At 41.6% G+C, this 72089-nt stretch overlaps 1 protein-coding gene across 2 annotated transcripts; it reads right to left on the bottom strand.

Moving 5' to 3' along the window:
• Positions 1-33683: 33683 nt before the first annotated feature.
• Positions 33684-57078, bottom strand: alas1 (aminolevulinate, delta-, synthase 1). 2 transcript variants are annotated; one of them, XM_041191421.1, is made up of 11 exons: positions 56947-57078; positions 50086-50300; positions 49111-49311; positions 48554-48700; positions 48193-48415; positions 47251-47435; positions 45434-45613; positions 43446-43610; positions 39229-39497; positions 35829-35991; positions 33684-34000 (listed from the first exon to the last, which is right to left on the bottom strand). In XM_041191421.1, the coding sequence occupies exons 2-11, from the start codon at positions 50285-50287 to the stop codon at positions 33840-33842; spliced, it is 1896 nt and encodes a 631-aa protein (XP_041047355.1). In that variant the 5' UTR covers positions 50288-50300; positions 56947-57078; the 3' UTR covers positions 33684-33839. The 2 variants fall into 2 exon arrangements, with proteins under 2 accessions (XP_041047355.1, XP_041047354.1); XM_041191420.1 differs by lacking the exon at positions 56947-57078 and adding an exon at positions 56638-56886.
• Between the last annotated feature and the right edge of the window lie 15011 nt (positions 57079-72089).

Here is a 72089-nt window from a genome sequence, read left to right as displayed (position 1 = left end):
GATCCTGTGGAATTTTGCCCTGTTCTCAACAGGCCATGAATAACTCATGGATCTTGGTATATAGGGCAGGGCTACCATTCTTCAAGGCTTCGGGTGGAAGTCCACCAATTCCAGGGGCTTTGTAGCTCTTCATCTGGTTGATGGTGGACATAGTTTCCTCCACAGCTGGGCTTTCATCCAGTTGTTGTTTAACCAGCTGTTGTTGGATGTGGTTGATGGTAGTATCATGCATTGGGCCCTTGATGCTGAAGAGTGTTTCAAAGTACTTCAACCAGTAATTGAGTGCTGACTCCTTATCAATGTTTAGTGTCTTGCCATTGATGCTCCTCAGGGCTTTTGGGTTTGATATGATGGTCCATTGACAGATTTTAGTGCTCTTCTAATGTCACCAGTCTCAATGTACAGTTGAGTCATTGCCGCAAGTGCGATCCACCAGTCATTTTGGATGTTCCTCAGTTTGCATTGAAGACTGCTGCATGTTTGATGATAGGCTGCCATTTTCTCTTGGCTAGCCAACTGGAGCCAGGTCAGCTGACTTTTTTATTGTTCGCAGAACTTGGATTTCCTTGTCATTTTCATCAAACCAGTCCCTTTTCTACTTCATGCTGTGTCTGATGACCTTATTGGAAGTATCCAGTACTGCAGCTTTGATGTGTTCCCAGAGTTCTTCTGGAGTGGAATCAGGGTGTCCCAGTGAGATCAGGGTGTTCTTGTCTTGTCTGTAAGCTGGCTTGATATCTATCTCTGCAAGATGGGGTTTGCAGGTTGCTGACTTGAAATGTCTTTGATGGGTTGTCACTGGACCTGTTCTTGGGCTTAGGTTTGAAATGAAGGCAGTTTTGAGTGAACCAGCTGGTGGTCTGCATGACAGTTAGCACTGGGCATGAATCTAGTGTGCAGGATGTCCTTTAGGTCAGGATGGTGCACCAAGATGTAGTCTAGTAGGTGCCAGTGTTTAGAGCGGAGATGCATCCATGTGGTCTTGAAGCAATGTTTTTGTTGAAAGAAGGTGTTGGTTATGGACAGCTGCTTTTCTGCACAGAGTTCCAAGAGTAGACATCCCTTTTCATTGCAGTTTTCAACCCCATGGTTTCCAGGCACCCCCTTCCATGCCAGGCTGTCGTGGTCAACTCTGGTATTGAAATCACAAACGGTGACAATTTTGTCCTTGGACGGGACATTCTGGATGAGTTCCCGGAGACTAGTCTAAAACTTACCTTTGTCAGCTGGGTTAGCCTTCACAGTTGGGGCATAAATGCTAATGGGAGTTGCACGCTGCTGATCTTGGAGGGGGAGGCGCGGGGCATGATGCATTTGGAATGGCCGGTTGGCAGACTTGAAAGTTTAGTGGCAATAGTCTTCTTCATCATGAAGCCAACACCAAGGAGTTGTTGTTCACCTGGAGGTCTACCTGACCAATAGAGGGTGTAGTCAGCGTTGTGTTAAGTGCACTAATAGCTACACTAACAACATATTTAAGATAATCAATCGAGCTTGTAACATTGCTCATTTTCAGTTGCTAGAAGCAACATACATGCATACACAGGGACCTGTTCTCTGCAAACAAAGGGAACATGTTTAAGTCTTGCATCTTTTTTGAATTACCCGGATGTTTGTGGAGTATATAATTTCCCCCGTTGCTTTCTCCATGGCAATGCTTCAGCCAAAGTCAACTTGCCAACCAATTAGCACCCTTTTCTCCTCTCATAAATTGCTGTGATCATTTGAAATTTGGAATTCTTACATTTGTCCTGAAGAGTGCAAGACGATAAGCTTTGGCAACACATCTCCCTTTTCAGCAATTTTTTTTTTGTTCTTGGCATGTGAGCATCGCTGGCCCATCCTTAATTGCCCTTGAGAAGGTGGTGGTAAGCCACCTTCTTGGATCTCTGTAATCCATGTGATTTTTTAAAAAATATTCATTCACAGGATGTGGGCTTCATTGGCTGGGCCAGCATTTATTGCCCATTCCTAGTTTCCCTTGAGAAAGTGGTGGTGAGCCACCTTCTTGAACCGCTGCAGTCCATGTGGTGTATGTACACCCACAGTTCTGTTAGGGAGGGAGTTCCAGGATTTTGACCCAGCGATAGTGAAGGAACGGCAATATATTTCCAAGTCAGGATGATGAGTGACTTGGAGAGGAACTTCCAGGTGGTGGTGTTCCCATCTATCTGCTGCCTTTGTCCTTCTAAATACTAGTGATCATGGGTTTGGAAGGTGCTGCCTAAGGAGTCTTGGTGAATTCCTGCAGTGCATTTTGTAGCTGGTACACGCTGCTGCTACTGTGCATCGGTGGTGGAGGGAGAGAATGTTTGTGGATGTGGTACCAATCAAGCGGGCTGCTTTGTCCTGGACAGTGTCCAGCTTCTTGAGTATTGTGGGAGCTGCACTCATCCAGGCAAGTGGGGAATATTACATCACATTCCTGACTTATGCCTTGTAGATGGTGGACAGGCTTTGAGGAGTCAGGAGCTGGGTTGCTCGCCATACAATTCCTAGCCTCTGACCTGCTCTTGTAGCCACAGTATTTTTATGGTTAGCCCAGTTCAGTTTCTGGCCAATGGTAACCCCCAGGATGTTGATAGTGGGGGATTCAGTGATGGTAATGCCATTAAACATCAAGAGACGATGGTTGGATTCTCTCTTGTTGGAGATGGTCGTTGCCTGACACTTGTGTGGTACGAATGTTACTTTTCGCTTGTCAGCCCAAGCCTGGATATTGTCCAGGCCTTGTTGCATTTGGTCATGGACTGCTTCAGTATCTGAGGAGTCGTGAATGGTGCTAAACATTGTGCAATCATCAGCGAACATCCCCGTTTCTGATTTTATGATGGAAGGATTTATAATGCTTTTTCATGTTGCAGTTTGATACAATTGGCTTTCTAGGACATTTTAGAGGGTGTTTAAGAGTCAACGACATTGCTGTAGATCTAGGCCAGACCAAGTGAGGGTAACACATTTCCTCCCTGAAGGACTTTAGTGAAGCAGATGGATTTTTACAAAACAAAGTGGTTTCATGGTCATCATTAATGAGACATGCATTTTATTCTAAATTTATTAATTGAATTTAAATTCCCCCAGGGACTGGGAAGGGATTTGAACACATGCTTCCAGGGTATCAGCTCAGGCCTCTGGATTATCTGTTCAACAACAATACCATTATCCTACCACCCAGCTTCACATACATAGGGATAGAAATTATTACTCTTTGGTCATTAATCTTTGGAATTCTCTACACCAGAAAACAGTGGAGACTGGGCTATTGCGTAGATTCAAAGTTGAGTTAGACAGACTTTTCAGGTAGAAGGGAGGAGGAAGCTAGGCAGAAAAGTGGATTTAAGCTGACAATCAGATCAGCCATGATCTTTTTGAATGGCAGAACAGGTTCAAGGGACCAAATGGCCTACTCCTGCTCCTATTTCTTATGTTCTTATGCACTGTCACAGCAGCCAGGAAGCAGCTGATGGCACAAGTGTCCAGCCAGTGATGACCTCCAACCAAGTAAAACCCCTCTACCCAGCTTACATTCCAAATCGCAGAGGAGATCTGCAGCACTTATAATGGTCTGATCTCTATGGGGCTGTAAACACAAGAAGCAGCAACATTGTTGCAAGATAACAAAGCAAATACTAACTCTTATTCAGTGAAAAACTGCTTTTTATTATTTCATGGGATGTGGGCATCACTGGCAAGGCCAGCATTTGATGCCCGTTCCGAATTGCCCTTGAACTGACTGGTTTGCTAGGCCATTTCAGAGGGCGGTGAAGAGTCAACCGCATTATTCTGGGTCTGGAGTCACATGTAGGCCAGACCAGGTAAGGACTGGAGAGAGAACGTCCAGGCACTGGGAAGAGCTGTTGTCTCACAAATCAGTAGCATGTTCCTCTGGGATCACATTCATTGCCATAACCAGATCAATGAGCTCTGAACAACTTCCTGATGAAAGCTGGCCATCTCTAATTGGTCTCAAGCCATTGACACAGCAATGAGCTCAGACAAATGACAGTCCATCAACCCTAGTATTCCAGGACAATAATCTAACTGTGGCCTATTAAGGATGTGTATTGTTTTAAAGTCATATTATTGATTTCATTCCTTTTAAAGTATTACCATTTTATTTCCATATCCTATCTTTATTCTTTCTCTTAAAATATACGTTTGTCACTACAACTTACATTTACAAACCTGTGCAACCCGTTTTTAATAAACATATGTCTTCCTGAGTGTTCATTTTATGCTGTATTATAACTTCCTAGTGCTTCAAATTACTAATGCAAGACTGTATTATCCATAGTTAGCTGGGTTTCCACTTTCTTTCATCTTGAATGGTGTGATTAGACTAAGAGCCCTCCCTCCAGTCCTCTGGCACAACTTCCATTTCTAAGGCTGTTTTAGAAACTTCCCTCTATTGCTACCATGACAATTAATGTCAACTTTATCCCATATGTTTAAATTTACTAAGTATACCAGCTGACTTTTTCCAGGTATTTTTATTTTTGTTTTGGATTTCCAGCAGCCGCAGTTTTTTACTTTTATCTAAGTACTCCTCACCTTGGACTCAAATAAGGCCTCATGACATTCAGATAAGCTGTCCTTCAGTAACACCAAAGTTTTGATAGCGGGACCACACTGAAGCTTTCACTAGTCTGTTCTGACCTGCTGATTAAGTGCAGTATTTTCTGGTTTTATACTTATATTTATAAATTTTATATTTGAATTGTTATTAAATGTAAAGGGGCCTCATAGAAACAGGATTAGCCACTCAGCCCCTCAGGCCTGTCCGGCCATTCAATTAGATCATGGCTGATCTGTACCTCAGCTCCTATTTAATGTACTTTCTTTTGCCTCATACAGTTTGTTGATATTTTTAGTTGCTGAGTGGGTGTGGGTGATTGTGAAAGTACGGCTCAGGATCAGGAGAATCAGTATGCAGTGTGTGGTGTGTTAGGTTTGGAGGAGCGGCTCCTTGACTGCGTCACGCCAGTTGCCGCTGAGGACAATTGTACTGATCAGCACCTGTGTGTGTCCGTCAGGCCCAGACACTGGATTGTCTGTTAATAGCAATGCAAAAATATTTGGAATCCAGTGACTGTTACCCGACAACTCTGTGGAACAAAGCCGCAGGTCTAAGCATCTCATCATCAGCGAGTAATATATTAAAAAAAATATAATTTGCAGGTATTTTTCTCACAGGAAACAAGCTAGTTTAAAAGCAGTTGTGCTGAAACTATCTGCATCACTTTCTTTTTTAACAGATTTGGCATCTTAGTTCTTAAACTCAAAGGATAAAATATGGAAGGCTCACACAGGGATAGATTTTCACATGTACCGTTCCAGAGATAAACACTGGCTGGGAGGTGTGAGGAAAAATCTGGCTTGGAGGATGCACATAGCCTCTACTAATCCCAATCGACTTCCCCTCCAAATAAATTATCACCTGTGTGAAATCCTCCCCTCTCAACTCCCCTGCCAGACCATAACTACCCACAGCAACACGCCCCACCCCCACCCCCCAGCTCATCTACTCCCCACCCAATCAAGAATTCATTCCAATGAGGTTACAGACAAAAATTCACCTTACAAAGCACTCAGCTGATAATATAGAAACTGAATTTTCCTTCAAGAAACTTTACATTCTTTTCATTCCATGTCCACCTTAATATCACAGTGATCTTTGCTGCTGTGAACCACTGTGTTAGGCCAGAAATTGAAGACTTAGACCTGAGGGTGTTGAGATTCAGATCATCAGCATTAAAAAGACTTGCGGAAATATTGTTTCAACTCATCTATTATTTTATTCTTCATCCAAGCCTGAGGGCTTAATCTTGGCTATTTCAATGGTAATTTTTCAAATATTTGACTTTCTGTGCCTAACAACTTACTAGATAACTTTAAGAGTTTGGGAGATATGTAATTAGAAAGATGTCACAATCAGTTTTCCTGATGGTTGGACTAATAAATTCACAGCCCGCTATGGTACTTTCCATACAGGTGATAAATCTGGCTGGTTCAAGAATCTGAACTGAATTAGCTGGGAGACTGGGTGAAATACAATGATTGTCCTCAGAAACCCTGACTTGACAAGGGGAGTAGAAAAATCAGTATTATAGGTGAAACATTTGTGAAAACCTCAATGGGTAAAAACAGAAAGATGTGCATTTACTGTTCAGTACCTCAGGTGCAGAATGCAGTCGATTAAAAAAGAAAATCCGACCAATGCTTTGCCATATCATTATAGCCAAATGAAGTACTTTTGAAGTGTAGTCATTGTTATAATGTAGGAAATGCTGCAACCAATTTGAACACTAAGCTTCCTACAAATAGTGATGTTGGTTGAAGGATGAATATTGGTCAGGAAATCTGGCAGAACTCCTCACCTCTTCTTCGGCGTAGTGTCATAGGGTCCTTTACATCCAATTGAGCAGACAGGTGGAGTCTCTGCTTCATATTTTGTCCAAAAAAGAACCTCTGACAGTACAACGCTAGATTTTTATGCTATCTGGAATGGAACTTGGACCCACAAGCTCCAAGTGCTCCTAATGGGACAAGCGTGCTGCCAACTGAACTGAGGAACTGAGGTTGCACAAACTGGAAATGATATCACTCCATTAACTTGTGGGTGGTTTCTGCCCATCGCAATGCCCTGTGACATCAACCCTCTCATGCTTGAAGCAGACTCCTTCATTCTCAATTGTAAAAGCAAAATACTGCAGATGCTGGAAATCTGAAACAAAAACAGAAAATGCTGGAAAAACTCAGTAGGTCTGACAGCATCTGTGGAGAGAGAAACAGAGTTGACGTTTCAAGTCCGTATGACCCGGTACCTCTGAAGAAGGGTCATATGGACTCAAAACGTCAACTCTGTTTCTCTCCACAGATGCTGTCAGACCTGCTGAGTTTTCCAGCATTTTCTGCTTTTGTTCCTTCATTTTCATTCATGGTCAGTGTGCTTGGAAGGCCTGTTAGTGTATTGCATATTCCCAGCTGCTGTTCAATAATTCTCTTTTTAATCAATGGTCCCCAAAGTATAGCATCTGTGTCCAGTTGAACAGAGCTCAGAGAAGGCTGTGCCCTCCAATGCAGACTCTTCACTGCCGTCCCTGCCAATGCCAGCTGCTCTTGCTCACTTGTGAAGTGTGAATTGCTGTATGACATGTGGGTCCCTGATATTTAATTATTTCACCAAATGGCTAGGAGGCCCTTGTTCCCCCAATCTCTGATGACCAGGAATGCCAAAACTCAATTTATCTTCACCTCCTCCACTGCACCTGTGAGCTGGCAAATCTGTAGATGTCCAGCTCTGGTCTTCTCCCTCCCCTTAGTGTCTGTGGTCTCATCTTCTACAATGAGGGAAGGAAAAGATCCATGAGGTAGCATAATGACATGTGTTCATCCAGCACATGTAGTGCAATTGTTGAAGGAAACCATGAAATTGCATATGGATGAGGATGGGTGGCAGTGTTGAATTGATAGATGAGGCTATGAGATGGAAAGATGTGTCGCCAGGTAAGTGGGTGTAGGCAGTGGTGTGATGAAGATTTTATTTAAATTCATTCTTGGGGTGTGGGTGTCACTGGCAAGGATTATTCCATATCCTCAATTGTCTTTCTGCGGATGGTGGTGAGCCACCTGCTACTTGAGTGGCTTGCTCGGCTATTTCAGAGGGCAGTTAAGAGTCAACCACATTGGTGTGGGTCTGGAGTCACATGCAGGCCAGACCAGGAAAGGGTGGTAGATTTCCTCCCCTGAAGGACATTGGTGAACCAATTAGGTTTTACACAATTTGATTGTACTCATGATTGAGACGCTACATTTTATTCAAAATGTATTAATTATGTGAATTTAAAGTCTCCAGCTGCCTTGGTTCGATTTGAACCCATTCCTCCAGAGCATTAGCCTAAGCCTCTGGGTTGCTATGCCAGTAACACTACTATGCTACCACCGCCCACCTGCCCTCAACTAAGTTAAGCACACTTGAGAATACAGACTAAGGAGATGGGTGGTGCACATAACAGGCTGTAGGTGAATGTGCAACTGTAAACACATTTGCTTACCTGGCTAGATCATTAAAATGCTGTGTGCACTGAACCAATGAATGTGGCATGACACTTCTGATGCTCACCTCCTAGGCCACCTCCAGCCATGCCTTCTTAAGGAATCAGCAGCAGGCTTCTTCCTCCAGTGATGGCTCACTGATCCCAGAAGCACATCAATTGAGTCTCATAGACTCATAGACATTTACAACACAGAAAGAGGCCATTCAGCCCATCGTGTCTGTGCCCGTCAACAAAGATTTGACTACACTAATCCCATTTTCCAGCACTTGGCCCATAGCCCTGGAGATTATGGCAATGCAAATGAATAGCTAAATGCTTCCTAAATGAGTTTCTGACTCGAACACCCTTTCAGACAGTGAGTTCCAGACTCCCACCACCCTCTGGGTGAAAACATTCCTCCTCAGCTCCCCTCTTAGCCCTCTAAGTTTTACCATAAATCTATGCCTTCCGGTCATTGACTTCATGTATTGGACTCCAACCCTAGAAGTAAAATGATAATGAGCTAGCTTAATTAAAAAACCTTTGACATTGAACTTCCTTCCAAGTTTCCCACATGATATCGATTCTCCTCCCCCATCACTCCTACCTGTCCCACCAATACCCCTCCCCCACCTCCCAGGCTCCCAACACACCCCTGAATTAATATGAGGACCATAATATGGGCTTTTAGTCTACCCAGGTCTGTTATCTTCCTCTCCTGCTCAGTTCATTTGCTCCTCCTCACTCAATTGATGTGCTTCTGGGATCAGTGAGCCATCACTGGAGGAAGAAGCCTGCTGCTGATTCCTTAAGAAGGCATGGCTGGAGGTGGCCTAGGAGGTGAGCATCAGAAGTGTCATGCCACATTCATTGGTTCAGTGCACACAGCATTTTAATGATCTAGCCAGGTAAGCCAATGTGTTTACAGTTGCACATTCACCTACAGCCTGTTATGTGCACCACCCATCTCCTTAGTCTGTATTCTCAATATTGCTCCACATGGTGCTCTTTCGCCAATCTCTTCAACCACCTGTTTCCAAAGTGCTGGTGGTTAAGATGAGACAATAAATTTGTGCTTGCAAAATCTGCTCTTTGCCCTTTACTGCTTCTTTGTATTTCTCAACTCTGACACTTCACTGGATGAAATTTTTACCTTGCTCTTTCATACCAGTAATTTACTAAGTCAATAATTCCTGCAGTACAATACTTAAGGTCTGTTGAAGGGTCATGAGGACTCAAAACGTCAACTCTTTTCTTCTCCGCCGATGCTGCCAGACCTGCTGAGCTTTTCCAGGTAATTCTGTTTTTGTTTTTAATACTTAAGGAATGCTGAGCTGCCTCACTTAGGCACTGCCTGCCCTTTCAGATGGATCTCATGGCACGATTCAAAGAAGGGAGCTTTCCAGGGTCCAGGTGAACATTCCTCTCTTGCCCAATGCTACTGAAGGCCGATGGATTGGTCATGTCTCTGTAGATGTCTGTGGGGTCTTTCTGTCTGCAAGTTGACTGTCATGTCTGCCCACATAACAGTGATTCCATTTCAAAAGTAATTTATCACCCGTGAAATGCCCTGGGTAAGTGACAAAGTAAATGCAAGTTGTCTCTTTCCATGACCTTGTCAACATTCATCAAACACTTAGCAATCAGTTATTAACTAGTCCTAGCTTGACTGTTGTTTTTGATGCTGTGGCTATAGCTAGCTATCCTCTAATATTACGTATGGAATTAGTTTATTAATGTATTTTATTTTTGCTTATATGTATTTACTTTCTTTGTGCCCATTCTGTGTGTTCTCTATTTAGTTTGCCTTCTCTGGTTTAGCTTTTCTGGGACTTTTGACATGATATTTTTGTCTCCTTTGTTTATCCATTAAGTTGCACTGATTTACATAAGGGGAAAACAGCTGCCTACAACACCAAATCAAGGCAAAAGTGAGGGGGTTGTGAGCTTTGAAGAGTCTGGAGGGCTTGTCTAATGATTTCAGCGCTTTGAATATATTTTTCCTAACCTTTTTTTATGATTTGTTACTGAGGCTTACACAATTTTCACTGCTTGCTTCAGGGTCAGACTACCTGATGATTTTCAGAGCCCCAACCCCACTCAGAGGATCCTACATGTCAATGCCTGATCTGTGGAAAATTGTCATGATACCTTCATCCTCTGGCATTTGATCCTCCCTGGCCCCTTCAAGGAACAGAACCATATCAATGATGGCTTCTGAGCATCAAGTCATCCCTCTGTTGCCATGGCTGATAAACCCAATCTAACTACACCAAATAGAAGCAGAGGAGTGGGACAAAGAGGCACACACAACTACATTACTGATGATAGGAAGGATGCTTAAGAGTATTAAAAGTGCGCTTTTGCTGCCTGGGCCACTCAGATCAGGATCTATATCATGTGCTGGAGAAGAGGTTCAGTAGCATGATTGCCTGCTGTGTCTTTCACAACATTTCCAAACAGGAATGGCTGCAATTTTACATGGCTGAAGAAGAGAACCTGGCTCCAGAGGATCCTAAACTTCAGGGAGAAAAACATCTGGACAACATCCACTTGGAAGATTCCTTGCTGACAGTTGCAAAGGATAACATAGGCAAGATACTTTCAGCTATCTTCCCTTTGTGACCTTTTTTCCAGCCTGACTTCCTCTTCTCCCACTTTTTAATAAATAGGTATTCCCTCAAACAAAAACCCACTCTAGCACATGATACCACATCAGCCCTCTGTCCTGAGGTGATGTTGCCAGTAATTAAAAACCGGCACTAGATTAGCGTAGTCTTTCCTGTTTGACTGAAATCTCCATGACTAACAAAGTACAACATAAGTGCACCATCTACTTTATTCCACAATTGCAAATTGGGTACAGTCAGTTTACTCTTTCCTAACACTGTTTTCCCTGCAATACATGTGCCTTTCTATCATATAGTCCAATTCTCATTTCAGTGCAACTCGAAGGCCAGGTCACAGGAAATGGATAGTTCATCATGCTGCACAGAAGGGTTGTGGAACTCAGGTAGCACTCATTTATATGCATTGGAACAGGAAATTTATTTACGATTTATTTCCTTGTGTTCCAGCAAGCACCCTGCCCTTTGTTGGCCTTGGGGGAGAGGTGTGGGGTGACATAGTGATGTTTGTTAAACTTGCAATGTTCTAATGGGGGGTCCTTGGGGTTATGGAATTTCCACTCTTAAGTACACCCAGCTCTCCCCCACATGAGCCATGTCACTGCCTGCTGATAACATCTTTGCAGATATTCCAGCAATTGTCCCCCTCCTTTCCTTAATTTCTGACTGAAGATAGATGTTGGCTGTTCTCTTGCAACTCCCTTATCAGACTTTGCTATCTTCTTTATAGGAAGAGGCTGTGCCCCAATCATGAATACATTTCACCAATGCATTATTTGGCCTGCTGCTTGTGGGAGTTATGGAAATCAGCTGATCCTGGGATTCCTGATGAGGTCTGTCTCCTATTATGTTGTAGGATGGCATGTGTTCCACTCCATTGCACTTCCACTGCCATTTTAGAGACCCAAGCATTTTAGAGAGAACCTTTCTTTTAAACAGCGCTTGTCATTTAAATGGAAAATACGTCTTTCCGTTTCCAGTATTTCTCCTCATCCCCTTCCTCCCTCCAGTGCCCTCACCCAGAATTCATCTTCTCGTTTGAAGTCCAGTGGTATTTTTGTTTATTAATTGGAGCTAATATTCAATTGTAAACAAAACTCATGTAGCCACAGGAGTAGCAAGGTTCGATGTGGCATGCAGTCATTTTAACTACAAGACAAATAGAAGTTCCACAATGTGGTTATTATCTTAAGAGTTAATCATTCTGCAAATAGTGCATAAATCTGCCCTTGGTAAACACACCAACTTGATCAAGCCTAGATAATACTTCAGGTCTGATTCTTGAATTACACACTGGAATTGCATCTATGCCAAAATGAAATCTAGTATAATTAGAACCTATGCATTGGCACTGATGACAGTGCTCAGAATGGTGCCACAAACAGCAATGAGATAATGACCAAATAATCACTTTTAGTGATAAATATTATTACAGCCAGTCCCTGGGCGAGGACCCTCACTTAGTTACCTTCCCAAACGGGATCCCAGTTTTGTTATGCTACCAGTTGAGGAGAAATAAGCTGGCTCTCTCCTTTATTCAACCCCCATGTTGGGTGCAACAAGGTTAATTTAAAAGGGATCCCTCCACCCACACACCCCACCCCCACACCCCCTGTGGATACCTTTTCCCAATCCAAATGTATTTATGTTTTAGAAGGACCCAAATTAGCTAGGCTTTCTTGAGTCAAAGAGAGAGTCAGTCTAGTAGTTACTAAAGACCTGAGAAAAAATAATAAAAATGCAAAACACATACACACAGGTCAGAAATGAGAAGTTGAGTCCAAATAAAAGTTAGAAAAGATATACAAGTCAGTCCTTGGCTTGTCCGTGAGATGTGGATGGCAAAACATTGTGGCTGTTAAGTTGGTGATTCTGGTGGAGCTGACTTTGGCAGTTTAGCAGTTGGTTTGGAGATACTTGGTTCTGCAGGTTGGCTGAAGAAGCTGTCCTATTTCTTTAGATAAAAACAAAAAACTGCGGATGCTGGAAATCCAAAACAAAAACAGAATTACCTGGAAAAACTCAGCAGGTCTGGCAGCATCGGCGGAGAAGAAAAGAGTTGACGTTTTGAAACGTCAACTCTTTTCTTCTCCGCCGATGCTGCCAGACCTGCTGAGTTTTTCCAGGTAATTCTGTTTTTGTCCCATTTCTTTGTTTAATTGTGGCTTTTGCTGACTTGCTCCAGCAACAGAGAGAGTGAGATGGCCTCTTGTCTGCAAGCTGCAAGGGTGCCTAGCTGATCTTCTCCTGCTATAACTCTCACAGCACACTAGCACACTTGATCAGGTCTACAGCTAGCTTTTTAACCCATTTCTTGGTGTATTCCTGGAAGGGAAAAAAACAAACATGTCTTTCGCCCAAAGTCCATTTTCCTTCAACTCAGGTCATTTGCACATTCTGAGATATAACTCAACAGGCGATAGTTTTAGATGTCTGCTGATCTGTGGCAATCTGTCTCCATTGTCTCTGCAAGCACAGGAGATTAAAGTTCAGTCTTTTGCACTTCATCTCTTCCTTTCAAGTGTCTCTGTCTGAAGTAGGACTTGACACCTTTTTAGGTGTGACATTCCATGGGACTTGTTAGTCAAGTATAATTCACATAGGAATATTCCAGAAAGCCATAGAGTCATAGAGTTTTACAGCATGGAAGGAGGCCCTTCGGCCCATCATGCCTACGCCTGTCTAATCCCATTTTCCAGCACTTGGTCCATGGCCTTGTATGCTATGGAGTTTTAAGTGTTCATCTAAAGACTTCTTAAATGTTGTGAGGCTTCTTGCCTCTACCACCCTTTCAGGCAGTGAGTTCCAGATACCCATCACCCTCTGGCTGAATTTTTTTTCCTCAAATCTCCTCTAAACCTTCTACCCCTCACCTTAAATCTATGCCCCCTAGTTACTAAGCCCTCTACTAAGGGGAAAAATTTCTTCCTGCCTACTCTATCTATGCCCCTCATAATCTTGTACACCTCAATCAGGTTCCCCCTCAGTCTTCTATGCTCTAAGGAAAACAACCTCAGTCTATATAGCCTCTCTTCATAGCTAAAATGCTCCAGCCCAAGCAATATCCTGGTGAATCTCCTCTGCACCCTCTCCAGTGCGATCACATCCTTTCTATAATATAGCGACCAGAACTGCACACAGTACTCTAGATATGGCCTAACACTTTATACAACTCCATCATAACCTCCCTGCCCCTGTATTCAATGCCTCAACTAATAAAGGCAAATATCCCAAATGCCTTCTTAACCACCTTATCTACCTGTCCTGCTGCCTACAAGGATCTATGAACATGCACACCGAGGTCCCTCTGATCCTCTATACTTCCTAGGGTCCTACCATTCATCATGTACTCCCTTGCCTTGTTAGTCCTCCCAAAATACATCACCTCATACCTCAGGATTAAATTCCATTTTCTACTGTTCTGCCTGTCTGGCCAACCCTTTTTATATTGACCTGTAGTCTAAGGCTTTCCTCTTCACTATTTACCACACAACTAATTTTCATCTCATCTGTGAACTTACTGATCATACCTCCTACATTCATTTCTAAATCATTAAAGTACACGACAAACAGCAAGGGACCCAGCACCAAACCCTGCAGTACACCACTGGACATAGGCTTCCAGTCACAAAAACAACCTTCAACCATCACCCTCTGCCTCCTGCCACTAAGCCAATTTTGGATCCAGTTTGCCAAATTGCCCTGGATCCCATGGGCTCTTACCTTCTTGACCATTCTCCCATGTGAGACCTTGTCAAAAGCTTTACTGAAGTCCATGGAGACTACATCAACTGCACTACCTACACACCTAGTCACCTCCTCGAAAAATTCTAATTTGATAGACATGATCTCCCCCTGACAAAACCATGCTGACTATCCTTAATTAATCTTTGCCTCCCCAAGTGGAGATTAATTTTGTCCCTCAGAATTTTTTCCAAAAGTTTCCCTACCACTGATGTTAGACTCATTGGCCTATAGTTCCCTAGTTTATCCCTACTACCCTTCTAGAATAATGGTACCACATTCACTGTCCTCCAGTTCTCTGGCATCTCTCCTGTGGCCAGAGAGGATTTGAAAATTAATGTCAGGGCCCCTCAATCTCCTCCCTTGTCTCCCATAGAAGCCTGGGATACATCCCATCTGGGCCTGGAGATTTATCCACTTTTAAGCCCACTAAAACCGTTAATACCTCCTCCTTCTCAGTGCTAATTCCTTCAAGTATATCACAGTCACCCTCCTTGATTTGTATGCCTATATCGCCCTTCTCTAATGTGAATACATATGTAAAGTACTCATTTAAAACTTCACCTATGTTTTCTGACTCCTCACACATTTGCCACTTAGGTCCCTAATGGACCCTACCCTTTCCCTGGATATCCTTTTGCCCCTAATATATTTACAAAATGCCTTTGGATTTTCCTTTATTTTACCCGCCAATGTTTTTTCATGCCCCCTCTTTGCTCTCCTATTTTCTTTAAGTAACCCCCTGCACTTTCTATACTCCTCTAGGGCTTCCGTTGTTTTCAGCCCTCGGTATCTACCATAAGCTTCCCTTTTTGTCCTTATCCAATCCTGTACATTTCTCAACATCCAGTGTTCTCTGGACTTGTTCGTCCTACCTTTCACCTTTACAGGAACATGTTGGCCCTGCACTCTCACTCTTTCCTTTTTGAATGACTCCCACTGTTCTGATGTAGATTTTCCTAATAGTAGCTGTTCCCAGTCCACTTTGGCCAGATAATGTCTTAACATATTAAAATCAGCCTTCCCCCAATTCAGAATCTTTATTTCTGGTCCATCTTAGTACTTTCCCACAACTACCTTAAATCTTACTGAGTTATGGTCACTATTACTGAAATGCTCCCCCACTGACACTTCTACCACTTGCCTGGCTCTGTTCCCTAAAACTAGGTCCAGCACTACCCTCTCTCTTGTAGGACTTTCTACATGCTGGCTTAAAGAGCTCTCCTGGATATATTTTAAGAATTCCACCCCCTCTAAGGCTTTCACACTTTGTCCATCCCAGTTAATATTGGGAAAGTTGAAAGCCCCTACAATTATTACCCTTTATTTTTATACTTCTCTGAGATCTACCTATATATCTGCCCTTTTATCTCCCCCTAACTGTTTGAAGGTCTATAGTACACTCCCAGCAATGTGAATGCCCCCTTTTTGTTCTTAACTTCAACCCACATGACCTCATTTGAGGAACCTTCTAAGATATCATCCCTTCTTATTGCAGTAATTGACTCCTTGATTAATATTGTGACACCTTCTCCTCTTTTATGAACTCCCACACCCCCAACCTGAAAATTCTATACTCCAGAATATTAATCTGCCAGCCCTGCCCCTCCCTCAACCATGTCTCCGTGATAGCAATGATATCACATCCCCATGTGTTGATCAACATCCTCAACTCATCTCCCTTACTGGCAAGACACCTTGCATTAAAATAAATGCCATCCAGCCTTGCCATGCTCCCTTGTGCATTAACTTGTCTATATACACTCTGCCTTCCAAACTGACTTGGTTTTTCTTCCATACTTATCTGTACATCATGCCCTGCTATACCTTCACTCCATATCCCATCCCCCTGCCAAATTAGTTTAAACAAAGTGGTTATTTTACATTCTTAGCCAGCCTTTTTTAAGAAATACATGTCTTCCTTAAAAAGCTCAATATGCCTGTAAGTAATCTGGGGCTGTGATCCACTGTCGTGACAATATTGGCCAGTTATTCTTTGAATAGTGCCATGGAATCTTTTACATTCACCTGAGAGGTCAGATAGGGCAGACTCTGAAAGGCTGCACCAACAGTATTGCATGGAAGGGTAACATAGGTCATGTATCCTATTTGTGCTATGGCCAAATTCTTTGATTTTCCCATTGTTCAGTTGAAGTATACTATAGTTCATCCAAGACTATGCCAGACCAGCAGTTTGATAGCAAAGAGGCAGCGGAGAGTAGAACTGCGTGAATTTACCTTGCATGTGAAACCAATCTGTGGATGATGATGGCTTGGGGCAGTGTGTAGGTGAAGAGGGGGCACTGACTACAGCCAGGGAGGTAATAGTAGAACTAAACTGTCCCACTGAGCTGAATATGGTGGGATGGTGTTGGAAGGGAATGGTACATTTGATTCTTTCAAAAGCTGCAGAAAAATCAAGTAGGATGAGAAGGCATAATGTCTCATTGTCTCAGTCAAAGCTTGTAAAGTAACAATTATTATTTGCGCATTTCTATGGAATAAATTGGAGTATTGAAATGAATAGATATGACAGAGTGGCGAACAAATTAGAAAAATCAGCCTGCATATCTATCAATGACATCACCCTAACCACCAGTGGTTCAATCCCATATTTGGTTGACATTTGGGACTGGATATTCTGATTTTCCAACTGTTTTTCAAGTAGGTTCAGGGTGAGTAGGCATGCAAAGCAGGACAGGGACTTATAACACCGAATCCACAAGAATGCCAATGATGAGTTTCTGTTGGAAATGACAGCAGTGGCCGGATTATTGAACCTAGTATAGGCAGACTTATAAAATGATATTTAAACTGTATGGTGATATCAAGGGTGGGAATTCTCCTACAAAATTGGGCAAGATTGCAATGGAGAATTTTGAAGACTCTGGGCTATGAGGCCTATCAGCACCTCAGTGACCTGACTGGGATTTCCTACACTCCTTCCTCACCTGGGAGATGATTAATGCCAAGGGCCTGGGTCCAGAACTGCCTTGATCAGTTACCGCTGCTTGGTAGGGTCACCAAGGTGGTGGTAGGCCCTGAAAAGCAGTTGTGAAGGCCCAGGTTTCTCTTTGTTGTAGTGGCCACTTAACTGCTGAAAACCCCAGCCTCAAACGAGGTCTCAGTCTGAAAACCTTCTGCATAGTTATGGCTTCTTACCACTTCCTGAATTTTACCCTTGGTGTGCGCACGATTGGCGGGCCCAGGACCAGTCAGGAAAAGGACCGTGATCGGCCCACGACCACGATTTCACAATTAATGGCCAGTCAGCGTGAAACGTGCACTGAAAAGCTCAACGCTGCCGGGGTGGGGGCGGGAAGAGGGTGGACGATGATGTCACCGTGGGCATGGGTGAGTGGCTGCAAGAGAGCTCCCTGAAGGCAGACAGCTGCCTCAGGGATCTGCAGACCTTCAAATATTAAATAGAAGTTTAAAAAGCTGCAAAAAATGTCTGCATCACAATCAAGCACCTGAAAATATATCTAATAAAAATGCTGTCCACAGATATTTATTTTTTATTTTATTTCAGAATGGAGATTTCATCCAGCCCTTGGATGTAGTTTGATGAAAAGTGCGACATCCGCCTAGCCGAGTCGTCCATCCATCAACCATAAGGTTGGACGGGCCACGGAAATTCAGAGACAATTGCACCGTTAATGGACTTAATTGCCCTCTTAACTGTCGGTGGGCGCACTTCCGACTTTTGCACGCGCCCGCCGAGAGAAATATCGCGTGAGTGCGCGAAGACGTGGGGACGCTCGCCCAACGTCATCTCGCGTGATTTTACACACGATCGTGTCCGGTGCACGCTCGCCCACGGGATGTAAGATTCGGCCCCACCTCTCTGCGTTCTGCACTGGGGGCCTCCAAGAGACGAGCTCCCAATAAGTAGTATTTAGCAGGGTTTGGAATCTGCACCCCTCAGGATAATCGGGCTGAATGCAAAAAAAAAATCAACAGGATCAGAGCCAGTTTGTGAAACACCCAAACTTGAATTTCATTGGGTGGGTTTTACAGTTTTATAACTTTTACAGATGGAGTAGATGAAAGAATGTTCAGACACATGGAAAAATGGAAGAATCAAATTAATCTTCTGGAAAATGGGATGGCACAGACAGCAAACGTAAAATGCTCACAGGTCAGACCAGTGCTTGTCATGCAAAAAGCGAAAGATAAAGAGCAGGAGCAGCAATTACAGATAATTGTCCTATATTATCACAAAGTGCGGTATGCGGTAGTCAATTTTATTCTTGTAATATGCTATACAGCTTTTAGTGACCTTCTCGAGACAAAGCCTTGCCCAAAAGTTACTTATTTACATGCGAGCACTGCATACAAATCTTCCAGGAAGCAGAAAAATTCACAAACTTTATTTTTTGAACAGGTCAAGTTCCTGCTTGTCCACATTCTGGAATTTCCTATTAATCACACCAGATAGGCTTGGTATCCACAAATAGTTATTTAATTTGATATAAATTAAACCCTGACTTAGAGATGAATGCTGGCAGTAATGTAACTTAACAGGTAAAGACATCTTAAAATACACTGTGGACAGATACTGGGGAAACTACCGGCAAACAAGCTTCACCTTCCTCATGCACCTCATACCATGACTACTGCACCTACTCCTATTGGCTGTAATACCATTTCAGTAATGGGTGAGGGAGTATGCATCCTCAATGCAATTGTGCAGACAAAGCAGCTATGAGACATTTGTCATTCTGAGTGAGTGACACAAAGGCTGCACAGAGAACTGGTACATACCATGAGGTATGGCCTTCGGGAAAAAAAACATTAAAACTTGGAAGTGAAATGTGCCATTAAAACTTGTCCAAACTGGCCTTGAATAGCTTAACATGGAACTCCAGTATTACTAGTGCCATTATTACAGATTTTTACTGGGATTTGACAATTTTAAACTGGTTTTTCCTTCTGGATGAAAATTCGCAGGACTGCACTTGACATGGTTTCCTCAGCTGAAGGGATCCTATGACTATTGGTTGATCAAGGCAACCTCAGCATCCCAAATACTTAATTAAATGTAAAGCAGATTGTGATGTGCCGATGTTGTGAAAGATGCCATTATAAATTAAAGCCTTTTTTAAAAATAAGACATAACCAAGGAAAAACTCTGGCTCTGTCAAGATTAAAGATCCATTGAAACTCACTAAGAACCTCGGTATGTAACTTGAATAACCTAAATGTAATATGCCATAACTAAGCACGTGTATAAACTGAACACATCAAAAAATGCAGTTTAATAAATAGAAGCCTCAGCTCAATGGTAGCAATGTGCCAGAAGTTGCAGGTTCAAATCCCACTCCAGAGATTTGAGCACAAAATCTAAGCTGACACATCAGTGCTGAGGCAGTGCTGCACTGTCAGGAGTGCCAGTTTTCAGCTCCATCATTAAACTGAAGCTCTGTCCATTTTCACCTATCAGCCTGTCCTTGCAGATTCAAGCCTACTTTGTCCAAACATCAAATTAGCAGAGAACCAGAGCAGAGATGAGAACCTCTTTTTTACACACAATGTGGAATTCATTGCCTGAAAGAGTTGTGGAAGCAGATTCAATATTAATTTTCAATAGGCAATTGGATTTATATTTGAAAAAGAATAGAATTGCAGGGTTATGGGGAAAGAGAAAGGGAGTGTGACTTATCAGACTGTGCAACTTAGTAAAAGCAAAATACTGTGGATGCTGGAAATCTGAAACAAAAACAAAAATAGCTGGAAAAACTCAGCAGGTCTGACAGCATCTGCGGAGAGGAACACAGTTGACGTTTCGAGTCCGTATGACTCTTCATCAGAACTAAGGAAAAATAGAAATGAGGTGAAATATAAGCTGGTTGAGGGTGGTGGGACAGGTAGAGCTGGATAGTGGGCTAGTGATAGGTGGAGGCAAAGAAGAGATTGCCAAAGATGTCATAGACAAAAGGACAAAGGGGTGTTGACAGTGGTGATATTATCTAAGGAATGTGCTAATGGTGACATTAAGGATGGAAAGCAGGACAAGCAAGTGGCAGATAGCCTTAGAGGGGGTGGGGTGGGGGGAAGGGATCGAAATGGTGGAGATAAAACAATAGATTGAAATAAATTTAAAAATAGATGAAAAAGAAAAATATATTTAAAAATTATAAATTATTGGAAAAGGGGGATCGGAAAGGGGGTGGGGATGGAGGAGAGAGCTCATGATCTGAAGTTGTTGAACTCAATGTTAAGTCTGGAAGGCTGTAAAGTGCCTAGTCGGAAGATGAGGTGCTGTTCCTCCAGTTTGCTTTGAGCTTCACTGGAACATTGCAGCAGGCCAAGGACAGACATGTGGGCATGAGAGCAGGGTGATGTGTTGAAATGGCAAGTGACAGGGAGGTCTGGGTCATGCTTGCCACCAAACACATCTTCCCTTCACACCCCCCCAGTGGCATTCCACAGGGATTGTTCCCTCTGGGATACCCTGGTCCACTCCTCCATCACCCCCTACACCTCAACCCCATCCCACAGCACCTTCCCGTGCAACCGCAGAAGGTGCAACTCCTGCCCCTTTACTTCCCCCCTCCTCACCGTCCTAGGGCCCAAACACTCCTTTCAAGTGAAGCAGCATTTCACTTGCACTTCCCTCAATTTAGTCCAATGCATTCGTTGCTCCCAATGTGGTCTCCTCTACATTGGAGAGTCCAAACGCAGACTGGGTGACTGCTTTGCGGAACACCGTCGGTCCGTCCACAAGCATGACAAAGACCTTGCCAGTTCAACACACCACCCTGCTCTCATGCCTACATGTCTGTCCTTGCCTTGCTGCAATGTTCCAGTGACGCTCAACACAAACTGGAGGAACAACACCTCATCTTCCGACTAGGCACTTCACAGCCTTCCGGACTTAATACTAAGTTCATCAACTTCAGATCATGAGCTCTCTCCTCCATCCCCACTCCCTTTCCAATCCCCCTTTTTCCAATAATTTATAATTTAAAAAAACATATATTTTTTTTTAGCCACCTATTTTTAAATTTATTTCGATCTATTGCTTTATCTCCACCTTTTAGCCCATTTCGATCCCTTCCCCCCACCCCACCCTACTAGGGCTATCTGTCACTTGCTGGTCCTGCTTTCTACCCTTAATGTCACCATTAGCACATTCCTTAGATAATATCACCACCATCAACACCCCTTTGTCTTTTTGTCTATGACATCTTTGGCAATCTCTTCTTTGCCTCCACCTATCACTGGCCCTCTATCCAGCTCTACCTGTCCCACCACCCTCAACCAGCTTATATTTCACCTCATTTCTCTAATTCCTTAGTTCTGATGAAGAGTCATACAGCCATGAAACATCAACTGTATCCCTCTCCGCAGATGCTGTCAGACCTGCTGAGTTTTTCCAGTTATTTTTGTTTTTTGTGCAATTTAGTAAGCCTGGGTAGCTCAGTTGGTAGAGCTTTTGACTTTGAAAAGAGACGGTGAAAGATGAGGATTCCACATCCTGGTCAGATGATTATAAATTAAATCAGATAGCAAGTTCTGCCCTCCGGCAACTGTCAGAGTTCAGGTGCGTGTGATGTATTGGCATCAACTCATCTGTTTTTAAGCTCGTGTAGGAGCAGAGGGGCCTGAGGCTGCTTATTCATATCCTTGAAGATGGCAGCGTAAATTGAGTAGGTAATTAGGAAAGTGTAAAGGATACTTGACTTTGTAAATAGAGGTATTGAATCGAGAACAAAGAAATCATTTTAAACCTTTAGATATCAATGCTTAGGTGGTGGCTGCACTGTTGTGCACAATTCTAGGCACCACACTTTATGAACATGGAGGAATTAGTGAAGTTGGTATTGTTCTCCTTAGAGCAGAAAAGGTTAAGGGGAGATTTAATAGAATTGTTCCAAAGTATGAGAGACTTTGATGGAGCAGTAGGGAGAAAGTTTGGCAAGTCCGTCAGTAACTAAAGGCCTAAATTAATTACAAAAAGAACTAGAGAGGAAATGAGTCAAACTGTTTTTCCCACAAAAGAGAATTAAGATCTGGAATGCACTACCTCAAAGGGTGTTGGAATAAGATTCCATAGGAACTTTCAAAAGGCATGTATTTGAAGAGAACTAATTAGCAGGGCTATGAGGAAAAAGCTGGAGTCCAGGGCAACTCTTTTAGAGAGCTGCACAGACATGATGGATCGAATGGCCCCATCTGTGCTGTAAGATTCTATAATTCTATGACTTGGAAAGCTCTTTCAGAGAGAGAGAGAGAGTGCAGACATGATAGGCTGAATGGCCCCTTTTTGTACTGTATGATTCTACAATTGCAGCCCATGGTCAAAGAAGCAATCGTATAGCTCACAGAGAAATAGCTCCATGATATGATAATGAAAAGTAAACACACATTATTGGCAAATTTGATTTGTTCCATTTGTAAAACACATTCCTGCTTAAAACATTGCTTCCCACTCAATATAGAAATGAACAATGAAAACTCACTGAGTAGAATTTTCTTCTTTGGGGACAAGGGGTGGGGGTGGGCAATTTCTGTCACTGTAATTACAAGGTATTACAGTTTGGGAGAATGTTATTTTGACATGCCTTATGCTGGAGATTGAAGGACATCCGGGGAAGGCTGGTTAAAGATTCAATATCCAATCCCTGTGGAGCAACAATTAACCTGAGCTAACTTGTGGAGTACAAGTTAAAAGCTAACCATGAGCTGGATTTTTAAAAAAGGTCAGGGTCTGGATTGGAGTCGGGCGGGCCTGCGATTTGGTGTTGCCGCCTCCTGTATCAGTTCCCCGCCATGAAGCCGACTCCAAGCTATTATGAAAGAGTTGGCACAGTGTCAGATCAGCTGCCTGCCAGCAAGCAGCTATTAATTTAGGCTGATTGGGTCTGATTAAGGGGCCTATTAAAGCCCTGTTCCCGGGTTGACTGGGGTCATGCCCAGGCCAACGTGCTAGGTTCAGGGAAGGAATTTAGAACAGAATCATTTAAATGGATCATCAGTTACTTTCTGGTTAATTGCTGATTGATTTCTGAGTGGCTTTGCTGCAATATTGCTCAAGTCTTGGTGCTTTCTCTAGTTATGTTAAGCTAATAATGTCTGCAGGGAGTGGTGTGGCATGTGCTGAAGGAGTTGGTCCTGACTTCAAAACATCTGCAAAAACCAGTTGCGCCGAGACATCAGGGTGCACTGTTAGGTATAGCCTTTTGAATACAAGATGACAGGGAGAATGAGCAGAGGGCACATAGACCTGAAATTTTCCTGCGTCAGGCGGGCAAGGTGGGAGCGAGCAGGGGCGGTCGCAGAGTCGATTGCCACCCACAATCGTCTCCACGCTGCACTTTTACTTGGGCGGACCTTAATTGCCTAATACATGAGCGGTGAGCGCTACCTGTGCGGGTGGGAGGAGGAGGGACAGTCAAGTCCAGCGCTGCATCATGGAGATTGAAGCGATTGTTAAAAAAAATAAAAGCAATGAAAATTTAATGAAACATGTCCCCTCGTGACTGTGTCACATGTGATGGGACATGTTTTTATTTTTCATAGAAACTTTTTATTTAAGTTATAAAAGCTTCAGAAAACTTCATCCCACTCGTGGATGAGGTTTCCCAAAAAACGTGAAGGCCGCTTGGCCTTTTCACCTGCTCACCAACTGTGAGGTTGGATGGGCAGCGTAAAGTTGAATTTAATTACTTCATTAACGGCCTTAATAGGCCTTTTAAACATCGGCAGGTGCACTGCCGGCTCCAGCGTGTGCCTGCCAAACAAAACATCAAAAGACAGTGCGATGACTTCGGGACGCACGCCGACATCATCACGCCTCATTTTATGTGCAAGCGTGTCGGGCCCACCCCCGCATGCCGACTGAGAAGTCCTGGCCATAGAGTGAGGCTAGAAAACATTGGAGGAGAGAGGAGGGAAACGGCTCTCAGCAGAAGGTCATAGCCACTCATGGTGTTGAGGGAGCAATTATCCTGCCTGAATCTCAACAAGAAACAGTGTATATCCCACCACACAGCCTTCTTCCATCCATATGCCTATGCTGAAACTGTATAGTATTTTGGTGGGACAGCATCATGAATACTGTCTTCAATTTTGGTCACTTAGACACAAGGGAAATATTCAACGATGGAGGCGCTATGGAGAAGATTCATGAGGCCAATTCCTAATATTCAAGGGTACAGAAATATTGGCTCAAACTTAAGCTTTTTAACCTTGAAAGGAACCATAGGCCTTCATGGAAGTTCATGGTATCAAAAACGATAGATAAGATAAATCAGAACAGCCCTTCAAGGTAAACCTTGACAGTAGGATTAGGGAATTTAAGTTCAAACTGGTAAAAGGCAAATTCAAAATTAATGGAAGTTCTTTTTCATATGAGGTGTAACACTGGATAGAGCAGTGGAAGCAAAATCGATGAGATATTTGGATGCTGTGGTGTAATGATTTTCGTCCTCTGCACCCATCTTTTGATATTTTGACGTGCAGCAAAAAAATTTATTCACCAATTATCAAAATTAGTAATACCAATTAGTAATTAGTTCTGATGAATAAGTTTCACATCAACTAAGATATCCACCCTCTTTTCAGTTTCAAATGAACACATGACTGCCTATCATTCCAAAGAAAGGAGGAAGTTATGAAACTTCCAAAATAACCTTTCCGAGCAACTGCGTCACCCATTAGGCAAAACAAGCATTCTTATTGCAATTCTCCCTCTGTTAGTCATGCAAGAAACATAGCTTGAGGACAGAACAGTTCACCTGACTGACACCCTGGCAATCAACACAGTGGGCTATTTCGTGTCAGAAAATAAGGCCACGTTATTGTGCAAAATCAACCAGCAAATTCAAGGGATTGAGAGATAAGGCATGAGTTGCATATTTCCAGAATGTGCTGATTGGTGTGGGCAATCCACCATTTGCTTCACACAAACAGCATCTCGCTCTTAGCCTCATGCTATTTTTAAGACCTTGTTAGATTTTTGCATTAATTGCCCATTAAACTCGCTACAGGATATCTTCTTAATGTTGTGATAATCGCAAAAGGCAAAAGTCATGCTTATAAATCATGAGGTGCAGGGTACAAGTCCCACTCCAGGTTTTGCACACAAAAATCAAGGTTGACAGACCAGTGCAAAATTGAGGGAATGCTGCACCCTCAGATGTGTCGTTCCTCAAATGAGACATTAAACTGAGACCCTATCTGCTCTCAGGTGGACTTTGAAACTATTTTGAAGAAGTCCAGGGGAGATAATCCAGGGTCATAGCCTCAATCAACATCACATGAACAGATTATCTGGTCATTATTGCATTGTTTTTTGTGGGCACTTGCTGGACACAAATTTGCAGCTGTTTCCTATATTAGGTCAGTGAATATGGCTTGAATTTTCCCGTCGGCGATGGGACCCACTCGCCGACAGGAAAATGACGCGGGATAACGTCGGGAGGAACCCCCAACATCATCCTGATCCCTTTAAATTTTTAGGAAGGTGGGTGGACAGTGAAATCAGCTGTCCGCCTGCCGACCTGTCAATGGCTAATTGAGGCCATTGACAGAGTAATTAAGATAATTAAAGGCCCTGCCTGTCCAACCTTAAGGCTGGTGGGCAGGCCAGGAGCCCCAGAGGGCTCCTGATAATACACGAAACCTCATCCACTGATGGGATGAGGTTTCATGTCCGTTTTTAAAAACTTTAATACATTTTATGTGATACTTATTAACAAGTCCCATCTCTTGTGACATTGTCACATGAGGGGGACATGTTAATAATTTTTTAATTATTCTATTTTTAAAGTTTTCTGGACTGTCACTGATCTCACTGAGACAGCACTTAGTCTCAGGGATCAATGCACTCTTTCCCGTGCATGTGCGAAAGACTGTACTTTGACAGCTGGGGATTGCCCCCCACCCCCCTGCACAGGAAAAGTGCATAGTGCTTCCTGTCAGGCAGGTCGCTGGGCAGACCTTAATTGGCCCGCCCACTCAAAATGGCGATGGGCCCTGTTTCGGTGGCGGGAGTCGGCAGTCCGCCCACCGCCGAGCCTGCGGGTCCCGCACACCATCCGAGGGCAAAATTCTACCCTACATTTCTAAAATGTCATTAGCTATAAGGAGCTTTGCAATGGTCATATAAAGGCATGATATAAATGGAAATCTTTCCCGTTTCTTTTAATATTTTACTTCCTTTTCCTTTGCCCTCTTCTCTCTCACACATAATCCAATCTATCTTGACCTACTTCCCGTTCCATGTCTGATTTGACTCAAACTCATCCATTTTAATTTGTCCTCCTCCTCCGTCATCCCTCTGTTTACTATTTCTCAATCCTTAAATTAGGAAAGGAGATAGAATGTTGGTCTGACTGTTCACTCAAGTCCCAGATGTCCCATTGATCTGGCCCCGCTGTTATCAGCTCACACTGACAGCAAGTTAAAGTGTAAATTGCTTTCAAGTTGATGGGTTCAGGAAAATGTCTACATAATGACAAACTCCCCGAGATACCTGGCCATAGCAAGATTTGGAGCAATATTCATCTGTTCCATCACCAATGCACTGTTAGTACAACGGCCCAGAATTTGTTGGTTTGCAGCATCTCACATCCTGTCATTAGACTTCTTTGTGCATTTTTGGCTCAAAAATATTTTGCCCATAAAGTTACTGGAAGTGTGATCTGCTAATGACACAGTGAGGGTAGCAGGGCATCTGGGACCAGCCATGGTGAACAATGGGACAAACAGTATATTCCCTTAACTGATGAGATCAAAGGATTGAGAAAAGAATAGAGGGAAGACAGGGAAGGAGAGTGAATTCATGTGGATTAGTTCAATGTCAAATTGGATACATAAAGAGAAATAAAGAGGGAAAGAAAGAAGAGAAATGAAGACAGGAAGGGAAAGTAAGAAAAACATTAAAGTTTGACTATTTAAAAATCCACAGCAATTCACAATGTGAAGGTTGAGCATATTCAAAATAGAGACTGATGGATTTTTGGACACTAAGAAATTAAAGGGATATTGGGATAGTGTTGGGTGGTGAAGTTAAGGTGGAAGGTCAACCATGATCCTCTTGAATGATGGAGCATGGTAAGGAGAAAATGGTCTGCTTCTATTTCTTATGTTCTTATGAATGAGATGCCATACATAGTTACTAAAGAGTTCTCTTTAGTTCTGATGAAGAGTCATACAGACTCGAAATGTTAACTCTATCTTCCTCTCCACAGATGCTTGTCAGACCTGCTGAGTTTTTCCAGCAATTTTTGTTTTTGTTTCAGGTTTCCAGCATCCACAGTATTTTACTTTTGCCACACCTAGTTGTTCATTTTCTGGAGGTTGATTGGCAATCATTAATAATTATCATACTGTTAAAAGTGTACTTGCGCTGTTAATTGCTGGACTTAACTTTTGGTGGCACGCTAAGTGGGCAAATCATGTGCAAATGCTGCAACTTCATGATAATTACAGTGAGGATGAGGAGAGATGCCATTTTCAAGAACAGCAGAACAATACAAATCATCCAGCATCTTGTGGCAATTCAAAACAGCGCTGTCATCCTTGCCACAGGCTGCTCGGGGTTTTGTGCATGATGAACAGCACGTACCGTTCACACACCTTTGTTTTCAGTAAATTCTGGGCCATCATTTATGACTTATGGGATATACTGCACCAATCACCATGGTTACCTACACAATCTTTATACAACCCCTGCAACCTTAACTACTAAGTGGGATGATCGCAGCAAAGTCATGGGAAGACCATCGCATCCAAGTCACACACTAACCTGGCTTTGACATATATTACTATTCCTTTACTGTGGCCCAAATTCTCTACATAATCCAATTAGTGGACACCATCAGCACAAGGTAAGTAAGATGAGGCCAGACAAGGCTCAGTTCGTTGCACTCTCACCTCCACACCAGAAGGCTGTGAATTCAAAAACTCACTCTGAGAATTGAATATATAATCTTGGCTGACACTCCAATACGGCACTGAGGGAATGCTAAACTGTCAGATGTGTTGTTTTTTGGATGAGATGTTAAATTGAAGTTTCTTTCGCCTTTTCGAATGGATGTAAAGTATCCCATGGCAGTACTTTGAAAAAGATCTGGGGCGTTCTCCTCAGTGTCCTGAGCATTTATCCTTCAATCAATATCACCAAAAACAGATGACCTGGTCATTATCTCATTGGTGATTGTGCGAGCTGGCTGAGTGTAAATTAGCTTCTGCATTTCCCAAATTACAACAGTGACTACATTTCAAAAGCACCCAATTGGCTTTAAAATGCCTTGGACCACCTTGAGGCCATCAAAAGCAACATATAAAACCAACTTATGGGCACAAACTGAATCAAAATATAGGGGGGCGGAAAGTGGATTAGTGATAGAAGATCAGACATGACCTTACTGAATGGTGGAGCAGTCTCGACGGCTCATGTGGCCTACTCCTGCTCCTATTTCTTATGTTCTACAACCCACCACCACCCTCTCAGGACAACTAGAGATGAGTAATAAATCCAGCATCACCAGTGGCACCCACCCCCCCCAGTACAAATAAGAACAGAGAGATTAATAGCCCTAAGAGATTTGGACTGCAATGGTTCAATGTGAGTGTTTACCCCCAACATCTAAAGGGAATCTAGGGGTGAGTGACAAATGCTGGCCTAGTCAGAGACACCCAAAACCTAATAATGAATCTTAAAAATGTCCTCATGTCATAACTCCAGCTAATAAGGTAGGATCACACTAAAGGCCCCATCCGTTACCCCATTAAAGTAAAAGGAATCAGTGTGAGTGCACCCAATTTGCATAGGACAGGTACGCACATCTCTCCCATCTACTTGGCCTTGTGGCATGAAAATTGGCACCTATCGCTGGGAGGTATTGCCCAGGCCCCCCGATCTCAGCCACATTCCTGAGCCAATTTGTTTTATAAAAATAAGTATTTGGTCCTTTCTTCTGGGTCTAAACCAGTAGAGCCCAGTATTGCTCATGTGGCGACTGGTTTGCCTGAGGTCATTTGATGTGCCAGCCTCCAGAGATTGTCAAAGATTGGTCAGGTCAAGACTGAGCCAAGTCAGTGAGAGCTACCACACTGGGGAGTCCCAAACCCTGGCTACACACTTGCTCAAGACATTTGCCTTGCAAGGTCAGAAAGAAGTTGATCCTTTACATGTTAAAAACTTCCAAAAACAGCGGAGACATGGCAAAAATTGAATCCCTGCCATTTCTTCAGAATATTCTGTGATGACCAATGGCATTGGATTGGCAGAAACAGCACAAATGTTTCATCCATTAATCCCTTCAATCAGCACACCCATATTAGATTTTAAATCCAAACACTTGAAGCTGATTGTAATGTTATTCATAGGATGGGAAGGATCTGTTATCTCCCATTCACTGAATAGGAAGGAATAGAGGGAGAATGAGTGAGGTGAGTAGATACACAATATATTTTTTTAAAACCTTGTATCAACATTATTTATCATGGAAAATAGTTTTTAAAAATCCTGACTGTGACAAGGAACCTTACCACAATTCCTCTCGCTCTAAGGATGTGGTGAATGAGTTTGAAAAAGAAAACATGTCCTTAATTCCCTCCTGTTACAGCAGGCAGATCTTCTGGTTAAGTCAAAACAAAATGAGCAAAAAGTACATCCAAGAAACTATTTGCTAGTCAGCTGGAGCGGAGAGAGACACAACATATTTACCAATGATTAGAAATAAGGGAGGTGCCCCACAAAGTTGGAATTCTGGCAAATGTTTCTCTGTATCTCCGAGGTCCCCAACTGCTTCTCCTGCTTAGGACAGTTAACGCAGCACAGACAGACCTAGGTCCCACTTGGTTTCTGTTGGCTACAGTGTTAGCTGATCCAAGCCATGGCAACAATTAGGGGCGTGAGATAATGTGGAAAATCTGCTATGCGATCCAACATGATTACTATCCAACAATTCCTTCTGGAAATTGTAAGTGTGGCGATTAGGCAAGAAGTCACCATATTTTTCTAGTTATTTACTTTATTTTTCTAGTTATTCTAATTGCTCTACCACTTTTACCTGCACCCTTTTATTCCCACCATTACACTATTCCATGAAAATAAAGAACTCATTTAATATCTTTGGAATTCCCCCATCTTCCATAAGATGTCCTTTCTCATTTTTAATTAGCTTTAGTGTTCTTTCAACTTATGTTCATAAAATCCTTTACTATTTCGCTTTCTCTTAGTGTGAATCTTTTTTCATAGCTCTTGGTCTTTTTTTTTGCTGTCTGTATTTTCTACATTTGGTTTAATTTTATCAAAGACAGAAAATAGGAGCAACAGTAGGTCATTCCGAGATTGGAGCCTCCTCCACAATTCAATACGATCATGGCTGATCCTCAATCTTAATGCCATACTCCCACTCTCTCCCCATACCCCTTAACAACTATAGAGTCTAGAAATCTATCTATTTCCTTCTTAAATATATTCAGTGACTTGGCCTCCGCAGCCTCTGTGGCAGAGAATTCCACTGGTTCACTGAGTGAAGAAGTTTTTCCTCATCTCAATCCTAAATGGCCCACCTCACATCCTGAGACGGTGACCTCTAGACCACACCACCGCCAGCCCCCCCACGCGCCCCCCCCCACTCACCCCCAGCCAGAGGAAACATTATCACTGCTTCCAGTCTGTCCATCCCTGTTGGAATTTTATGTTTCAATGAGATCGCGTCTCATTCTTCTAAACTCTAGTGAATACAGCCTAGTCAACCCAGTCTCCTCATACGACAATCCTGCATCCCAAGAATCAGTCTGGTGAACCTTCGCTGCACTCACTGTATGGCAGGTATATCCTTTCTTAGATAAGGAGACCAAAACTGCACACAATACTCCAGATGTGGTCTCACCAAGGCCCTGTAGAGCTGCAGGAAGACATCCTTGCTCCTGTACTGAAGTCCTCTCACAATGAAGGCCAACATGCCATCTGCTTTAACTGCTTGCTGCACCTGCATGCTTGCTTTCAGCGATTGGTGTACAAGGACACTCAGGTCCTTTGTCTATCAACATTTCCCAATCTATCACCATTTAAATGATCATTGGTCTAGATTTGTATTTATTCATTCACTCATGGGATGTGAGTGCTACTGGCAAGGCCAGCGTTTAATGCTCAGCCCAAATTGCCCTTAGTAGGTGGTGGTGAGCCATCTTCTTGAAGCATTGCTGTCCATGTATTGCAGGTGCCAACAATGCTATTAGGAAAGAGTTCAGGATTTTGATCCAGCAACAGTGAAGGAATGCTGATACAGTTGCAAGTCAGGACGGTATAGGGTTTGGAGGGGAATGTGCAGGTGGTGATGTTCCCATGCATCTAATGTCCTTAATCTTCTAGTTGGTAGAGGTTGCAGATTTGAAAGGTACTGTCAAAGGAAGCTTGGTGAGTTGCTGCAATGCACTTTATAATTGTGTTGTTGGAGGGAGTGAATGTTTAAGGCACTAAATAAAGTGACAATCAAGCTGGCAGTTTTGTCTTGGATGGTATAAAGTTTTTGAGTGTTGTTGGAACTGGGTTCATCAGGCAAGTGGGGAGTATTCCATCACATTCTTGGCTTCTGCCTTGTAGATGGTCGACAGGCTTTGGGGATCAGATGTGTTAAATGTTGAGTTTCCAGTCTCTGACTTGTTTTTGTAGCCACAGTATTTACGTGGGTGGTCCGATTAGGTTTCTGGTCAATGGTAGCCTCTAGGTAGGGGATTCAGTAATGGTAATGTCATTGAACATCAAGGGCAGATAGCTAGATTCATAATGGAGATGGTCATTGCCTGACAGTTGTTAGGTGGCAAGTAACATTTGTATCAATCAGCCTGAACATTGCCAGGTCTTGTTGCATGAAGGCACAGACGGCTTCAGTATCTGAGGAGTTACAAATAGTACTGACCACTGAGTAATCAGCAGCAAACAGAGGTGCAACAGGGATCAAGGGAGTAACTTTCCAGGAACTTAACTCCAGTTGATACGTTGACTTTAAATGAGTCACACTTTTAATGACCCAGCTGTGCTATTTAAGTGAGGAATGAATGTATAGGAAAGATGTGCAAGTCCTCCAGGGAGAGCACAGCACAGATTTGCAAGGATGTTCTAAGGTCTGGAGAATTCTCATTTGAGGAAAGATTGAATATGATAGTTTTCTTTCAAAAGAGGCTGAGAGGCATAGATTCAGATTTAGAGGGAACTTTTGGGGAAATTTCTTCAACCAAACAATAGTAGGGATCTGGAATTCTGTCTGAAAGGAAGAGGCTGATACCCTCATTAAAAAATATTTAGATGCACACTTACCACCTATCACCCACAAGACTACGGGCCACGAGCCAATGGCCTTGCTTTCTCTTTAAAATTTCTATGTTTAGGCAAACTATGCCCACATTTCACCAAGAACAAAAAGGAAATTTGACTAAACATTCCTCAACCCTCCCAAAACAAAAGCAGAAGAAACATTTGCGCCTTCGCCAAATTGCACTTTTCTTGCATTTCATTTTGGGGTCAGTTAAGACAGATTGTCTTGACTAGTCTAGCATGTTTAGTTTGATTAGGAATCTGATGGAGCAAGTAGCCCGATACTGTCCTGCAAAATTTTATATTCTCTTTCCAACCCCATTTGTTTTTTTGAAAGTGGCAGCACTCAAAAGTCAGTTTGATATCAATTACAATTATTGCAGTCCTTATTGGATGCAAGTCTTTGTTCTAGATGATCACAAATTCAGGATGGTACCAGAAAAACTGTTGGGCATTACAGATTATACAACTCATTTCCAAGGATTCATTCTGTATTCTGGCTCAAAACAAATTTAGGTTGCATACTAAAGTATTTGTGATTTTCCATAATACTAGAACCACTGCACAGGTGGAGCTTTTGCTGATGTGACAGAAGCAGGCCACAGTGAAACTAGTCTGTGCCAGTGTTTTTGCTCTGAACGAGCCACTTCTAACCATCCAACCTTGCCAACACATACTTCTATTCCTTCCTCTTTCATACGTTTAAAGGGCAAGCGAGATAAGTACCTGTTATTTCTGAATTATGCTATATAGTTGCAAATCCCACATTCTAACCACTTTCTTGATAAAAAAAAAGTTTATTCCAAAACGTTTACTAGATTTTTTAGTGACTTGATGACCCATAGTTTTAGGCTTCCCGATAACTCCCTACATATAATCAAATCTTTATTTTAAAAGGTCTCTATTAAGTCACCTTTTACATTTCTGGTGATTGAATTTCAGTTTTTCCTCTATTTTCATTGGTGAAAAGAACTTCAAAATGAGAGCCATGAATAGAGTTTTGCTTTTTTTTTTTATTAAGTTTTTTCTGTCTACTATGGAAATAATCTTATATAATTTAATTATATACGTAGTTAAGTTCTATAAAAACATAGATTATATAGTTTCACTTTAAATTCTAATACAAAGACAGTCCAGAATCAGATTGATCTAGGCATTCACAGATATCAGGTTGCTCATTCCGCTGAAGTAGGATTTTTCACGCTCACACATCATCTCAAAATGTAGAGGTCTTCTGCAGAAGTTACATTCAGCAGAGGAATGGGACTTCAACTCCAATCCAACATCCTTCCATGTTATCAGTAGTTTTTCTGTTTATAAAACATGAAATAATATAACTTATTCAATTTTTCCTGTTTGAATTACATTCTAATTTAGGCAAAAGAACCAAAACCAAGAATACTCAAAAACTACTGTAAATACATACAAAAATCACACCAGATTTTCATGTCAATGGGTTACAGATTTTAAGTAAATGCATACACTTAAACTTATACATTCTCAATCTCTACTTCAGGAATACAATGAATGAGCTTGGAGTGGGGAGAGAGGAAGAGATGGGGAATGAAGGTAAACATTTGAAAAATATATACAATTTTTATAAATTTAATTTGTATTCTTGGTGTAATAAAGTATAAATTTTAGATTAGGACAGACAACCAATTCAGAAAAAAAAAACTTATGATTACTCTTAAACCCATGCCACCCAACTCCCAAGAAATTACACAATTGTGGAATCATGGAGGTTTAGCTCCTACTATACATAGAAGCTACATCACAAAAACAGACCATTCAGCTAAAGCAGTCTGGTTTGGTGTTTACACTTCATGCAAAGAAATTATTTTAATCACATTTATTCACCCTATTCCTAGAATCTGTTACAGAGCGAGAGTGGGATGAAGCAGAGCAAATGATGTCCTTATTCTTCATCACACGGTAGGTGGTGTGAAGGTGGTGTACATTCAGATTGATGAGACCAACTCCATGAGGATTTAAATGAGGCTGCAAGACTTGCATAACTTCAGCTAGAAGGAGGAATCTCCAGCTAAGCCTCACCGTGGCAGTCAATCCTGGGATTAGAAGTTACCAGTTATCTGGCTGGAAAGGGAAAAGAAAGCAGGGCATTGGGAGCGAAGAATCATGTTGGACTGGTTCCAGGGGTATAAAAATTGCCCTCTTAAAGGGACAAAGTACAACCATGGCATGGGATTGTCAGCTAAGTCAAAAGGGGAATCTTTTCTGTAGCTTACAGCATAAAGTTGCCTACAAAATAGCATTAGTCAATGATGATTTTAATTTGTTTATTACACTAAGCTTTAAAACTTGAAATCTTGTTAGGTGATCTTTTCAGTCTGTCATTGGAATTAAAATATCTTTCCAACAGTTATCAGTGTCCATAGAGATTGTAACAATACCTTCAACCACCTATCAAATCTAATTTTGAATGCTGTGTCCAATTTAACCAATGACCCAGGAAGCAAATTTCTATAGCCACAAATTTCTTCTCTCTCTACAACAATCTTCTAAACTTTGTATGTGTAACAGGATCCAGGAGTAGGGTGAATAAATGTGATTAAAATTATTTATTGGTTAAACCATGGTTAAGAGACAACCACAGTGTAGGAGGAGAGTCACAAATAAAGCCAGGCCAAGTAGTTACGTTAGGGTTCCTTCCCTGGAGGACTAGAGAATTAGTAAAATAATTGAATTTTACGATAATCCAACTGGTGCATTTCCATTATTGAAAAATGGATTCAAAATGTGGTAGCTATCCAACTGGGATTTAAACTCCCGTTCTCTGGGTTATCAGTACAGGTCGCTGGATTAGTCCAGTAATGCAACACTTGCTGGCATTGAATTCCCATCTCATGACCAACAATCCTTTGCAGTTTCCTTTGTTCTGTCTAAAGAATTAACTAAACCTCTTATTTTGGCATTGTCCTCAAAGTTCACCACCACACCCTATAAGCCTTTACCAAGTAGTAAACTGGTGGTCCCAGAAATCAGCTGCTAGGGCCTCACTTCCAGCCACTCTCTAAAACGGCCTTTAACACCTACACTATCACGCTCAAAGAATTTTTAATCCAGTTTGCTATCATCTCCATGTTTCTTTACATCACTGACATGAGGTCTACTTACCAACGAAATTATTCATCATCTCAGGGGTGTGATGTGGGGTTGGGGCAATACGCAAGAGCTCCTCACCACGTGCAACAGTGGGGTAGTTGATAGCTTGGACATAAATGTTGTCTTTATTTAGCAGTTCATCACAGATTTGAGTGTTTTTAGCTGCATTCGCAACCTAAAGACAGAACCAATATACACAAAATAAAAGAAAGTCTTACTGGAATATTCTAAACTTAAAACAATAACTTCAATTTGCATTGGTAAAAAGACATATTTTGGCATCTTTTATTGCCTTCTCCAACTCCTTTCTAATTTTCTCACTTCATACCACAAACAATTCGCATCAAATGGGGGTGAAGTTACTTGCCTTTAAATGCAGCTCTAAGCTGCCCAGTTCTCCAATTTTGAGAAAATACTCTTATTCAACTCCCCCAAAAAATATACAATAATTTTTTTCTTTTACAAGCTTACAAATGGAGATTAATGGGTATGATCTTATAGCCATTGTGGAGACGTGGTTACAAAGAGATCAAAGCTGGGAACTAAATATTCAGGGGTATGCGACTTTTTGACAGTACCGGCAGGAAGGAAAGGATGGTGGGGTAGCTTTGTGAGTACGAGATGGAATAAGTACAATAGCAAGAAATGATCTTGGATCAGAAGATGCAGAATCCATATGGGTGGGGGTGAGAAATAACAAGGGAAAGATGACACTGGTGGGATTAGTCTTTAGTAGCTATACTGTAGGACAGAGAATCAGGAAATAATGAGGGCATGTAAAAAAAGGCAATACATTAATCACCTGTGACTTTGATCTTCATGTAGATTGGGAAAACCAAATTGGCAGAAAACCAAATAAGCAAGAATTCAGAATGTATTCAGGACAGTTTCCTAGAACAATAATGTTGTGGATCCAACCAAGAATCAGACTATTTTGGATTTGGTAATATGTAATGAGGCAGGTTTAGTAAATAAGCTCGGAGTAAAAGATCCCCTGGGAAACAGTGACTATAACATGGCTGAATTTAGTATTCAGTTTGTGTGTGTGAGAGAAACTTGAGTCAAAACAACTATGCTAAACTTAAATAAGGGTAATTACAAAGGAATGGGGGCAAAGTTGGCTCGAGTGGATTGGGAAAGGAGTTTAGCAGAAAAGACAGGTGAACAATGGCAAATGTTTAAGAAAATAGTTCATGGCTCACAACAAAGATATATCCCAGTGAGAAAGAAGGATTCTAGGACAGGGATAAACCAACCATGGTTAACCAAGAAAGTTAAGGATAGTATCAAATTAAAAGAAAAAAAACATGCAATGTGGCAAAGGTTAGTGGTAAGGCACAGGATTGGGAAAATTTTAAAAACCAACAGATGATGGCTAAAAAAAAAAACTTTGAGGGTAAACTAGCAAGCAATATAAAAAAAAAATGGACAGTAAGAGCTCCTCTAAATATATAAAAAAGGAAGACAAAGGCCAAAGTGAATACAGGCCCCTTAGAGAATGAAGCTGGGGGAGTAATAATGGGGAATCAGGAAATGGCAGAGTTGAATCAGTCTTCATGGTAGAAGACACTAATAGCATTCCAAGAATACTAAATAATCAAGGGGCAAAAACCCATGGGGGCAGGGGAGAGGAAATTAATACAATAATGATCACTAGAGAACATGTACTAGGGATGGGGCTAAAGGCTGATAATTCACCTGGACCTGATGGGTTACTTCCTAGGATATTAAAAGGAAGTAGCTACACAAATAGTGGACGTAGTGGTAATAATCTAAGAATCCTTAAAAATTCTGGAAAGTCCCAGAAGATTGGAAAACTGCCAATGTAATGGCCTAAAAGGGAGGGAGACAAAAAACGGGTAACTTTGGCCAGTTAGCTTAACATCCGACATTAGGAAAATGTTAGTCTATTATAAAGGATGTAATAGCAGAGTTTTTAGAAATGCATAATCTAATCAAGCAGAGTCAGCATGGCTTCATGAAGGGGAAATCACGCCGTACAAATTTATTAGAATTCTTTGAGGTGGTAACAAGCAGGAGAGATGAAGGGCAGCCAATAGATGTAACATATTTGGATTTCCAAAAGACATTTGATAGAGGTACCACATGTAAGGCTACTTAATAAGATAAGAGCCTATGGTGTTGCGGGTAGTATATTAGCATGGAGAGAGGACTGGCTAACTAATAAAAGACAGAGTTGGAATAAAAGGGAGCATTTTCAGGATGGCAACCTGTAACTAAGAGTGCCACTGGGATCAGTGCTGGGGCCACAATTATTTACAATATACATTAATGACTTGGATGAGGGAAGTGAGTGTACTATCGGCAAGTTTGCGGATGACAAAAATAGGTGGGAAGGCAAGTGGTGAGGATGACAGTCTGCAGAGGGATATTGACAGGTTAAGTGAGTCAAACGTATATATACTGGCAAAACTTGGCAGATGAAATATAATGTGGGAAAATGTGAGGTTATGCATTTTGGCAGGAAGAATGGAAGAGCTGAATATTATTTAATGTGTACAGAATGCTAGACCACAGAGGGATTTGGGAGTCCTCATGCATGAATCGCAAAAAACTAACATACAAGTTCAGCAGGTAATAGGGAAGGCAAATAGAATGTTTGCCTTTTGTTTCAAAGGGAATGGGGTATAATAATAGGGAAGTCTTGCTAAAACTATACAAGGCACTAGTTAGACCACACCTGGAATACTATGAACAATTTTGGTCCCCTTATCCAAGGAAAGATAGACTGGCATTGGAGGTAGTCCAGAGAAGGTTCACTAGGTTGATCCCAGGGATGGAGGAATTTTCTTATGAGGAGAGGTTGAGCCTACTTCATTAGAAGAATGAGGCAACCTTATTGAAATATATAAAATTCTTAGGGGGTTTGATAAGGTAGATGCTGAGGCGCTGTTTCCCTTTGTGGGAGAGTCTAGGACCAGTGGGCATAATCTCAGAGTAAGGGGTCACCCATTTAAGACAGATGAGGAGGAATTTCTTCTGAGGGTAGTGAATCTGTGGAATTCTTTACCGTGGAGGGTTGTAGAGGCTGGGTCATTAAGTATATTCAAGGCTGAGATACTCAGGTTTTTAAATCAGTAAGGGAATCAAGGGTTATGGGGAAAAAGGCAGGAAAATGGAATTGAGGATTATCAGATCAGCCATGATCTCATTGAACAGCAGAGCAATATCGATGGGCTGAATGGCCTACTTCCACTCCTACATCTTATGGTCTTATTGCAGAATCTGATCAAGGTAATATAGCACAACCCACTAATTTTGCAACATTTAGTCACTTTTGCCATGTTGAAATGAGACAACAGGAATTTCTTTAGGAAGTAATGAGGGGGTGGCTGGGGAGAGAGAAGAGCAGAGCTAGAAAACTACGGGCAGATTTTAAATCAACACCTACCCTGATTGGAATGATGTGACTGGGACAGTGAACCACAGGAAAACCAGCATCCATAAGTAACTGACGCAGGTGTTTAACATTGCGTTGGTGTCTGCGACGCAGTGCTCGACCTTCTTCACTTTTCAGGAATTGGACAGACTGCAAAGCACCAGAGAGTAACATAGGCGGCAATGAGGTAGTGAAGATGAAGCCAGCAGCATATGACCGCACAGTGTCTATAAGAGATGCAGTGCTGGCTATGTAGCCTCCAACACAACCAAAGGCTTTTCCTGCAAAAAATAAAAACCCAACCATTTGTCACACGTCATTCAAGTAGCATTAACGTACTTCAGCAACAGGACAGATAACTATTAGCCAAGGGTAATATCAAAGCTCCACACAAATATGATAAAAAACTATGCAAATAGTTTCAATTTTTAAAAGTGAAGTTTGTTGCTAGGTCAATCATTAATGTGAAAATACAATGCAGAATGCTTCAGTTTGATTGGTTTATAAATAAACTGAGATATTTTTAAGCTCATTAAACAAGATGAGGAGAGGAGAGCAGTTATTTAATTATTCACATTTAAATTGTATATTTAAAAAAAACTAATTTTGCAGGCCTTACATAGGCCAAACCATTTACAAGCTCCGTATAAATTTCACAAGCTCATTATCTCTTAGATGGAAAACTAATGGCATTGAACATTTACATTTTGGTCCCACTCAACAGTCATGTAATCCTCCTTCTATACCCCTCACTGGACAGCATCTAGGATCAACACATGATGTTCACCTGGATATTCCCAAATTACAGGCTATATCAATGACAGCAACTTTCTACAATGTCCTCAAAATTTGGAAGTATCAAATCGCACAAAAAAGGCAACTCCAACCTTACACAGATCATCATTTCAATTTAATGATTGGCATCAGTTTTTCATAGTGACCTAAGTGTGAAAGATGCTAATTAGTAAAATAATCTTCAAAAAGGCACCCCTTTACTGCACAGTTCATTCTTACATTGCCTGCCTAATGAATCTATTTGGCCAAATAATAGCTAATTTGTCGACTTCTACATCTGGCTTTTTTCAAATTCTGATGTAACCATTGATCTAACATTCTGCATCACTGACTCTATGGCAGAGCTATGACCTTAAGTGGAGCTATTGTTTTAAAGGGCGGCTTCAGGCAGATTCAGTAACAAGAGCTTTGTTCACACCTCTCTTTGAAGCTATACAGCCTTCTAGGTCATTGCCACATTTCATGCAACAACTTTTGAAGCAACAGAATAAGATCAATCAAACCATAATCCAGAACACTTCATAAATCTTAATGTAGATCTCTTACAAAAACAAAGATAGCAAATCTCAAAATTGCATCAAAAAAAGTCACTTTCACATTGCATTGGACACAGAATTCCTATTTTGTACATGCTGTGGGCTGGGTGGGAGGGGAAATTATTTATTTAGAAACATGGAGGGTTATAAGTACACCAGACCCCATACCAATTCAGACATTTTGCAGAATTCAATATCAATAAAATTATTTAGTAAGCACATTTGGCTCAACTACAAGGTCAAGTTGATCTGAGTGCTCAAGGTCAAAAGCAACTTGCAATGCTCTTGTATTTCTCTCTGGGTCACCCCTCATCTAAATTCAATACAATTCAGGGGTTGGAGGCTTTGGTTTGGAAAGGAATGCTGGCAGCATATTTTGTTAGAAAAGTACACGAAGTTCTAGATTGTCATTCCTCAAGGTTAGTATCAGTGATTCAGCTGTCTATTTACACTGGTTGATTTCTCATCACTTTACATGTGGCATGGACCATGAAAACCTCAAACTAGCATGCATGAAAAAAAAAAAATCAGAAAACTAAGCAGTATTTATATAGGCAATGTTCCATTTTTGAAATAATTGCAATGTACTGCATCAGCTTTTTTTTTGGGGGTGGGGGGGTGATGGAAAGAGTCGAGTCACGGTGGGTGGGCTGACTTCCAGGTGTTCTTATTTCTAGAACCTGCAAAAAAAAAACTTTTCACCCGAATAAACTGCAATCCAAGTTTTCACTTTTCTAAATATTCTATTTTACCTCTTCCAGATCAATTACTTTTTAATTAATACCCAAAATCCTAGTGAGCATACCGGTATGTGCGTGTAATTTAGTCAAAATCCTTTAGCTGCTAAGATTGTCTAAGTGGTTCAATCTTAAGTCTTTTTTTTTGTACATATGTTCAATGTATTATAAATTTAGTCTTGGTATTAATTTTACAAAGTTCTTTTAAAAAACAATCAGGAAATCCATGCTTACGCCAGCAGTTGGGGCACAGCTTTACAACCCACAAGGATTGCAAGAGGGTTTTACTAAATGGGTAAAGAAGTCTTGCTGTAATTGTATAGAGCTTAGGTGAGGCCGCATCTGGAGTATTGCGTACAATTTGTCTCCTTAACTAAAGGAAGGATTTACTTGGCATAAAGAGTACAACAAAGGTTCACCAGACTGATCCCTGGGATGGCAGGACTGCCCTATGAGAAGAGATTAAAGACGACTGGGCCTATATTCTCTAGAATTTAGAAGAACAAGAGGTGATCTCATTCAAGCACACAAAATTCTTATAGGGTAGATGCGGGAAGGATTTTTCCCCAACTAGGTGGGAGAGGGTCTACAACCAGGATAGACAGTTTCAGAACAAGAGGTAGGCCATTTAAGACTAAGATGAGGAGCTTCTTCACTCATAGTGGTGAATCTTTGGAATTCTCTACCCCAGAGGGTTGTGGGGGGTTCAGTCATCAAGTATATTTAAGGCAGAAATCAATAAATTTCTAGATATCGAAAGGATATGAAGATAATGTAGGAAAATTGTGTTGAGATAGATGATCAGCCATGACCTAGTTGAATAGCAGAGCAGGCTCAAGAGGCCAAAGAGCCTACTCCTATTTCTTATGATCTTATATATACACACTGGATGCCACAATTTTAGTACACAGATCAGTACTTTTCCACCACTGCCCTTGATAAACCCTGGCATAGTTACCTATGGATTGCAACCAGCTGCCAAAGACCACTGCATGAGGAATCGGGGTGCATGCTCTTCCCCATCACTGACCTTAAGTGAATCCTGGCAAAGTGACTTTTGAATTGCAGTCAGCTGCCAAAGTGCAGCAGTGCATGCACAGGATAAATAAAGCTTCAAGCTGATCTCATAACATTTGTTATTGTAAACTTACAGGTGGATCAGACTATGCATGGGGAAAATAAGTGCTCGACAGATTGAGTATCTTAGCAACCATATTTTAACTTGAGCTTAAAAAGAATTGATACAAGATTTCAATTTAGAAGGTCCCCGTACCTCAAATAAATTGAAATGTTAGATTATGTCGGTTGGATTTGAAAATTTGAGCCTTAGAACTAAAGATTTTTTTAGCAAACCTTTTACTTGGAGTAAAGCATTAAATGTGATTTTCCAGTTTCTGTTTTGGGAGGATTATTTTTGTCTACCTTCCCTCATTGCTTTTTATTATCATAAAATTGCAACAGCCTGTATGGCTGTTTTTGAAAGTGTTCAAAGCTGCTATGCAGTGAAGCTGTGAGTGAGTAACTGTGGAGTTAGTATCCCCATCCCCTTGAGATTTGGTGACAATGCAGTAAGATCAGTTTTCAGCATTGGATCTAGTGCAGGACCATCTTTCTATACTTGAGCGAACTAAGTTTTTAAGCTTGCATACTGGGATACTATACTGAAATAGATTTTAAACACTACCATAGGTTACTCAAATATCAAAAAACTCAATTTTAACCAAAAATGTCAAAAGTTTGAATTCTGTTTTGTTCTTCCTTTGACCAACGCTCACTAAATGCAATTTTAATTATGACCCTCACCACCACCCACCCATCCCACCTCGCACGCACGCAAACCTTTCCTCCCCAAAAGTTTAAAATATTTTGTTGCAACATTTTCTTCCTATCTTATGAAGGAAACCCCAAATTAGTAACTCATCTGTAACAGTAAAGGATTTATAGAAGTTACCGCTTCAGTCTACCACCAGAGATAGATACCAAGAATGAAAAAAACTAAGCCAAAGAATATACAGGCTGATTGTAATGGGTACCCACTTTAGAAACAACCTCGATCTTCAAATCAAAATCTTCACTTATAAACTTGTGTTCACATGCACTATTGATTGTTTAATGAAAACAAAAACTAGTCCAAATTTGTATACACAGTTAATGTACTTACCCAGTGTTCCAGATATTATATCCATTTTATGCATGACACCATCTCTATCTCCTATTCCTCCACCTCTAGAACCGTAAAGGCCAACAGCATGGACTTCATCAACGAAAGTTATTGCACCATATTCATGTGCTACATCACACATTTCCTCCAAAGGACAGACTGCACCTAAGGATAGCATGTTTAACGGTCAAGAAATTTGTCTAACACAACTGTAACCCTAGCCCAAAATTTCAATCGTGTAATGATCCTATGGACTTCAAAAAGCATGTTCTTCTATAGGGGCTGCATGAAGCCATGCATGCCAAATCAGTAAACCAAATTCTGAGGAACAGTTTTAAAAAAAATCCTATAAGATCCTAAAACAGGTACCTAATTTATATCCCAGAAAGTAAATGTTTGAAAAAGGGACATTTAAATATCAAAAGGTACAAATGAGATTTAGGGAACCTTAGGGCTCCCTGATGCAGTCTAGATATTAAGATCCTCAATATTTCACAAATGCACTTTTAAAATCTCAAAACAAAAAAGTGGCATTTAGATTCAACAGTTTCCCACAAGTTCTCAATTATTAACACTCCTGTTCTAACTCGAACTCCCCACATTTTTAGAAACACTCTCCTCTAACCCCATTGTTAAACACTGGCTTTCTTCTCCATCCTAGTTCAAGCTAATACTCTTTTTCCACATTCCCTCATTCAAATTAGCACTTGAGTCCCTCCCCGCTACTTCAAGGCCCTATCCGTCACCTCCCCATCCCAAAATTCCACTCCCAGGTTTATCATCCTTCTATCTGATCTTCACTGAAATCCTTTACTCCCTCCATTCCTCCTTCAATGCCAATCCGCTCGCTAACAAAAGCCCCTCTCTTCCAGCAGTGCTCCACAGGTGGAAGGGTTCCCACCTTTATACTGTGGACAGAAATTCTCACGAGCACAAAAATTCTGACCTACGGCAAAGTGAGGCAAGGATTATTTCCACTAACTGCAGCAATGTGAAACAGTACTAAGGAGAGGGGCCTGGTTAGGTTTTTAAAAACAGCACATTAAAAGTTTAATTTCAAGCTATAGACGCAGCAAGGTCAAGCTAGAATGCTAACAACTTAACCTAGATGCCATAAAAAGTTAAGTTTTACAAATCTCAATTCATAAACAGATTAATGTAGTGCCATCAGAAATGCATAACTGTAACCAGAATGCCAAATTGTTGGTCTAGGAAAAGCTAGGTAAAGCCCCCTTTCTCAATAAAAAAGATCAATCGTTTATCTAGTGGGTTAGCGACAAATCATGTTTCAACTACGTGTAGAGTTTTTAAAAAGAACTTTACAATTGTTGGCATGCTGCACCAACACTGGTTTCATACTGAATCCTTGCAAGCTGAAAAATCAAGTTAGACCTTAAACCAGAGATTTCCAAACTCAACCCAGTAGGGTTATGAGATGAGGTTTTTTTTGAGTTGCGAGCTCCAAAGCAGCAATGGCTGCTGTGTGGCTTGAACTAAATACCAAAAGCTGCTAGGCCCCTTTAAATCCTTGTTTTTTTTCTATGGTGGACAAGCCTAGACACATCTTAGAAACCTGATTTCATAGCCTTTTTAACTGCAGCAGCAAAGGTAGCTTTCTAAAAAAACACCCTACAACCCTGCAGTTTAAACACTTCCCACCATGTACAACCCCTGAAGTCAATTCCACCCATCCCCTCAGCATCTGAAGACCCAACCACCAACCATCCCATCGCCCCACTCACTCAACTCTTGTACCTGCCTCTGGGGTCACATGAAGTCCAGGGCATTAAAATGGAGTCACACTGCGAAAAAGTTTGAAAAGCACTGTCTTAAAAGAATCCACATTACATGCATTGTTAGGAAATACAAATGTTGCCAGACCAGCTTGGTGATTTGGGTTGATTAATTTGTAATTGTAAATTATTTAGTAACTGCAGTTCCCCGTCCTTTAAAACTACTTCAAATTTAAGTCTTACTGCAATGCATACCATCCATTGAATGGACCGTCTCAAAGGCTACAATCTTTGGAGTAGCTGGGTCTGATTTCTTCAACAGTTGCCGCAGATGATTGACATCATTGTGACGGAATATAAACTTGGGAACTCCACTATTCCGTATTCCCTGAATCATGGAGGCATGGTTTCCAGCATCAGAGTAAATTTCACATCCTAGCCATAATGAAAAAAAAAGGTCATGGTTAACTTCAGCAGATCTCTGCTAAAGGCTACAGATACTGACAATTAAAACTGAATTCTAATATTGTCTCAAGAGTGCACAAATGCAAATTATGTAATGGACATCTATAGAACTTCTACCATGTTCATTTCACAAAAGATCCTATGTGATTTTTATTTTATATTGATGAAAATAGAGTCCATTACAAAGCCCAGAAATAGGAAAACCAATTTTCTCCCAGCTTCCTTCCATTCCCACCTCATTTTCTTTCTCTTGCTGGCATATGGTGGAGCCTGTGGAACCATCCTCCATTACCTTCCCCAGTGGCTAGTCCTCATGTACAATCCTAGACAGGAAACCATCAGGCCTCAGAAATGAAAAAGTGATATCACAGCAGAGGCCAATTTCATTCTCACCTATAACACATCACTAACTCTGGCCTATTTCCTCTAGCTAAGATATGGTACTGAGGCTAAGACCAGAAAATTTTGCACAGACTTATCTATTCACTGCTTTAACCAGCTTGCCAAGTATTGCCAGAGCCAGGGGAACAACAACAACAACATAAGCTTAGCTTCTAAATTCCATAAGCAAGTGGATGTCAGTGGGGAAAACAATTTATATTATCTTTTGTCCTAAGGGCTTTCACAGAAAAGTAGACAAAAAAAGGACATCAGGATGCCAAATATTAGAAGGGGAGACATGAGTTTTAAGAAGATTATATTTAAAAAGGAGGGAGCTGGATGAATTCCAGAGGATTTGGGGTCTAGATGGCACCAATAAAAGGGGGCAAATGCACAAGGGAAGGAAAGCACACATGTATCACGAGAGAGAAATCACAAGTATAAGGATAGATCTCTGGAGGACTCAAAACAGTGTTGAAAAGGAGCAGAATAGGAGAAGCTATTGCTGAACATAGCCTGGCTAGGATTGGCTTGAGAACAATAGAACCAAGCAAGAAGACAGCGAAGGTGGTGTCCAGAAGAGGATGGTATGTTTGACCAGGTTAAAAACAACAGATGGTTCAATGGAAAGAATGCACCACAGTCATTGTAACAGCATAGATTGAATGGATTGAGGGCTTGACCATGAGAGATATGGAAATTCAGGAGTGGGATTGTAGATAATGAAATATCATAAAAAGGGAATTCAGTAATATTTGGCAGGTGGAGAAGTGTAACTTATTAGAGCTGTTGACATGGGGGTCAGGTTCAAAACTGTGAAGTTGAACTCCCCAATGGTTGTTAGAGAAAACAGCACATACCTGTGCCACACAAGTTAGGTGGTCACAGGTCTGATTACTCCTATACTGAATGAGCAGGTCTAAGCCAGGATTTGCAGAACACTATAACTGACCTCCCACATCCCTGGGATAATGAGGGGAAAAAAATCAACCAGGACCTGCTTTTGATTTATGTCTAATAACTCTTGCTGGAAAGAGTGATGAAAATATTGATGCCCTCAACTCACATGAAGAATGATACTATAGGGAGCTAGTGCCAGGTGCCTCCACCCTTTTAAAAAACTGGTGAAAATCAGCACCTTCAAGTGAGGCCTATGGAAAATGCTACCTAAAAATAGACACTTTGACTTATCCACAATAAATGGCAAATTAAACAATAACTCGTACCTGGGAGCATTTTGGCCAATGTAAAGAGGGTAGAATCATTTGCCACAAAACATGATGAGAACAGTAGTGCTGCATCTTTGCCATGGAGATCAGCTAATTCACTCTCTAAATCAACATGATACTTGCTGGTTCCAGAAATATTCCTGGTCCCACCAGCTCCAGCACCATGGCACCGAAGGGTATCCCTAGATACAAAAAAATGAGATGGTAATAATGGCGAATACAGCTCTTTAAAAAAGACTATTTTAGTTACTAACAAAAAAGTGACATTCCCAATTGTGCATTTCATTTTTTTTTAAATTCTTGTTGATGGGATATGGGCAGCACTGGCTAGGCCAGCATTTATTGTCCATCCTTAATTGCCCTTGTTCAGAGGGCATTTAAGAGTCAACCACATTGCTGTGCGTCTGGAGTCACATGTAGGTAAGAGCAGCAGATTTCCTTCCCTAAAGGACATTAGTGAACCAGATGGATTTTTACAATAATTGGCAATGGTTTTGTGATCAGACTTTTAATTCCAGGTTTTTTTTAAAATTGAGTTCAAATTTCATATCTGTCATGGTGGGATTTGAGCCTGGGTCCCCAGAGCATTGCCCTGGGTCTCTGAATAATTAGTCCAGCAACAATACCACTATGCCATCACCTCCATTTGCCCATATAGATCATGGCAGGGATCTATGTCAAACACTAGCTCTTCCTTCTTTGGATACAAATCTGGGTACTAATTTGAGGGAAAAAAAAAAGATAGTCACTTATTTAAAAATCATGTTTCACTTCTAATAGGACTATATCCTAAGCAAAGATGAATGCAACAGACACAAGTTCATTGAAAAAAATTCTAAGGGTGAAACCAATACAATGTTTAAAATAACAATCAGAAGATGCTCAAGTCTTGAGGCATATTATGGCATGTTTCCAAGGTAGTTTAATTCAGAAACTCACATGATTGACCCCACAACTCGCGGGTGGCGACTCATTCCGAGGTAATCATTGCTGCACCAGACAGAAACCTCCTTCTTGACACTGACGGAATTGGAGTAGTCATCTGCCATGGGAAATACATCAGCACGACGATTCACAGTTTTGAAGACACGATAAGTATGATCCTTTTTCTTTTCATCAATCTTCTTTTCAAAAAATCCATCATATTTGAAAGCTGAAACAGCTACATAAGCACAGAATAAAGTTTTAAAGCTTAGAAATAAATACAAGTAACATGAATATGTTCGAAATGTAATAAAATTTGTAAGGTTTGATGTTACTTATTGCCTATTTGCATGGTTTTGTTTTGTTGTACACTCACATTTTGGCATGTTGTCCTGAATGAGATGAGAAACTGAAGACTTTTGCTTCGTCATACTATTCAGATTCTTCAGCAGACCAGTGTCTTTTTGTCCATCTGCCTTTTTGATGTTGGCAACAGTTGGGTTAACAGAGGTCACAGCTAATTCTGCAGAGGACAATCAATACTTTAGGTATACAGCCACAGCCCATGCTATTAATACATGAATACAAATGTTATTTAACTATAATGCACAAAAATTAACCCAGTAGCACCTTTGGATGGTAGTTATTTTTAGAATTCAAGCCGCCAGGTTGTGTAAGGTTCAATTACAAAAGCACCGTAGTCAGAGACTAACTGCTTATTTATGTCATGCGATTTTGCAGTATGGAAATTGCTGCCACACCTGCCAACAATGATGGAACTTGAATGAAAAGTAACGAAGGCTGTAAAGTACTTTGCTCCATCCCAAAGACGCAAATGGTATTATATAAATTCAAGGTTGCTCTTTGACAGCAAGCCTTCAAAATCAAAGTACACCAAACTGAAATTGTGTTTAAAAATCTAGATCATCCTACCTTTTCTCACAGCATGCATCTGTTGCACATCCTCTGAAAGCTCCACACTAGCTTTTCGGACAACAGAGCTCTTACCATGGCTCATCTCACCAGCAAGGAATGGGCATTTGGAAGCTGCAGCCTGTCCAGCACTAGGTACTGGGTGTCCTGGGGGAAGCTGGGAAGCTGGGACACTTGGAGCTGAAGCCAAATTAGCAGTTTCTGTGGTACATTAAGAAAAGCATGCTTAAAGCAAAGTTTGAAACTAAATCAAAAACTATTTAACATATAAATGTTAAACTTTGTAGAAGAAAAAAATCTGGAGATTTAACTTAGAAAATTGTTTAAAATATTGACATTGCATTAAAATATAACAATGTAAACAAAATGTCAATTATGGTTCAAAAATATGATAGTATTTATAGAGAAAGATTTAAAACATTAGTCCAGATTAAGGAATTGCATAATCTTGGGGTTTTCCACTTCCTTTGCCCAAATGAACCCATTTGAAAAAAATCACCACTTCTTTAAAATTACTGAGCTATGGTAATTCAGTTCATTGTAGTTGTGCCTTTTAGAATCTTTAGTCACAAGGTTTGACCTGGAATCACAGGATGGAGTCACACTGGAGTCCATTAATTTTATACATGCTCATACAGCTGAATTGGGGGGAGTGGTTGCAGTGTGTCAAAAAGATTAGAGATTACTTCAGCAAGGCAATTAAAATGGATAGCTGAAGAAACCTTTAACCCCAAGTTATTGAAAGAAGTGCTTAAAATCAATGGATTGCATGATTACAGCAATTTCATAATTAATTTTGACAATTTAATCCATTGATAAGCCTCACGAAAGGACATTTTAATAGTCTAAAATCACAAGCAGGAATAATTTTGCTCCTTTTGACTGTATCCTAATTGTCTTGTTCCCTTTAAACTTTTTGGATGTACATAAACACAGTTTAACTTAACTCTACTTAAATCACAAGCAGCTCCTTACTCTCATTCACTGGCGTGGTTTCTTTGGTCTGTTGACAGTGAGCAGCAGAGGTGGTCACAGTGCGCGTTACAGGCTTGGCTCCTGCCTTCATCATCATAATGGGGCAGTGTTGCGCATAATAGATCAGTGACTTGCCAGCCTTCTGAAGAAAAGTCTGGGAGACACGTGAAAGGAATGGGCAACGACGAACAACAGCCTCCATTGTAGTTCTAAACCTATTGGGAAAGAAAATGGTTTTGTATGAAGACTTTTGTTTTCCCTGAACAACGCTTAACTCATCATATCGAACAGGAAACACTCACATGATGTCACATTTATGGAAAAGCCATCATGCAACTAAAACACTTAAGGCTTTTATTATCAAGGTTACACTTCAGTCTTCCTGTCTTTAGGAAACAAAAGACACATGCACCATGATTTATGGTAATAATTCACACATTTTATCAGGATGTAAACATTACAGGAATGGGGAAACCAAAGGGAAGAAATTAAAGTACAGGAATTATATATTATGCTTTATATAGAAAAAAAATAAAGGGCCTGAATCCAGAAAGTGTCAACTGCTTGTTACAAGACAATTAAGAAAAAGGTTGGGAGGGGAGTAGAAAAAAGGGAGTCTGACTTTTCAACCTTGAAGGATGAATGAGGGCAAACTTAAAAACGTGATAATAAGTTGAATAGAAAAAATCTTCAGGGCTATTTCAACTACAGGGCAAGGGAATAATCAATACAAAATCGGTAAATATATTTGAGATTTAGATTAACAAACACTTCGCACAAAAGGTTAACAATATGTGCAGTCTGAGTAAGACAGAGTAAGTCATACAAGAGACAGTGAAGGAGATTGGCTGGGCCAGCAGTGTTTCACCAAATGCAATGTTTCCTTCGTCACTTAACAACATGCACTTCCAGCAAGTTATGGCACAAAATATTTTCATATTGAAGCATACAGGAGAACAATCATACACCACTAAGTGTATAAATGTAAAATTTAAATTCTCACCCCAAAACCCCTAAAAGATATTAAGTAGCTTCAAACAGATACTGTATTTTCTGAAATACGAAACACAAAAGTCTTAGTGCTGTTTTCCAAAAGATGGGAACAGCTTACATCTATACCAAAGCACGTTGATTTTTTTTAAAAGTTAAGTGGTACTCTAGTTCGACAATTTTCTCCTCTAGGATCTTGGTTGGTGTGTTTATAGCTCCACATACACACACATCCCATATCCGAGCTGTTTTAACCAAAGGACTGATTTTAAATTCAAGCTACAGATTGCTTAAAAACTGAAGATATTAAAGCAAAACTAATTTCTTTTAATATACTGCAGTCTATCTTTAATGTTCAAGGAAATAAAAGTTGTGCTTCCATTCAGATTCTATTTACCAGACACACCAAGATAAAATAGGAAAATACGTCAAAAAAATCAGAAGACTGTGCAATCCAGAAAAACACTCATTGCAATATTCACAACCCAAAATAAATGCAAAATTTCAATTTAGTAAAACTGACCAGTTCTCAAAAGTAAACTCACTTGAATGAAGAGTTCCACTGGTAATTCAGATACTGAACAAACCCACACCTCAACAAGTTCATGTTTATTGTACTCTCACAAACACAGGAGAAAAGATATAGCTTCAAGCTCAATACCATCTGAAATGGCCACAGTCCAGAGCCTCTAAATAATATTCCGGAATTGGACAGCTGCTTCTGACATACTTATCTCTTCATGCACTGAGGCAACGGGGCAGAGGGGTTTCACAAAGACTTCTGTTATGTCCAAAGAGGTAGACTGCCAGAAATATCTAATCAGTCTCCAAAACTCAGGCTAAGAACATTTACTGGCATATTACACAATTTAAATACATTGGGGAAACAAGGTTAACAACTACAGGTTTTCAAAAATGAAATGATAAAACAACAGGTTTGATCCAACACCACATGAGCTCCCAATGCCAGTTGTGCAACTTGGCAAATTCCCCACAGAAAAATGGGATAAAAAGCATCGCGTTCCCCTTGCACCTCTTAGCAACTAGTTCAAAGATTAATTAAAAAGGCGGTTATGGGAGCAGACAGCCCACCTGCTACCAGCAACTAAGCCACATTAGGAGGTAGAAAGAAAACAAAAGGATGGCAACTGAGAAATTTGATATCCTTACAAGAAATGCATGACAAAAATAAATGCAGTTTCTCAATAAATCATAAAGAGGTCAGTTATATCAAAACACAGGTCAGTGTAACCTCACTTTACTCAATTTCAGTAATGGCAACTCAACAGTGTGGATGAGCTGAAGTTTCTAATGTTGAACAGGTATAGGTTGATTAATGCTATAGCCTTCCTGCTAACACTCACTGTGTGGATGGAAAATGCAGTTGTTCTCAATCTAGGCAATGCATAATCTATTAAATCCACCATGTTTCAAATTGGTTTAACACTTTTAACAATTTCTTTCTAAAAGGAGTGCCACTTGGGACGAGCAATGGCTAGGTCAGAACTGCCAAAAATCAGTAAAAAACAAGCCATTTGAAATTTTACTGATCAGAATAGTGGAGTTTAGAGCATTAAATTAAGAGGACTCGGTTTGTCCTGCTTGAGTATAGAAGATTGTGGGATGATCACATTGAGGCATTTAAAAATATTAAAGGATTTGATAGAGTAGATATGAGGAAACTGTTTCCTGTGGTGGGGGAAGAAATCAAGAATAAAAGGGAGAGAATCTTAAAATTGGAGCTAGCCCATTTAGGTGCAAAATCAGAAGCACTATTTTCATACATCATGGCAAAAATCTGGATCTCTTGCTCCCTCTTTCCTTCCCCACGAGTTATAATTTTCCCTTGCCCTTCAGCTTGAGAATGTAATATTGTACTCATTTCTGGGAAATGCAAGTTGTTGAGTGTGGCGAGGTCAAATGGGAAATTTGGGCCCTTGGTGAACAAGAAGACAAAACAGTCTATTGTAATCAGTTTGATTTGAGGATGGAAAAAGAACAGGCGAATTACGGAGAAGGAAATTGAAGTCAAATGAGATACGGGGGTGGGGGGGGGGGGGGGGGGGGGGGGGGGGGGAAGAAAAAGTGGATTGAGACAAAGAGAGGGAGAGGGAAAGGGAGAAAAGACAAAGGGAAAGCATGAAAAAAAAAAATCAATATTTAAATACCTCTCAACGCAATTAACTTTGGAGTCTCACTCCTGCAGTTTCAACTGTTTCCTTTTTGGGCACCCAAGGTGAAGTGGCACGGCAGAAAAATATATCTACTCATTTAAAATAAAGTTCTTATATCACGAGATACCAGCCCCAATTATCTGCAATGAGTTTTATTTCCATTTATGAGAAATCCAGTAATTTTCTTGAAACTGACAGAGGGCTCCCATTTTTGAGAGGCTAATGGTGAAGTGGTGCAAATAGTTCAGGATTTTGTGGCAATTCACAATTTGCAGGGTATCACTTCCTCACCACAAACTGATTAATTTTATTTTTGAAGTATTAGAAACCACTAATAAACGACCAGGAAAAGTATAACCCATCGTAAAACAGTCTACTACTGAGTGATGTGAATAATGGCCTAGCAGCAGTGTTGTAAAGTTAGTTTAAAACAGTGCAAGTTTAAACAGTTAAAAATAAAATATGACATTGCACTTATCAAACATTATTGCAAAGTGGGTATGAAAAACATGGTGTACACACAAATTATATATTGCCAGGGAGTATTCCGTAATTCCAATTATTGTCAAGAGTTTAAAAAAAAAAGAAAAAAGGAAAAAGGAGTGGGAGGTGGAGGAGGAGGAAGTGATATTTTAAGAAACTTTTATAACCCCATTGCACCAACAGGAATTTTATGACAAGGAAATGAAGTAGCACTAATTATAATCAGACTAACAATTATTGCAGGAGAAAGAGCTATGTACATTCTCAATTAAACAGGAGCTTAGCTCATTCGTTTATCAGAGGACCTTGCACAGCCAGACCACAATCCCTTCCTGCTACACAGCAACCTTTTAATTTCCAGCTACACTGATTTACAGCAAATGAGCAAGTCAAATCCTATTCTATTAGTGACATTCCAAGATTTTTACAGGGAGTTGCGAGATAAAATCCTACAAGATCTTCCAATTCACTCTCCTCCCACCCCAACCTAAATTTGGTGCTTCATTTCCTATTGAAAAGTAAATCAGAGTGAACACTCAATTTCACCAAGTTTCATTTAAGCAGTGAAATGTTGGTATGCTTTGGAAGTTATTTTTAAAAACATACATGTTGTTAAGTGAGATAACATAAGGCATGGACTTTATTATGGTTAGGAGTTTGAGAACAAGCAGCTCTTTGAGCCTGATCTCAACGCTTGCCAATATAATACTGCAAAACACTGTTTGATGTAGCCAACAATCATACAACTTGGTTGTCCTTTAGTGAGTTAGTCTGTAAAAGAACAAAAAGTGCACTCATCTGGCTTCCCTTGTACTGCTTAGCACTGTGAATCATGGTATAAAATAGAATACATCAAGCTGCAGGGAATATTGCATTTATCCAAATCACAAATATACCATCATTACGTATTTTGAAAAGTAATAGGTTTCTCAAAGGAACTCCCTGTTCTAACTGGACATAGAATCCCTCCCTATAATGAATCTGTTTCAATATCCAGCAGACAGACAGAAAGAACAGCCAAAATCAAAATCTGATGCATCAATTTCCTCATAGAACTCCTCCCTATAATGAATCCGTTTCAATATACAGCAGACAGACAGAAAGAACAGCCAAAATCAAAATCTGATGCATCAATTTCCTCACAGAACTCCTAGGGTCCAGGAAGCCCTCTTAGAAAACCCATGATTTTAAGAGGCTATATTCTAATGGAAGAACTAATGTCACCATTTTTAAAATATTTCTGCCAATTAATGCAGGCTTGTGTCAGTTTTAAACTACGAGATCAGTAGTTGCAATTTCCAAGGTCAAAACAAGTTTTCTAGATACCGTTTGCCAAATCTTATTACTACAAAATTCAAGAAAAGCTCATTCTCCAAGAGAAACTTGAAAAGGTTATCTACAAAGCAAGATGTACCTAAAGCTCAGTTGGGTCAGCTACATCTCAAAATATCCCTCAAATTTAAAATGTTAACAAGAGCAAAAACAAGCTGTTTTTTGTAGCCCACGTGTTTACAAGATTGCAGTAAAAACTTAAGAAAGGAGTTGTTCTCAGGAACCTGATACCTGAAAGGCTTCCAATAAGCGATATCCTACTATTGTTTAGACTACATTCAGATAGCTTGCCTTTCAGAAAGTTTATCAATTGACCATTCTTCTCAGTCACATTACACATAGACTCTAACATGCATACACTGCTCAGATGTTTAACATGTGAGCCTTCAACATTACATCAAGCAGGTTTTTTTTTTAAACAAAGTATTAGAAATATATACTCCCAGCAGGATTTGTCAAATAAACATTGTTGCCAGACATCTGGCAAATATGAAGGAGGAAATAGCAACTTGTCTCTATTTAGATATATTTCACAATTACATCCAAGTTGGAATATGCACAGAACATAAGCTTCAGACTTTCCACCTGAAGGATCTTTTCAGTGCTGTTTCAAAAAATAAAGCATATGACTATATGCAAATTTACAAACATGCAGATAATTAATCTTTTTTCAATACTTTTTCACGTAGCCTGTAAATCTGCCCGAGTTACATCACAGGCTTTATTACATTAGATTGACAATACTTATGATGCAGCATGATGAGTAAGTCCATTACTCGTGGCTCTCCATAAATTTAATCAGTGGCAATAGGTCAGAGGAATTTAAAATGGTGTTACAAAAGAGAAAACACTGACAATAATAAGCGTTATTACTTATTAATAAGTATTGATCAATGTTAATCCATTTAACAAGAATTTGAGACAGTGGACAGGTGAAAATATTGCCACATTTTTAAGACTTAAAAACAGCTTGAAAGCGATAAGACAACATTTCACAATTGAGTGAATGTCCCACAAGCAGCAGTAAACCTTAAAACCAAGAAATATGACCTAAGTGTTCCCTCAATCACAAACAGCATTATGGCAAACGTCATTATAGCACTTGACAAAACATGGAACAAAGTTTGGCAAATATTTTTCCACTGAAGATTTATAACATAAAGCAGATAGTTTCTGAGGAGAATGGATAGCTAACCAACTACAGTAGAGATCAAAAAACGTCAGGAAACATCAGGTCAGGGAGTTTCTGAGGAGAATAGAACCAAGCTAAGTCATCAACCTGAAATATTTTCACTAATTCTTGCTCAATCTACACATGCTGTCTGACCAGCTGAGTGTTTCCAGCACTTTTTCCTGATCGCTACCGCATCTGGCTTAGAAACTATGCATTTTATTCTTTAAAAAGTTTTTATATCTACAGTATCATTCTATTGTTATAGAAGAGATCAAATGTCAGGATTCCTATGTAAACATGGGTACATTTCCTCATATGTGAAGGGGAAGAAAAAAATTAATAAGCTGGTCATTAATCATTAATTTACGACAATTTAGTTCAGGAATGTTTCAAGCTTACCCAGAGGAACACTGACACGCTCGTTTTGCATAATTTCCAGTATTCATGTGGTCTGAACCTACAATCAAACACTGACTGAAGCCTAAAACAGAGTGGGAGTTAGCAAGCGGCTGGGCCAGTACTTTAAAGGCTCTTCCCATTGTAAAGGGAAACCTCGCTCTCTCCTTGTTACAGGAAAGCAGCCTCTGGGCCAGCAGGCTCACCACAGCTGATGTCACTGAGCAACCGGGCCCAAGCCCAGCCGCCGCTCAAAGTGAGGAATGAAAAATAGTATTAAAAGTAATAACAAACTGGGGACTGGCGCCTTACCCGGTATTAATGCTGCTGGTAACTGGGTCCCTTGTGGCTGGGCTGGGCTGGGCTGGACTGGACTGGACTGAACTACGCTGTAAAAGGACAAAATCCAAACCGCTACCTCTGTTGTCCTGCACTGAGGACGAACTGGACGGAAGCCGTTTGGTGCCGCTGCTAATAACCACTAGCGGCAGCCAAGCATCGCGAGATTGCACCAGGCGAGCCCCGCCCCCTGATGTAACCCCGTCCTCCTTAAGAAACCCCCGTGTAACCCCGCCCCGCCCCCATATTGTAACCCCGCCCCGCCCCCACATTGTAACCCCGCCCCGCCCCCATATTGTAACCCCGCCCCGCCCCCATTTTGCAACCCCGCCCCGCCCCCATTTTGCAACCCCGCCCCGCCCCGGGCCACTGACCTCAAACCCTCGGAGCTCAGGCGTCCTCAAGTGTATGCTTCCCTGTAATCAAAACAAAAATACCTGGAAAAACTCAGGTCTGACAGCATCTGCTGTTAACGTTTCGAGTCCGTATGACTCGTCACCAGAACTGAGGAAATATAGAAAAGAGGTGGAATATAAGCTTGTTGAAGGGGGGTGGGGACAGGTAGAGCTGGATAGAGGGCCAGTAATGGGTGGAGGCAAAGAAGAGATTGCCAAAGATGTCATAGACAAAAGGACAAAGGGGTGTTGACGGTGGTGATATTATCTAAGGAATGTGATAATGGAGACATTAAGGGTAGAAAGCAGGACCAGCAAGTGACAGACAGCCCTAGTGGGAGTGGGATGGGGGGAAGGGATCGAAATAGGCTAAAAAGTAGATAAAACAATGAATGGAAATATCCAGCTCTACCTGTCCGACCTTTCAACCAGCTTATATTCCACCTCATTTCTATATTTCTTAGTTCTGATGAAGTCATACGGACTCAAAACGTTAACTGTGTTCCTCTCCACAGATGCTGTCAGACCTGCTGAGTTTTTCCACGTATTTTTCTTTTTTTTTCAGATTTCCAGCATCTGCAGTATTTTGCTTTTATCATCCCTGTAACAACCCATCTGACTGTCAATGACACCCCAAAACCCAAGCAGAAAGTGCTCTCCTTTTTTCTTTAAAACAAAGCCACACAATTAATAACTCACCCGCAAAAGCTAAAGTGAATTTCTAACACCTCTAATAATATCATCGCTACTGCCCGCCTACACACTGGTCACAGGTGGTCTGAAGTGTACCAGGGTCCCACCACATGCTCCCACTCCAGGGCTACGCAGCTGCCTAGGGCAAGATCACAGAGGAAAGGCCCATCAGTGCACTGAAGTATATATTTTGCCCAGCGATCCATGTAAACACATATTAGATGGATTATGTATTATGTAATTTTGAAAACGTTTGCTTAAATAATGCATATGTCTCCCAAAACCTGCTGAATGATGTCTGCATGTGACATCAGAGTTCCTGACCCCTGGAGTAATATCTATGCAACTTACCCATTCGCTAATTCAAATCAACAGAACTTTTCATACCCTTAATGTCCCCATTAGCACACCCTTTAGATAATATCACCACCGTCAACATCCCTTTGTCCTTTTGTCTATGACATCTTTGGCAGTCTCTTCTTGGCCTCCACCTATCACTGGCCCCCTATCGAGCTCTCCTGTCCCACCCCCTTCTACCAGCTTGTATTTCATCTCATTTCTACATATCTTAGTTCTGATGAAGTGTCATACGGACTTGAAACGTCAACTGTATCCCTCTCCGCAGATGCTGTCAGACCTGGTGAGTTTTTCCAGGTATCTTTGTTTTTGCTCTAGATTTCCAGCATCTGCAGTGTTTTGCTTTTGTCTAGAACCTTTCATAGTTTAGCATCATAATCTTAATATTTATAGGGCTGTAACGATAGGAATAAAGCTTGTATTAAAAAAAAATAAACCAAAAACAATTTTGTTTAAATATTTAAAGCTGAATGAATTTGGCAAAGTCCAATATAAACGTTAGCAGCTGAAGGGGTGGGGAAGATTTCCACGCCTGATTCCCATCCACTTACTGGAAGTGTACTTGCATAGAAGCTGACGTTAAGGGGAAGTTGGGAAGCAAATTCTGATGCAATGATAATGAACTAGTGACATGTGGAAATACAACAGTAATTATGTGCAAAGTGCTTTTGGATATCCTGAGATTGTGAAATGTGCAACATAAATGCAAGTTTCTTCAAATTCACCCGTGTCTAGTCTCCTTGTATTTGTGCACAGGGATAGTTTCTCCCTCTTTGTTAATCACACCCTCTGCCAACAAACATGTCCCTCAACAACTGCAGCTCTGTTTCCCCATGGGAAAACATTGTCACATTCATTCAATAGCACTGAACAATCTGCAGTTGTTTCTACCACTCAACCTTACTACCCATGAATCATGCAGTAGAATTAGCATTACTTTTGTCGTGTTTTTTCTACCCTTCCTTCTCAAAATTTTGACTTTTCATTAATCACTGTCACATTTCTAAGTGCCATCTTACCAAGCCTCAACTTCCTAAACCAGAGAATGTTTTCACTAGTCTTAATATCCAAATAAGTCATGACACTGAACCTAAAAACCCATTAACACAAATTCTACTAGGTTTAAAAAGTTATGACCACAAAAAAAGTACCTCCAGCCCTTGGAACATCACATCAGACTTCATTCTACTTCTAAACTTGAGCAAAATTTAAACAAACAAGCAATTGAGTAATAGAATACCATATTTCCAGCAAACATTCAATCTGCTTCTTCAAAAAGATAGTAAAACAGCTTAACTAAATGCTAAACTATTTCTCTATTTACACAGCTTCCCTGTTTCTGGCCCCCTCAAGAGAAAATATCTATCCACTTCTGAGGGACTGTGTTTATTCTATTCAGCTGCTCAAACCCATTTAAAACTTGCTGTAATTATAGCTCACAAAATATTCAAAGTTTACTAGAAATTTGACAGCTAGTCTAATTTAACAGATTCATAACTGAATCAAAGGGCAGATTTTCCATTCTGGGACTAAGTCCCTGGTGGAAGGCGGAGAGTGTTTCCTGCCATGGAGGTTAGTGGAAATTCACGTCAGTTCGTGTGACGCTGGCCTAATTAATTATGTAGTGGGCAGTTTCCCCGATGTTTTGCATACTGGGGCAGGCTGGATGGCATGTGCCCCACCATCAAATCCGGGCGCCATATTTAAAAGGTGCCCAGAAAGGAACCTAGCCACCATTCAAGGGGGTGGCCTGCAAATCACACGGAGCTCTGGCCCCCAAATTCAGTGATGCCTCCCTGGAAGCCCTGCTGAATGAAGTGGAGGCCAGGAAGGCTGTCCTCTGCCCAGAGGATGGAAGGAGGCCAAGTCAATAGGCCAACCCGGCATGGGAGGAAGTCTCCAGGACAGAGGTGCCCACGGTGTCCACCGGAGGATTGCCCTGCAGGGCAGAAAATAGGTGAATGGCCTCATCCACTCTGCCAGGGTAAGTGAACCCTCAACTGCTGACACTCACTGAATGTTAGGGGGAACATGGCCCTCAGTGGCAACGTGATAGGGTGATGCCTCATAGTCCCACAGCAGTCTATCTACTCTGCAGTTGGCCACTGTGGGTTCCTGACCCTTCCACTCACACAGCTCATGTCTGGGAGGTGGGGGAAGAAAGGAGCAGAGGCGCTTCGGGCTCCAGCAAGCACCGCTAATGACATGCCTCTGTCATGTCACCGCTTTGGAGGGCGCTGCCCCAGAATCCTTGTGGACAACTTGCAGTGCATCAGTCACATGGCACACAATCCAGTGGGTTATTTGTAAGACTGGAAACATGATAAAGATACATGAAACCTAATAGCTCTCAACCCCATCTTCTCTCTTTGTGCAGGGTAAGTTAAGGCACAATAGGAGAGAGGGGGAGAAGACAGGATGGGGCTAGCCACACTTCAAAGACCTCACTGACTTCGAGGAGCAGGCAGCCAAGCTGGCTGGGCAGGAACATGACTAAGCCTGCGGAGATGGAGAGGGCGGCGGGCATCCTCCATCCTGTAAGGATCCATGCATGTCATACTGAAACCTAAGGGTCACGCATTCCTCCATATTGGAGGCAGCTCATACAGTCAGTCACTCTCTGCTCTCACTTACAGGTGCCTGCAGGAAGAGGGCAAAGCAAGAGGAAGAAGCCCTGTCCAGTAGTCACACAAGCCCACAGAGTACTGAGGACATTGAAGAGGAGGAAGAAAGTGCACCTGATGGGGCGGCACAGCAGTCACCTGCGCCCTCCACCAGCACAGAGACACACACCTCGGTGGGTACTAGATCTAGTTCAAGCAGGACCTCACATTCTAGTGGTTATCGCATAGACACATGTCCGCAGCAGGAGGAGGCAGGGTCAGCCAAGCTCACCAACGCTCGGAGGACTGCTGGGGAAAAGGCACCTGCAAGATCCAAGTAGGTTGGTGAGCCTCTGAAATCGGGCTTCCATGAGATGCTGGAGAGGCAGGAAGAGGCGAGGGAACATCAGGCAGAGGGGGAGGAGGCGGTCAACAGAATGGCACGTGAGGCAGAGGAGACCTTATGCCTGCTCTCTGATGAAGTGGTTCAACCTGTGCATATGTGGAGGTCTCCATGGGGAAGGTGGCGGACATCATGGAGAACCTGGTCCAGCAGATTCTGCCAGAGATGCGGGCAGACTGGCACCCCATTGCTGTAGCTGTGGGTGAGCTTTCACAGTCTCTATGCAAGGAGGGCGGGGGGTGGGGGGGTGGTGTGGTGACAGGGCACCTTGACCTCCCTCCAGGTGCTGCTTCCCCTCAAGGAATCATGCAGGGCCCTCGGGCACCCAAAGTAGGGGGAGTGACTGTTGAACACCCCTGAGACATCCACTTATGAATCTCCAACAATGTCCAGCCTCGTGGAACCCCTTTGCTTGTGACCCCTTCAGCCTCATCCAGTGACCACACCTGCCCCACAACAGGACAGCCAAAGTAAGCCTGCGCCTCCAGGCCTTGGATTTCCAGAGTGCATGTGCAGGAAGGCAAAGGTCCTGGGCCCTTGCAAGCCATGTGCAAGTGTCTCCTGTGCACTCTAAGCCTTTGTCCTTCAAACTCACATCTGTCCCAACACCACAGGATTGTCAGTACTCCATGCTGGGGTTCCCTTTTTGGTTGTCCAGTTGAGCTGTCCTGCATCTCCGCTCACTCCCGATAACCCAACCCCCATGCAGCATCTCGAGATCTCCACCACGATGCTCTGCATATTTGCTTGCAACCATGATTGTCGTTGCCTTCCAGATGCAGTCAAATACTTTTGCCCCCTGCACCACCGCACCCCCCCCACCCACCCCCCATAACCATTACCCACCCACATATTACATTTGATTTCCCCACGGACACCCTATAGCCCTCCCCATCACCTTCCATCCCCTACCTCCCCATGACAGTTGATGTATCTCCCCCATTCTGCCGACCCTTAGAATTTGTTCCTCCTTCTGTCTCCCCTCTAATAACCCTCAGCTGCCTTTCACCCAACACAGGACTCTCACCCACCCACACAACCAGCTCCCACTGCCCACTTAAACCTCACCATTCCTTCCTATCACCCATTCCCCAAGTTTACCCCCCAATCACCTCTCCACACCTCCCCCCTCCCATTCACACCCCTGGTGTCACTCACACCTGCACACCCCACCTACCTGGCCAGACTCCAACATGGCCCTTCCCACCCACTACTCCAGACCACCTCATTCACGACCCCCGCAGCATCTCCCTTTCCTCTGCCACACCTAACCTCTCCTGACCCCCTCTAGGCCTCCACACACGCATCCCCACCTCTTCATTCCTCTCCTCCTGGTCTAATCCATCCATCCATCCACCAACCCACCAACCCCCACCCCCCAAGCCCAGACCATCACAACCCAAGCATACCACTTGCAGTGAGAAGATCCACCTCATGGGAGAAGCTGCAGCGAGATTCCACGTGGTTAACACTCCACCCCACCCACTGGTACACATTGTGTCCCAGGGTCCACAGCTGCTGGAGGCCTCCACTCAGGTCTCCAGAGGCTGCCCGAGGCCTTCTTCAGGTATTTTCCGACATCTCTTTGCCATGTTAATCCTGATTTGTTCTGGCCTGGCAAGATATCATGCTGGCAGCACGGACAATAGAGCACAGTGGTGGTGGGTGGGATAGGAAACGCCTTCATCTGCATCCCATTAACAGGATGAAAAACTGTTTCACTACTGGCTTTGATGGGAGTGACAACCCGCCAGGTATACGGGAGCACAAGCTCCTACCGTCATTTTATGCCGTTGGGAAACCAATTTTCAGCTCCGGTTGTTTTGTCCCCACCCACCTACCCGACAGCCAGCCATTAAAACCCACCGTGGGGAGAAGGGGGAACTGGAAAACTCCACTCAAAGTCTGTATAGAAGTCATATTTTTAGACTCCATCTCAGGCTACCAAGATGACTAATAAGCTGGTAAAGTTTTCAAGAAATAGGTTTGTGGCTACACAGATGACTCTCATGCATGGTAGCCTATTTTAAAGCAATGTTTATCAGAGCAAAACAAAACAGAACAACTTGACATTTTTCAGAAATAACACATGAGAAAAGAGCAATCGGGGAGTTTTGGGAACAGGAACCATCAATTAGCCATGCACAAAGTGCTTTTGAAAGGGTTCTTAAAGCATTACATTCCAGTCTATCTATTTTACATTCACCTATGTATACATATACCTATCCATTGATCATCTGGTCAACAACTGGTTTAAGTCAGATTCCTTATAGACATTACAGGAAATAGCCCTGTAGCACATACTGAATATTTCAATTTATTTAATTACATTGCAGATGACTACTTTCAGATAACAACTACCAAGTTACATTGGTCAAGCCTTCACACCTCATATTAGGAGGTATACAGCTAAACAGGTATTTTGATAAAAGTAGCTAACTACCTGAGGGCTACTGAAAGCAAATAAAACAGCTTTCACAAATCATAGTATGTATATCCCCCTCCTTGAATTCCATATTCTTAATCATATTTAATTATCGGTAACTAATCCACATTTTAGTTGGCCTTTTCAGATTTAGGTATTTTGTCTCCTACAGAATTATCAGGTCCGTTGTGGTTTCAACTTATGTCAAATTGAGAGGTGCAAAGAAAAGGGATTGATACAATCCAACTCAATGGTCAATTTTCAAGAACAACAATAGTTCACCACTTAGCTGCAAGACTCCTTTCTCCTTCTATCTTATCAAAGCTGAAAGGTATAGCTTCCTGAGTGCCCCAGGAAGAAAAGAATCTTCTTTTTAGGGGGAAAAAGACAACCTTTCATCAGTTTCACACAATTCTCCATTGCCTTTATAGCAACACCTCAGCAATAAATTCCACAGAGGAGACAATTAACATTTCAAATAAACAACTGTTTCAGAGCATTCACCCATGTAGAATTCAAATTAGCTTGGATTTTTACACCCGGTTTTGGAGTACATTTTTATTGCACTGACCATTAATTGCAGCTACAATAAATGCTTCCCATTAAGGAGATTGATTTAGAGTTATATTCTAACTCTGTGAACAAATTCTATTGGGAAATAGGAGAAAGAGAATAGTCTCTCTCAAGGTATATAGACCAATCAACTTAATTGTTCTACTTATAACTAAAGCAAGCCTCTTCTGCCAATTTAAATTCGATATTCAGTGTTGATTTCCTTACTGGAATTAAGCATTTTAAATGGAAAACTACAATATTTAACTGTATAATAGGTTGAGAGTTCAAAGAAAGCATTTAGGCTCTAGTTAACAAGAAACAAAAGGTAACCATAAATGGGACTTTTTTTGGTTGGCAGAATGTAACAAGTGGTATACCACAGGGATCAGTGCTGAGGTCTCAACTTCTTACATAAATTACTTGGATCAAGAGGTCAAAAGGTATCGTTGCTAAATTTGTTGATGAAACAAAACTAGGTAGGAAAGCAAGTTGTAAAGAGGACTTAAGGAGGCTACAAGGGGACATAGATAGATGAAGTGAATGGGAAAAGATCTGGGAAATGGAGTACACAGATACACAGCAGGGACTCACCAAGACTCCTTAGACAGCACCTTCCAAACCCACGCCTGCTACCATCTAGAAGGATAAGGATGGCAGGCATATGGGAACATCATCACCTGCAAGTTCCCCACCATCCTGATTTGGAAATGTATTGCTGTTCCTTCACTGTCACTGGGTCAAAATCCTTGAACGCTCTCCCTAACAGCGCTATAGGTGGACCTACAGCATGTGGATTGCAGTGGTTCAAGAAGGCAGCTCAGCACCACCTAGCCAGCGATGGCCCATGCCCCATAAATGAATGAAAAATAAGTATAAAGTGGGTAAATGTGAAATTGTCAATTTTGACAGGCAAAATAAAAAAAGCATATTATCTAAATGATGAGAGATTGCAGAGCTCTGAGATACAGAGGGATATGGGTGTCCTAGTGCATGAATCACAAAGAGCAAGTATACAGGTACAGTGAGTGATTAGGAAAGCTAATAGTATGTTATCACTTATTGTGTGCGGAATTGAATATAAAAGTAGAGAGGTTATGCTTCAGTTGTACAGGACTATATCTGGACTACTGTGTACAGTATTGGTCTCCTTATTTAAGGATATAAATGCATTAGAAGCAGTTCAGAGAAAATTCACTAAATTAATATGAAGAATGGGTGGGTTGTCTTATAAGGAAAGATTGGCTAGGCTGGGCTTGTATCCACTGCAGTTTAGAAGAGTAAGAGGTGACTTGATTGAAACATACAAGATCCTGAGGGGCATTGACAGAGTAGATGTGGAGAGGATACTCCCTCTTGTGGGAGAATCTAGAACTGGGATCACTGTTTAAAAATAAGAGGTCACCCATTCAAGACAGAGATGAGAACTTTATTCTGAGACTAGTGAGTCTTTGAAACTCCCTTCTTCAAAAGGCAGTGGAAGCAGAGTCTTTGAATGTTTTTAGCGCAGACCTAGATAGATTCTTGATAAACAAGGGGGTGAAAAGTTATTGGGGATGGGCAGGAGTTTACAATCAGATCAGCCATGATCTCGTTGAATGGCGGAGCAGGTTTGCGGAGCTGAGTTGCCTACTCCTGCTCCTAGTTTGTATTATCAAAGTTTCTCTTCCCTTAATAGAATTATAAGGGGACATAATGTCAACAGACAAAAAATACAGGTGTCCCCTTTTAGAAGGCCAGAACCAATAAAGAGCTAAGTGTTAAAACAAAGGAAATGTATAAAATCCAAATCAGCTACGCTAGACTGAGAAGGCCTTAAGGGTACCAGCGACAGCCAGGTGCACCTTCTCCAGGGCTATCTGAAGTGGTCAAGGCCATGGATGAGAGGCAGGCAGTCATAGCAACCACCCCACAGGCCACATGCAATTTGGACCAATGAATGGAGGCTCAGTGATAGCATTCTTACCTCTGAGTTAGAAAATTGTGGATTCAAAGTCCTCCCATTGAAACTTGAACATGCAGACTGCAGTTCATTTGAGGGCATGTTACACTGCTGGAGGTACTATCTTTTGGAAGGAATATTAAACCAAAATCTTATCTGTCCTCTCAAGTGGGTATAACAGACCCTATTTGAAATTGAGCAGGGTATCTAGTATCTTACCTCAATGATCTTTGTGGGACCTCGTTCTAAGTAGCTGCCATGTTTTCATATACATAAACAATAGCCATGACTCAAGTTATCTCATTGACTTTGGAATGTCATAAAAGGTGTTATAAATGCAAGTTCTTTGTAAAAATTGTATACAGCGTAATAGAACTGAGTATGAATGATTCACTACCTGACCTTTAAATAATAGCGGCAGCCTTTGATGTGGCAAATCAAAGTTGGGGATCAGACCCAAGCCAGAGTAAAATGAAGTTAGGGGAGGGGGAAACTAAAGCAGAGTTGAAGGGGTAGATTTTAAAGAAGTTTTCAACTATTGGAAGAAATAGAAAAGGGGGAAAGAGTTCCAGGGCATGAAAACAAGATGGTGGAGTGGAGGGAGGCATAAACTTGCCATGTTATGTCCCCAATCTGTTGATCCTGACAATTCCACTTGGACTGCACTAAAATAACAACTTGAGTCCAATTGTTAATGAAGGTGAATTTAAAAAGTAATTCACTGCCCTCCATCTATCTAAAATATAAAAATCGTACAACTTGTGCACATTCCTGACTGCCTCATTTCTCTTCAGAGTCAGCTCAAAAGGAAAGTAAAAAGATGGAAAAAAATTCTCAAGGACCATAAAATATCACCATTGATGTGGCTATGGCCTCTTGATTTTCATCTGTATGAACACAATGGGGAGAATTTAATGCCCTCCCCCAAGGCGGTTTGCATTTAATCAGGCAGAAAGGTGTTGACTGAGGACCCTGCTGCTTTCCTGCCTCTACCCCAATTAAGTCCAGGAGGAGGGGCTCATGGATGGTGTTCCTGCCCTGCTGCCAATTCAGACCCTTAAATGGGCAATTAATGCCCACTTATAAGTCTCATTCTACCACCGCTGATAGTGACCGATGGAGGAGTTACCATGCAAGAAGCCCTTGCAGGCTCCCAGCGGAGGCCCCTCATTAAAAGGCACTCAGTGCCTGATTGGACCCAGCATCGTGAATTGGGGACTCCTCTTTGACCCCTCCTTCCCCTCCCCCCCCCGCCTTAATCCCTGTACCCGTGATCCCCACTTTGGCCTGGAGTCCTTCAGCAATTCTGGGCCTCTGATGGATGCATTGCTGGCAGCTGCCAGGCTCCTGCTGGTGCTACCTGCAATGCACAGATGCAGGCCTTTGATTTGCTGATACATCTTGGGGAGGTGGGATTTCTGGCCCAAATCCTTGTTCCTGGGGAAGGCTCGCCATTGTCCACATAAGTGGGCACTTAATTTGGTGGGCCTTCCTAAAAGGAGACATTGTGGGGCTCTTGCCAGCTCTTCAGCCAGCAGGTGAGACCCTCTTCACCTGCATTAAATACCACCCAATGTTTGCTTAATAGAAATTAGCTTAAAGGGATACACATTTAGGGCCATAGTTCTGGTTGGCCTGCTCCCTGATATGAAGCGGAATCCATGGCCACAGACAGGATAGGGCAGCACCAAAAACAGAGTGGCTCCCAAAGGAGCTGCCAGACCATTTTTCCCAAAGTGTCCAATATTTTGCGGGATCAATTGCCTTCTCCGACTGAAATTCTGCGGCCTTCAGTCTACTCGTGATGGAAATGACGCCTTTCTGCAAGTTGTTGTGAAAATATCTAATAACTTTTAGTTTGGGAATTGAATTTTTAAATGCATTATAAATGGGGGAAGAAACCTGACTTTGAAAGATTGGTAAGCAGACATGAAGTGATTGCAATTCAAAGAGGTGTCCTGTGTTTATTAAATAAAGGTTAGGGTTAGAAGTGGGAAAACATTAAGCAATGGGATGATCCCTTTCTGAATCATGGCAGAGGTGAGATGTCTACAGTTGTCTTGTAAAGGTAAAGACAATTAATTTAGACCTCTATCTGATGCCTCCCAGAAGTACCACATTGCCATGGGGATAGGTTGAGGGGAAGGTACCCTTTTAGTTTGGGTTTAGCTGTGTGATTTCACACAGAAGCAATTAGCTGGAGCCAGGAGGCAGCTTTGAGACAAGCAGAGTGAGAAATCTGCAAAGAGCTATAGGCAACTAGGCGAGAAAGCAATGAAGCCCATGCTTGAGCTGGGGCGTCCACAATTGTGAGGTGGTTAAGGAAAGTTAGAGGGTCCCCCAGAAAAATGCTAGTGGAAGGACCCCAAGAAATTTCATACCTTGAAGAACAGTAGGAAAACTGAGGAGAATCAAAGTGAATTTCTGAACGCTATGGCACACCTTGGTTTGATCCCAGGAGAAGTGAAGGGACTCTCAAGATCCAGAAAGTAGGGGAACTCCTGGGTGGAAATAAAAATAGAATGGGGAGTGACCCATTGGGGTTTTCAGGCTTATAGAATAAGTGTTTATGAAACATAGAGCCTGAACCTCCATAGAGTGGCACTCAGTGTCGGATTGCCGCTCCGGTCCTAGTTTCTTACCTCGAAATCCAGCCCTTTCTTGCCTGATCTTCCGACACAAGGCCGGGTGAGAATTGTGTAGGGAAGTGCACTCCTGAGGTCTTCAGTCCAGGGTTCGAGAGTCAGAGGTGAGGAAGCCATGCCCCCCTTTTTATTTTTAAGTCACTCACTGCTGTAAAGCAGGGAAGTTTAAAGGTCCAGCCACTTTCAGAAGCCATGGAGAAGATAACTTTGTAAGATAAGTGGGTAGGATTTGGAACTAGGGGGTGTCAGGTCATTGGGGGGGTCAGCTGTTGGTCAATTGGGGAGGGGGAGGGCAGGTGGTCAGTGGTGGGGGGTTGGTCGGTAGGGGTAGAGATGGTCTGGGGACTTTGGTCCGGTGGTCAGTGGGGAGATTGGGGGTCAGGTGGAGAGTGGGAATTGTCGGTCAGATGTGGTTTTTTGGGGGCGATTGGTTGGATGGTCAGTTGGGGGGTGGGGGTCGGTAGGGAGGATTGATTGGTGGGGTGTGGCTGTCAGGTCATTGAGGGGGGTCTGGTGGTCAGTGAGGGGATGGGTCGGGTGGTCAATGGAGGAGGGTCAGTTTTGGGGGGGGTCAGGTGGCTAGTGGAGTGGATTGGTCAGAGAAGTCGGTCAGTGAGGATTGTCAGGTGGTCAGTAATGGGTAGGGTTGGTCCAGGGGTTCGGTTGGTCAGAAGGGGGGATGGGTGGTCACTAGTGGGAATGATTAATGGGGGGGTCAGGTAGTTAGGGTGTGTCCCGTGGGTGGGGGTGTGGTCAGACGGTTGTGGGTCGAGTCCCGTGGGGGTTGCGGGGGGTGGTGTTCAGTACTATAGTTACCCAGGTACCCAGGAATTAGAAGTGGTTTTAATTCTTCTAACTTTTCCTTGGTAACTGTTCCTGTAAGACAGTCGGAACTACCCAAATTGTATGATTTAAATCGTACTTTCAGATGGTTCCAATTGCAGGGCAATTGCCCAATGGAAGTTTGAACTTCCCAGGCAATTGCAATTTCCATCTTTACCTTGAAATTTCCGAGGGAGCTCCCGGTGCACCTTTGGGGTACCCCCAAATAAAAACACCCTGGAGCCCAGAAGTTAAGGGCCATACTGTTAAGTTAATAGCATTTACTTTGTTTAATTCTTGTACAGTAAAAGTTTTTGCTTAAAATATGAAACTTTGTGGTGCAATTATTTCAGTTAATAACCAGGAGTTTGAATTTCTTTCTAACGGTTTATGGTCTCCCTTGAGGCCTTAATACGATGTCCATACCAAAATTTCCAGGCCTCCTTTCGTCGGTGAAAACCTGATGGAATCAGGTGCTGCCCCCTTATTTGGTCCTTCACAGCCCTTCACAGAGAAATACTTTGAGTCCTTACAATTTAGTAGAAAAATGCATTATGTTTCACATGATAACCTTTTCTTCTAACATGTAAAATAACACAGTCTCAAACTAAAACAAACAGGACCACAAGCAATTTTCTCTCAATAAAACAAATAATATATACATAGAAATGATTACTTCGCTATAGTTTTATCTTGGTAACAGCTTATAATGAAATTTGGACCCTCAGTGACAGTATAGCCTGTTAACCATTCCCATGTGCCATTTATACGTAATACAACATATTACATGAAATCTCTGCCAAATATTCTCCAACAATTAGTAGAGACTCAAAAAAATGATAAACTTGCATTAAAACAATTAATCTTTGTAAACTGCAGAACATAATGAAAACTATCCGAATCATGGAGCCAAGTGTGGTGTGCAGACCCTGAGTCATATTTTAAAACAAAGTGCACATATTTTTCAGGCAGACCTCTGTAAAGCTCTGAAGGTTGAACAATTTCGAACAAGCAGGGTATTTAGTTGAAAGCTGGATCCCAAAGCTCACAGGTTGAAATTGCAAATATTGACAAAAATAGTTCTAATTATTGGATCGGGAACAGGGCTTAAGTAATCAATTTGAGATGTTGGTCCTTGAAGTTTCCCGTAGATACTTGATGAAACATGTATGCTATTGCCAGACTGCTCAATCATTTAGGTGAACTATTTCTAGTGCTGTATTTCCTCTCCAGTTGTGTGTTTTTGCAAATATAATGCAAATTTTATAAGTGCTAGAGAACTGAATGAAAAATAGAAAATGAAGGTAACATATGGCAGGTAAAACAGCATTTGTGGAAAGAACAACCAAGTTAACATTGGTCTTCAATCCATTCATGGTTTCACTCCAATCCAATCCCTATAACTTCCTCCAGGTCCACAACCGTTCCTTTAAAAACCAACTCTTGTGTATTCATTCCTTCCATTTCCCAATTTTGACAGCTGAGCATTCAAACGCTCATACCTGCACTTTGGAATTCCCTTCGCCTCTCCATCTTAGGACTCTCTTTAAAGTGCATCTCTCTGACCAATTTTTTGGCTATCCATCTCAATACTTCTTTCTTTGTCTTGGGTCTATTGAATAAACTAAACCAACTCAGAGAGGATAAAAACCCTTGGTCTGGATGGATTGCATCCACATATTTTAAAAGAATTTACAGATAGTGAAGGCATTGAATAATTTGTTAGGAAAAGGCATAGTGTCAGAGGGGTGTCGGAGAACTAGTGTTAATTCCTATATCTAAGAAGGGGGTCGGAACATATCCAGGGAATTATAGACCAGTCAGCCTCAGTGAAGCCCTTTGGGGCATTTTTCTATATTAAATGTATTTTGTTTCCCAAATCTGTGCCATTCTGTTTTAATCTCTCAAAACAGTTTTTCACCCTTGTCACAGCATTGAAATTATTCTAATTTAAAATTTACAAATGACATATTCTGTGATTTGTGACCATGGTGTATTGTCCTTCCTTGTCCTCCTGGACCTCTCTGCAGCCCTTGACATAGCTGACCACACCACCTTCATTGTAAGAAAACTGGGTCCGATGTCCTGACAAATACATGCCAAGGAGCCAGGCAAATTCTTAACATCCTCTCATTACCCATTACTAAGGAATTTTATGACATTTTTCCATTGAATTTTAGATGTAGAGTGAGTGATGCTTGAGTCAGCTCATCAAAATGCCTACTTCAACCAGTTCAGACTAATTTTTTTTAGTTTCATGCCTTAATTAAGATACTGCA

Source organism: Carcharodon carcharias, chromosome 7 (assembly GCF_017639515.1).
Source record: "Carcharodon carcharias isolate sCarCar2 chromosome 7, sCarCar2.pri, whole genome shotgun sequence".
Taxonomy (NCBI): domain Eukaryota; kingdom Metazoa; phylum Chordata; class Chondrichthyes; order Lamniformes; family Lamnidae; genus Carcharodon; species Carcharodon carcharias.
Note: the sequence above shows the minus strand (reverse complement) of the source record. Positions and strands in the feature narration are given on the sequence as shown.

Excerpts from the sequence above, each read along its gene's own strand:
- alas1 (XM_041191420.1), bottom strand. The coding sequence starts at position 56,777 with ATGGGAAGAGCCTTTAAAGTACTGGCCCAGCCGCTTGCTAACTCCCAC. Across the intron at positions 48,701-49,110 it reads GATGCATGCTGTGAGAAAAG|AATTAGCTGTGACCTCTGTT; the intron begins GTAGGATGATCT and ends TGTCCTCTGCAG. Across the intron at positions 43,611-45,433 it reads GACGGTCCATTCAATGGATG|GTGCAGTCTGTCCTTTGGAG; the intron begins GTATGCATTGCA and ends TGCTATCCTTAG.